This window comes from Haemaphysalis longicornis, unplaced genomic scaffold (assembly GCF_048455015.1).
Source record: "Haemaphysalis longicornis isolate Haplotype H1 unplaced genomic scaffold, Haemaphysalis longicornis Haplotype H1 scaffold_2, whole genome shotgun sequence".
In the NCBI taxonomy this organism is placed as follows: domain Eukaryota; kingdom Metazoa; phylum Arthropoda; class Arachnida; order Ixodida; family Ixodidae; genus Haemaphysalis; species Haemaphysalis longicornis.
In genome coordinates this window covers 46,470,582-46,542,670 of record NW_027526295.1, presented here as the reverse complement: position 1 = coordinate 46,542,670, position 72,089 = coordinate 46,470,582, and the positions used below count along the sequence as shown (strand labels likewise).

The following is a 72,089-nucleotide window of genomic DNA, read 5'->3' as shown; positions in this document are numbered from 1 at the left end:
TACTTAGCAAGTCAACGTCATCAGCAAATCTGAGGTTACTGAGGTATTCTCCATTAACCCTCACTCCCACCTCTTCCCAATCCCACGTTCTGAATACTTCTTTTAAGCATGCTGTGAATAACATTGGAGAGATTGTGTCTCCTTGTCTGACACCCTTCCTTATAGGTATTTTACTGCTCTCCCTATGGAGGATGGTGGTAGTTGTAGACCCATTGTAGATATCCTCTAGTATTCTTACATAATGCTCATCTACCCCCTGGTTCCGTAATGCCTGAATGAGTGCTAGGGTTTCGACCGAGTCAAATGCTTTCTCATAATCTATGAAGGCTATATATAGGGATTCAGTATACTCAGCGCACTTCTCTATCACCTGATTGATCGTGTGAATATGGTCCATTGTTGAATAACCTTTACGGAACCCTGCTTGTTCTTTAGGTTGACGGAAATCTAAGGTTGCAGAGATTCGGTTAGCGATTACCTTGGTAAATACCTTGTAGACGACTGACAGTAAGCTGATCGGCCTGTAATTTTTCAAGTCCTTCATGTCGCCTTTCTTATGGATTAGGATGATGTTCGCGTTCTTCCAGGATTCCGGTACCATTGCGGTCATTGGGCATTGCGCATACAGGTTTGCCAGTTTTTCAGCAGCATCACTCTTAGCCAAAAAGGTCTAAAGGGGCATCGGGGTTAGTCCTTTCGGGGACTAAATATGTTGCCACTAGCATTAGTGCTGTTTGGAACTAACGGCAAGGGTACCAACTGTTAGTCTCTCTACACTTAATCCCTTGACAGTTCAACTGTTGGTCCACCATAAAGACTAACTGTTGGTCCCTTGCAGTTCAACTATTAGTCTCCCCTGTTAGTCGACTCGAGACCATCCGTTCGTCCTCTGAGTATCATTCGTTAATCTTTCCCATTACTCCCCCTAGACCAATTGATGCTTTCAAGACGGAATGCTCATCCCCGCAAATGCTCTCCTCTGGATTAATCGTGCATACTATAAGACGATGTGTTGGCTCGTGCAAATACTCCACCTGGAGTGACTGTCGTTCCATTAGAGCGACAATACAGAAAGCAGGAGTAAACACAAGAGACCAGAAACAGTATTTCTTGCCCACCTAAAATATTCACGACAAAGGAAATGTCTCTTTTAAGCTTTTATTGCAATGCTGTGTAAGCAACCTACACAGCACAAGTAAACCGTACACCAATGTGAATGTCGGAGTCTCGATTTCGAAGGTCTGTTTGGCAGACCTTGTCAAAGCGATGCGCCCAGCATTGGGCTACTCCGGGTATACATGGCTGCTGTCCTTGGCGCAAGCGTGCTCCACTTGCAAGAGGTACTTGTCCGTTGAGAGGAGACAACTATCCTCCGTGCCGCTGTTTGCAAGGAGCGCATGTCGTCACGCTCCTACACGAAATAAATAGGTCAACAAAACGAGTTGTATTTAGGATATCTTTCGTTGTAGGGCGCAAAAATGACGAAAACGCAGTTTCTTGCAACCGTAAAAAGCATACGTAAATATACCTGAAAAGCAAAATGAACGCTTGATGTAGTCCAGCCAAACGTGGACTTTCAAGTGCACTGAGTACAAGGCTACGGATTTATTAAGACCCTGGTCATGGTCGTTAACATGCAAAACTCAGGCATTGTTGTTTTTCCTACTCCAGACGAAAAGACGCCACTCAAAACAAGAACAGAACCTGGGGACTCATGCTCCCAAACTGAACGCATTGAACCACTGTATCAGAGCAACAGAAAATATAAAGATTGCTCATTATTCGCATGCAGAATCGCTATCATGCTTAGAGGCTTACGTAGCGCGAAACAAGAGCCTCTTCCCTCCCATTCATGAGGCATGTAAGGAAAGAGACTCTTGCTGTCAGCACCAGCTCTCTAAATCAAAATAGTTGGACATTTAAAATAAAAAAAACAAGAAATATTTATTTATTGGAAAAACACCTCCTTTTCTGCGCTTATGGTGCGGGTTTGTAGAACAAGTTGATTATTTATTTCTCGCTGTGGTGTCGGTGTCGAAGAATGGGTTCTAAAATGTTATAAGAGCCAAATTTTCTCAATGTTTATCAAATTTACAATGTTTAACCAATAGCCTCGGGCGAAACAAACAAAAGGGCGTCCCCTCAGTTTGCTGCGTGGGGAGTGGCTATGGCTGCACGTTTTTATTTCCTCTTTGCGGACAGTTCACAGTAAGTTCGTACCACTGACGTACACGTTCGTACATGCACACAAAAATGCTTTCAAAGGAAAGGGGCAAAATTTTTGAAGCTGACCACGCTGCGAGCACTTGGCTACCACGAGGGAGAAGCAAAAATGAAAGAAAGTGAAGGAAGCTTTCGGCCACTGTAGATTAGTCACGCGAGCGTGCGCCTGCTGCTGTGAAATTTTTTGTGAAAGGCACGGGTGACGGGTGGTGCGGGAGGCAGGACGAGAATGTTTCGTGCACGAGTTTCCCCAAAAACCAAACAATTTGGGGGCGGGGGGGGGGGGCTGAGGGGGAGCGCCTTAATGCTAGTTTAGGTTCGCCGTGGTGGCCACTAGGAGGACCGGTACTGGAAAAGAGGCCATTAGATCACACTGTATTCTGGAAAAAAAAAAAACTCGCCGTGAGGTACAGAAAGGTACTACGGTTCTGTTACGGGCTTTTATTACGGCGATCAGACCGCGCCTTCCAGGAAAACTTCATTTTGCCGTTCTGCCGTGGTCCGGCAGATTATAAGTTTGGGTTCCGCAATATGTGGAGATAAATGCCCTATTCAGTCAATGTACCTCAGATTTTAACCGCTATTGTCTAGTTTTATTCTGACGTAGTGGCGGTTACTTGGGTGCAACTATTTTTGCCCTACTCAGCCTCATAGTGTACGCATCCCTTGCAGATCCGGTGTTTTGCCAGACATTTTCTCATTTTTCTGCTTAAAATATCACGTTTTCATTTAACCTTTAATATTTCTGCTCGCAATTCTCGTATCCTAACAGCACCATGTTGTATTTTAGTGTTCATATGTTTTCCTGAGAAGTTAGTGCCCTTCAAGAGTCTCTACCACGTGTTAACCACGCTTTACGACTTTCTGGCTATAAATTTATTTAAACTGCGATTGATTTGTTTATTTGTTTATTTATTTATTTATTTATTTATTTATTTATTTATTTATTTCAAATAAAGCGATTTCAAAACAAGCAAAAGTTAGCGGCTAGGTTCCTTTTTGTACGCTGCTCCTTCTGCAGCGGCGTTTTATGCGGTTAGGGCGCTCGTTTGAAGAAAATTGCGTTTTTACTGTTTTAGGGTTAAGTAAAAAGTTAGGTAAATATTGACCGAAACAAATAAAAATTAGGTCGCCGTCAGCAGTAGCGCACAGCGAATAGACTGGCGTTGGTTTTTTTTAAAAAACTGACACTCTGACGCTAAGGTAGAAGCTCACGAACTTCAAAAAAAGGGCGAACGGGGAAAAGCCGCCGCCGTCGCAGTTCACCTTTCACACTTCCGTCCCCGCTGGCCACCGAACAAGTAGAAACAAGTCGGAGGGACCCCACCAGGGGGAGCAACAGCAACGTTGCGGGAGCAAAGGGTGCTCCCGCACCCTTTGGCGCGTCTTTAGGGAAATAAATGTTCTTCGCGAGGCGTAAATGCTGCAGTTCGTCTTTTTTTCGCCTATTTTGGCAAAGAGTGATGGCAGGCGTAAATAACATCCTAAAAATGCCCAGAGTGGTTTGAGGGGGTGTTAGTGGTTAGTCGCCGGTGTCGCCACAATACCAGCGCACGGAGCCTATAAAGTGCGCAAAGCGCAAATATGTCGTCGAGCCACTGATACACGCTGCCACTGACAAATTCTTGCTTAAAGCCTGTGGAAACGAAAGGTTTCCAGGCCTAACAGGAACACGTTCTCTGCGTCCGCTTTTTCTTGCTTCGTTTCTCCGTATTGTGGTGTCACCCGCTCTCGCGCGACCGTATTCGGGGGACGGCGACATCCCCAAGCTCCTTCCAACTTCGTCCTTTTAAATGCGAATGCATTTCTTAGTCGAGCCATGTCAGGCGCCGTGCGGCGTCCATGCGCCCGCAGGTGTTATCTCTCCGCTCTCACCCCCTCTCCCATAGCAACAGCTGCTAGCGCGCACGCTCCTCCTCTCCCCTAGCAACCGGAGCAGGTGGTGCGGGCGGATCAGCGGCGAGTGAGTGGAGAGGAGGAGCGCGCTCGGGCGTGTGAGGGCGCTCGCATCGCGGTAGCTCGCCGGAGCTCCCGCGTGTGTGGGAGAGTGTAGGCCAGGGTAGGCGCGGTTCTTCGGTGCTTCTCCTCTCGACGTTCGCCCCACTCTCCCGTTCGCTCGGTCGCAAGTACATATAAATGGAATGTCTGCCGGCAACGGTACCTCGAGCAAGAAGTATAATACAATCCAGTTAGAGCATTACACCTCTCGCTGAAGGTGACGTCACTGTAGTGGCTTCAACGTCATCTTCAACCGGAGGAGAAGAAGAAGCGGGGAAGACAAGGCTGCGAAGCGAAGAGCGCGTGATGCCGAACGCAAGCGCTTGAAGCGAGGTGCCGACGCTGAACTCCGTGCTCGGAAAGCCGCTGCGAAACGCCAACGCCGAGCCGAAGACCCCGAAATACGTGTTCGACATGTGCATTCGCATTTCCTCACTATTCCCTTCGGGGAGGTGGGGTGAATTTTTTTGCATGTCTTGTTTCTACCGCGACTGACTCTTTTTTGGTGGTTTTATTCCCTCCTGCAGAAAGGATGCAACCGCCCTTACCCCATCCAGAGCGGTAAGCGTTCGCGAGCAGTTTTATTTTGCTTTCCTCCTGGAGTGAACAGGGCATCTGATACAGCTACGCTTGCGGGCGGAATCAAACAACGCTGGTAGGAGTAGAGAAGCATTTCAACTCTTGAATCATGCCATACATTTATTAGAGTGATCCTTTTAAAGGGCGTGACATACCCCTAGAGGCCAAAGGCGCCTTGTCCCATATCCATTCCGGCTTTGGAAGTAGTGTCAACTACGAAGCTCACAGACACTTTACACGACCTCGCTGTTTCTATCGATATCCGCACACAAACCGACCTAATATGCAACTGTTCAAATAGTTCGACTCCGTACGCCTATAGAAAACGAATCACAAAACTAGAAAGCACATTCGGAAACGGAAATTTAACTAGTTGGATTGAAGACTTCCTATATGACCATTCGCCATCTGTAATCTTTAAACACGTGCCATCAGAGAGCAAACGTGTCACGCCAGGGGTCCCCCAAGGCTCCGTTTTTTGTCCACTTCGTTTCCTTGTGTTTATTAATGACATCACGGCAAATTGTTTATGTACCATCAAATTTTTCGCTGCGGATTGTATTACCTACCAGGAAATAAACAGTCCTAGAGACCATCTCGTGCTTACTCATTCTTAAAATTAGCTTGCCATCTGGTGCGACAAATTTTAAATGACTATTATTATAAATGAACACAAATATGTGGTAATTCTAACACCTGATCTCGAATGAGACCCGCGTATCGGAAGCATTACATCTGCTGTCTTGAACAACTTGTTTTAGAATAGAAGATGTCTGCAGCTTGCGTTTAAATCAACTAAAGTCGTAGCTTAAACCACATACATGAGGCCAGTACTAGACTATGCCAACACCGTATGGTTCCTGTATACAATAGGTCGGCGTACTCACTAGTGAGTACACTCATTTGTACTCATTTGTACTCAAACTAACGAGTGATTATGATGATGAGTGAGTACACACCCAGATTGAAAGAGGGAGTATGATGACGAGTGAGTACTGTGGTAAGTTCACTACTCGTGAGTATAGTACTCATGTGACACTACTCATTATTATGAGTACTCACGGGTATGATTACTCATGAGTACCCAGTACTCACGAGTACTACTCGTGAGTATGCAGTACTCATGAGTGCAATACTCATGAATACTGTATTTTCGAGTGATTGCACTCGTGAGTACAGTACTGCAAACAAGTTCTATCACGCACTTGAGTCTGGACGCGGGTATTCGAGTCGCAAACAAATGGCGGTGCTGCTGTGCAGCATACCTCTCAATGATGGTAAAATGAGACAACGAAAACTGCGCCTCCCTCCTTTCCCTGCCCTATTTGGCGCTGTTAGTGTTTTTCGGCGGTCGCTTGTTCATGGGTCGTGGTGAAACGAGAAAAACGAGGGGGTAACGTCCCGGCAGGAAGTGCAGCGGCAGTGACTCTATTTCTGCGGCAGGTGTTGATTGGCGCAGTTATTATTGTTTACAAATACGCGGCCTGGGAACATGTAGCTGCTTCGTTCCGCTTGCTCCGTTCAAGTTGCTTGAGGGGAGGCGGTGGGGGCTGCTAAAAATGAAGGCACTACGCGCACCGAAGTCGCTCTTTTCCGGTCGTCAGCAGTTTTCGTGGAAGCATGTCGCTAAGTGTACTCGTTTTGTGAGCCGAACCGCTCAATTCAACAGTCACAGGCAATTTACGTGATTCGCGGCAAATCGACTGCATGGTTTGTGTAGCTGAAATGGTCCGCACCATAACGCTGTGCGCATTCAAGCGATCATTTGGCCGATGTACGTGCACCCGTATGGTTTTTTTAGGCTCCCGTTTTGAAACTTTTTGCTGAGATTCGGTAGGACTATGGTCTGATGCAGTGCCATTTACAAGTGAGCATATAGCCCCACCATGCAAGCGCGGCGGGGTAATTTGCCCCTGCATTGGAAATAAAATATCCTGGTACACCGAAGCACGTTTGTGGGTTGCTAATCGAACATCATATTGCCCAGTTGAACGCGTGCAACGCCTTCTTTCGCATTGCGTATTTTGTTGAAGAGCTCAGGCATCTTGCCGCTGGAAGAGCCTTTTGCTTTCGAATGGCTTTGCTTTCTAATGGCAACCCGATGCGGCGCTTCTCGTTTTTGCCACCGTATAATGAGGAAGCTGATGACGATGGTGAATTTCGGTGGTTGTTCTTCTCCTACCTTCATCTCTTCTTTACTGGCAGGGCGACCACCCCTAGCTAGGAACTACTGCCGAGTTTAAACTCGCACTGTGGAAGGCCTCGTGAAGACGCCGTTTTTATATGATGAAAGGCAACGCCAGACGTTGAGGTTTTAGATTAAGGTCGCGTGTTGGAACGTCTCGTAAAACATGTTGCTTGCCCATAACGATGCCACCGCACTTTTTGAACGATATCTGTCAGCTTCGTCAGCACTGCTCGAGACAAGAGCTGCAGATTTCCAGTGTGCAACCAACGCACCAACACGGCAATAAAGCGACGTCAGTGCAAGCAATCGCATCTCCAAAAAATGCGTCTGCAAACGTTGTGTTCGAGTTCACAAAACACGGGAGAGCAGTTGGACAGTGCTGTAACGGCTACAAAGCACAGCAGCAACTGAGTGCACTGCGACTTTGAGCGGTACCCGCCCCACGACCCCCCCCCCAACACACACATACACTGTTGGGACTGGGCCATACCAGCCCATTCACCACTGTTGCGACGTTGCCCTGCTCACTCGGCTATCGAAACGCGCAGAGTATAGCGAAGAAGTAGTCGATTCGACGGTGATTTGAAGCTGTATTTATATAATACATATACAAAGGTCGCGAGAGCATTACATGGCTCGGACAAAGGCGAAAACACTTCTCAACAGAGTGCATCTGATGAGATGCCGCTGCACCACCGCTACTTCTGGGCTGGTGTTATACCCCCGGGGTTCCGTTGCAGCAGCGTGAAGTTCGAATCCCTCCTATCGGGTCTATCACTGGCCGCAGTTTGAATCCGGCGAATGGAGGCGAAGCGGTTGCATCAGCCGAGCCGCCCCGACAGGGAAAGAGAAGGCGAACCAGCGGCGGTGTCTCTAGGCGCTAGTTGCTGCGTGTCTTCCGGGGGTCGTTTTTCCCAGGCATGATTTGGTCCAGCCGTCGTGATGGGAAAGTGAGAGCAGAGTCGGCAGCGCCTTTCCCGCCACTGGCGCTTTTACCTAGGCGCGAATGAACTCCGCTGTCGGCACGTCGCCAGGTGCAGCGAATTTGTGTCGGACGCGCTGGCACAACACACACACGCATACAAAAATGAGTGATAAAAGTAAGAGCCGTGTGGGTTCTGCCCGGGCTCTGAATGGCGGTGAGGGGTACGGTTGCGTCAGGGGTACGGCGGTGAGGGGTACGGCATCGGCGGTGAGGGGTACGGTTGCGCCATGTTCGCAGCATGCCGAACAGTTGCGGCAGCGTCTCTTTGCAGGTAATTATGAAGAAGATAGTCTTTATTTGGCTACTCGAGCGCCACAGTGTTCGCGTGTATGTATGTCCGTCTGTCTGTCTGTCTGTGTCTGTCATAATGTTAATTTATTATTGCAACGTATATCCCACCCTGCTGTATACATGGCAGCTTCCTGTATACAACATGCTGTATATATGGCAGGTCATGTTGCAAAAATCCTTGCTAGTGCCGATGTAATCATAGTGATCCTTCAAACTATCTGGAATACTAAAACCTGGCGCTATCACTAGTTCGTCCGCTGAGTGCGGGCTGCAGGCAGCCTTAGCAGGGCTTACAAACAATCATCAGAGCAACACTTTTTTACTGACCTCCACAGTCCGTATCCGCATACTGCGCATACCTCGAATTTTGGGCCTTTTATAGCGTGGTGAGGGCTCTTTGCTGGTTTTCGTTAAAACTCCTCCTCTGGAAATTTGTTCCGTCTCCTCCTCACGCACAAAACAACACCAAAGAGAACTCAAGACTGCGTTAATCGTACAATCATCACTCATCTTTTTTAGGCTTCAATGATGTCATTTAATGGCAGTGGTCATGTTCAACAAGGTTTCAGAGGAGTAATTTTGAAGTCGCAGAAAGAGTGCTCTCCAATGAGTCACTCGGAAGGAATACTTGCCTTGCAGCTGTTGCGAAGAGCTACCGAGGATGATGCAACATTGCCTGATGCAACATTGCGTTGGCTGTACCACTTCGCATGACGCAACATTGCGTTAATCGTAACTGGGGCTATTGGTTGGATGTAGCCAATATGGTCGACGGAACATTGTGTCCTACTATTATTTTTTCCCTACGGCATGCATCAGGCTAGGTTTGACCTCAAAAGACCGATGAAAACTTATTTTCACTAATAAAAAAATTCCCCCGCATTTCCCCGAAGGGGAGTATGAGGAAGTGCGAAGCACGGGGTGATGCTATGAGGGGGAGTTTGTTGAAGTTTGGTGGCATTTTGCCCGTTAGAGACATTAACACCCCCTCGTGATCACGTTCGGCTTAACACGCCTCGTTTGTCCCTCTGCGGAAATCTTGGTGAATTAACGTGTATGTTCGAGAGGAGGAGCGCACCGCACCGCAGCTGCGAAGCGCCGACCGGAGTGAAGGGAGAGGAGGCGCAGTCACGTGAGAGAATGCAGAACTAGCGGGTTTGTAGTATTACGTGTACACCACGCAGTTATCAAGCCGATATAACGCCGCTGAGTCGCCAACGCACGCCGCTGAGGACGTAGTTTGAATGCGTTAAAGATATAAGGCGCGTTACTAACACTGATATCAACGTCGCGTCCGTGGCTTAGTCGGTAGGGCGTCGCGCTGCGGCCGCAAAGTCCTCAGATCGAATCCTGGCGCCGGATGCTGTTTTTTTTTATATAGTGTAGTGGCCTGGCTGGCGCGCCGAGAGAGGGTGTTGCGAGCTGGAGAGTAGTAAAGGGGCTTTAGGAGAGTAGGCGACGGGGGAGAGGAGGCGCTATGCGAGCGCGACGATTCAGGCTCGCTTAAGAAGTGCATTCGCACTTATTCCTGGCCAATCTCCCACGTGGGTATGTGCCATGTCAGCGGCCAGGCAGCGCGCGCCCATCTGCCCCCGTTGCTAAGGAAGACGAAAAGCGCGCGCACCCGCAGCTGTTGCTATGCGGACGGCGGAAGGTTCGGGGTCGCTTATAAAGTGCATTCGCTCTTAAAAAATTTTCTACACGATATTGAAATCAAACGAAAACAATTACAATCGCAGACAGAAACTTAGCCAGACGAAAGTTGAGCGACACGATGTGCCTCAAAAGCGCTAAAAGTATTGGAAAATTTGGTCCCCTGTTCAAGGCTACCGTTGTTTTAATAAGCATTGGCGGAGTTTATTTGCACTGCACCAAACGGTAAGGTGATATTCGTAACAATGATATTTAAAAATGATAGCAATGATATCTGTGTAACGATGATATTTACCCCCTTGCACAATTGCCCAAATTAGTAGAACCATTGTTGAATACGATCAAATGATATTGCAGATTATGTACAAGGAAATACAGATGAATACGGACTGTGTAGAAGTGAATATACTGCGAGTAAGCTCCGAGAATTCGGAAAATTTCTGCACACCAAGAAACGATAAGCGACGAAAAAAGCTGCCGCCGAAAAATACCCAGGAAACCGCAGTTTACGGCCACGGCAGCGCCGAGAAGCCCCGATTCCCACAAGTGCACGACGTGCCTCAGACTCCTATGCTTCGTTCCTGAGAACAAGACGGGACGCCAGACGCAACGCGAGTGCTTACATTCCGTTCCGCTCTCTCCCGTGTACGCGCCTTCGCGTTGTGCGTCGCCTTACGACAGTGCACAGTGTAAGACGTTTTCTTCCCGTGCTCCATTGCCCTGATGCATATGTAACCTCACTATTTCTAATTAGTTACACATCTAAATTTTTTTTCTGTTTAACATTTCATTCAAGCCATGACCTATCTAACATGGCGCATCCGGATTTGAGTCCACGGGAGGACGAACGAACGAGCAGACGAACGACGCGGACGAACCGCACCACGACTACGACAGTGCGGCACGCAGACGTGGGCACCGACGGACCCCACGTGAACGGTGGTCGACCCACTGCTGACTTCAACGGAACGCTAGGTCCTATGTTCAGCGAGAAAACAGCAGTTCAGGACCGCACAACGATTACGAGGGCTGCACTGCTCTGGCCATAGGGACGACATCGTCTCGTGTCTTCTACTGGACAACGAGCAAGGTCGCTAGCTCTCCAAACAAACCAATGTGTCAAAGATAGTTTAGGCTTCTTACGATGGCAAGCGGCAGAGGAACTTGCAAGCGGCGCTGTTTGTGAGGAGGATGCTGCGTGAAGAACGAGAAAGTTTTTTGAGACAACCGGCCAGAGTTAGCCACACTTTTGCCACCCTGCCTGAACTGCGCGTGATCCGGACTCAGGCAGCATGCACGACGGCACGCACACGAACGAGACGACGTATGCAAAACTGTGATTGACTGCTCACCAGACCGCTCCCAGGTAATGGCGAGATCACGAACACACGCTGCTTTGATACCGGACCAATCGACGAGCTACATCGCCCGTGCGCAGGTCAGTCCAGCAACGAGCAACGAGGCGCGCAACGTACGCAGCTCGCACGAAGCAGAAAGCACCACGTGCCTGGCACCCGCTCTTCCGGCCCAGACGTACACGAAGGAAACGCTGAAAGCGCGGAACTCAACCCGGCCAGAACGTGCATTTCCCGCACGTCTTGTCCCGGCCCCGGTCCGCGCAACCAACGACATCGCTTTCGGATTGGTGGATACGCCACGATGAGCAAGACGCACGGCGTACGGAAGGCACCATACGTGTTGAATGACCCCACACCAATGTTAGTGGAGTTTCCCAGGAAAAACTAGACACACAGCGCACGAAACGCAACAGAGGTGACGAACAACATCCAACTTCTACCGGTGGAGCTGATCACGGCGAACGACATGCAAAGCGCACGGAACGCGACCAAGCCAGCACACACGCAGGAAACCACTATTTACGACATACTCGCTCCCGGGGCTGCTATCCGGAATTGGCCAGCGAATGTCACAAACGCCGAAAGCAGCCTTGCCACAAGCAACAAATACGCCAGCGCACGCGATTGAACCGTACCAGAACGTACGAGCTCTCTGGCACCCGCTGCTCCAACCCGAGTCTAGCGAACGAACGACATTACACTCGTGCAGGTAGGTCCGTCAACGCGCAACGACACGGCCAGCGCTTGCGGCATGTCCTAGCCGGAACGTGCAAGATCACCGGCACCCGCTGCTCCGATCGAGACTCACACGACAAACCCCATTTTGTACAAGAAGACGCAACCGCGAGCAAGCAGACTCGGGACGAACGTACCGCTTTCGAACCTGCTTGTACGGGAGGGATAGCGATTTTAGCATTCTCTGAACAACGGGCAAAAGAGGAGAGCTTGAACAACGACGTGGACACGGGAAGAACGCCAATGAATGAGCCCGATCCCGACGAAAGCACAGAACTCCCTAGCGATCAAGTGACGCTTACGACGCCAAGGAATGTGGGCCGAACGAACGAGACGAACTACGCCCGCTTCCCCATTACAATAGTTTCACTTTGGAAGCAACCACGGCGAAAGCGAGCACGGAACCACAACGATATTGACCGATCTGCCACGCAACCCTACGACAACACTACGCAACCGCACGGCAAACGAACAGACAACCGGCTCCCGAACCATACGCAACGCATTCCTCAATTGAAGCAACGTCCTCCACGCGCCGAAATATGCAATCCGTGCCCACCGCAGGCGCCAGCAGACAAAATGGCCGTCTACGCTCCCACATGCATCAAGCACGGAACGAGCTACAGGAACACGGTCGCCGACGGAAGCAACGCGATGACGCAATGACGTAAACTCTGTCAAGTTCAGGTCGGACGAGGTGAATACCACGGCACGCACAGTAAAAAGCAAGCCCATTTGATATTCACCGAAAACCATCGGGACAAACGCCATGTAACGAATTTTCTAATATCCGGAACCACAAAAAACCAGCGTCAGCATCAAGCAACTGCGAAAAAGCAGATAGTGACCAGTAAATGAACGGACGTCAATTTACGCGGACACTTAATTGTGCCTGGCGGTATTAAATATTGGGTTGATTATTCGTGAGTATAACAAATTGAGTACTCATGAATACAGATTGAGTACTCATGAGTACTCACGAGTACTCATGAGTACAGATTGAGTACCCATGAGTATAGATTGAGTACTCAAGAGTATAGAATATTGAGTACTCGTGAGTACAGATTGAGTACTCATGAGTACCGATTCAGTACGAATACTCGTGAGGACAAATGAGTTTGAGCACAAGTCATGAGTATAGAATATTGAGTACTCGTGAGTACAGATTGAGTACTCATGAGTACCGAATCAGTAAGAATACTTGTGAGGACAAATGAGTTTGAGCACAAGTGAGTACGTTTTCAAAGTAGTATGTGAGGAGTAAGTATGAGTGATTTTGAGAAGAGACGAACTTTTTGAGTGTGAGTTTGATTGAATACAAGTTCAATGAAAAAAAATGTTATTGGGTTTGAGTGAGTGTTTTCTGTTTTTGCCGACCTATGCTCTATACTGCCACTAATAATAAAAAAACTGGAAAGGGTGCCGACGCAAGCTGTCAGGGTCATCTCGAAGAAGTATGTGCGTACCGACTCACTAACTAATATGAGATGTGATTGTGGGCTTTCTACACTTGAATTAAGAACCAAACAAGTGGGATTAAAGTTCCTTCTCGAACTCTTGCTCAATCATTTTAAAATCGGCACATATCAGTACATCTGCCTTCGTGAAACCCCAGCAAACAAAACAAAAGCACCCGCACACTTTTTTCGGATATTCCTGTCATAAGAACGCCTTTTTGTGTTCATTTTCTTCAGCTTGCCATTCGGAAGTCGAACCGCTTTAAGCCCACCTATAATTAACACGGGTTCATTATCTTTTTTTTAAAGAATCCCTAATATTTTTCCCCAACAGGAAAACAACACAATGTTGGAATGCTTTTCAAACAGTCCGCAATGAAGTTACGCTGCAGTACGCTGCACAGGGTACAGCACCTTACGCCTTTGTATGCCTGCATTGCGTGTTGGAAAGTATGCTTTTTGCGGCGACTCTTGACTGTTAATTCCTGCTTTATGCCTGATTCCTATAAAATGTGTTTCTGTTGTATTTTTTGATTTTGCATACCGTGCACTACACGCGTGATTGATCTTTGCTACTTAGATGTAAACAAAACGCTACATTCACACAAGTACACTTCCCAGTTCTGTTCCGTCAAAATTTTGTTAAAATATCAGTCGAGAACTTTCCTTTTCTTGTCGACATTAAACACCTGGATGTGTCAACAAACAAGCACCTTTCCTTTTTATCAGCCTTATAATGTTTATTTACGACTATAATGTTATCTACCGAATCATTCTTACTGTTATCGTATATGTATACTCATATATGCCCATCTGCTCTGGTGTCAAAAGAGACTAGCAGTATTTGCCAAAAAATAAATAACGAAAAGTTCATACTACTACATTCATTGAACGTGGAGCTGCGGTTGCCGGTTGAAGATAGATAAAAGACAAATGTTAAACAAGAGCGGTGCACATTGAACAGTTGCTGCCGTTTTCCTATAAAATCGATACACAACCATATAGAGTAGACATATAACTAGTCACGAGTGGCCAACGTTTTATAAAAAAATGGGGCCCACACTCGGAATCCTTCATGCCTACTCTCACAACTGCCCGTGGATTGACAAAGCAAGTAGCTGGCCAAGAACCCACTGACGCCATTACACTACAGCGGCTCTTATATCACCACTAATAACAGCAGTAGCAGTCTGTTTCGCAACTAAACAGGGAGGCAGAAGAATGTTATCACCAATGTCCAAATAACCAAGGAATGTCTATATTTTAAACAGAAACGAATCAAAGTGGCTCGTAGTAAAAATGAAACTAAGTATAAGCGCCTAATTACACTAAGTTCTAATTTACTTCTCAGATTTTTCGCCGTTTAGTCACTACCGCATTGTGTGTGGAGCAAAGGAGTGATGGCAACATGCGGCCAAGATTAAAAAACACCCCAAAATATTACAGGACGTCATTATCGGGAACCCTCTTGCAAGACTCCTCGGCGTGATTCTACTGAGAGATGTTACAATCGTTCTCACAGACGCCAAAATACATATTTAAGGCATTGGGTCCCATTGTAAAACGCCTTACTAAAGGAACAGCACAAGTTCAAGATGATGGTTTAAGATTGATGCAGGTACTGGTTATGAGCCAGATATTGAAGAGCCCTCCGTAACAAAAACTTTCCCTTACCGAATAAAACCAAATAAACGCGTTCACGGGAACAGTTAGTGAGGCCACCCCCATACTACCTATTATTACGGTTGACGAAAGGGTCCTCAAATTTGGTCTGATAACACGTTTGAATACATCAGGAAAGCCACTATCCTAGCGCAAAGTAACAAAAATAGAGACAGGCAATCCTATCCAAGATAGGCAACACCCCACTATCGTTGAGAGATACTGGACTCCATAATAACATATAATGGATCGAGCCACTACTACGCGTACAAACCCTTCCGAACCAACATCATTGGATCCCAACCTACGAAGGACTATTGAGAAGCCCGGATCAAATTCCTTCGAATAAATTACCGAAACCATGCAAGCACAGTATACACCGGTGCCGTAATGTGCGAAAATTGATGCAACGATCGTCGCAACGTACTACCCTGGCAATCTTCGTGACTGATTGTTCCAGAAACTGTGCGATGTGATGGAATGGGCGCCTACTTGTATACGGCTGAAAGTTAATTACGAGGGCTAGTCGTAGCACAACTGTATAAGTATTGCGACAAAATTGCACCGTGGCGTCAGCATGTTATATGCAGCTAAATGGACTCGAGACGATAGGTGATCGCGCAATATGTTTAGTTGAATATTGTACATGGGAATCTCCGAGTGGGCAAATATTATGAAAAGAGTTTCTTTAGTCGCGTAATCAAAACTTGCTTACATGTTACAAAATGTATTACGCACGGGATAGAAAAAGCCTAATCGAGTACCGAAGCACCCAGTGAAATAAGAATTTTATATTATACCTATTTACGTATTTACCCATTTCTTTTAGTAACGCGTGTTCCCATTCGTTTTCTAGCGTGATTTTTCACAATTTGTAACAGGCTGCAACAAATTATACGCTGCAAATCACCGTACTAACCTATTACTGCATAGCATGAGGGGATCAGGAAACGGAGTAATAACTTTTTAATTGCTGAATAGTATTCATCAGCCTTTGAAGTGTATGCCCCTCTTTCTGTTGCGGTAATGATACATTTGACATTTTTCGCAAACTGTATTAAACCAACTTAGAAAGTTAGAGTGCGCAAGCAAAATCCCGGATTTCCAGAAACAAAACTGTTTGGTGCGCCCGTCTTTTTCGCCCAAATCCTTTGAGATAAACTTCAAGGCATAGCGAACAAAACATTTCCAGTGGTGGGCCCTTTTATGAAAGCCTTCTCAGCGTTACAAGATCTCAGAACACTGGCTGCGAAATGGGGGAATTTTTCCGGTAGCAATGGTGTGTTCGTCTCGACGATCTGAACCACTCCCGCAGATTACGGAGTCTAATCAAGAATATTACGCCAATTTTAGCATTGGGAAGGGGTGCAACGATTCGTTTAGGAACCATCCCCCTCATCCGATACAAACAATACAACAAAAATTAATTTTTAGCTGGTTGAATATGTCTTACAATGCTGCAATACTGCTGATGGACCTGTTAAGTTATGCAGATTGACTGACATCAAGCACATGTGAAAATTTAGTATGAAAACTTACGTTACTTAGTTTTGCCAAAGAGAGGCTTTTGTTAAATATTGAGCTTATGCATGGTCCTTGGAAACCTAAACAAAAAACTGCACATCACAAGCGAAACCGCAATGAATGTGCGAAACACAAATTATTCGTGCGGTTTTGTTATCATTTGCCACGAGCTACGTTATGCGAACCAATGAACGTTTCACATTGTGGAAATTGTATTGCTGGTCGTTAGCTCTATAACAATGATGATCGGTGAATTTATACTATCGGGCGTTAAGATAGTGATAGCCACATTCTATATTATATGTGTAGGACCTCTGCGTCCTACAGCTGTGGCGCGATGGTCAGAACGCGGAGCGACATGTCTTGACAGGTTGAGGCTTTATGGAAACGGGTATAAAAAGCGGGCGCGAGCCGGCTCAGCCACGAGAGCATGTGACAGCTCATGAGGAGCATAATGAAAATGCTGATGATCGACTTCGTCTGTTCCCGGTGAGGTAAAGGAAGCCCCAACAATGGGCAAAGTCAAGTGAAAGGGCATTTGAAATTGTAAATCATGGACTATATATTTCGACCCTGTCTCTGCATTTGTGAACACGCAAAACACTGCTTCTGAGCAGATGATTCATTCTGGCGGTGTAAACAGCAGAAAACACGTGTAATTTTCATTCCCTGTTTGTAACTTGTAGGAGCCTACGCTGCTAATCTACGCTTAGAGAAGTGGGTGTCTTTACGTGCAAGTGTCGAAGCAGGCCAGCGGCGTATCTTGTGGATCGCGCACGCCAGGAAGGCCTCGCGCGATTATCCCTGCGCACAAATATGCGCGGTGGTATATAAAATTCTTTACAATAGGCGGGCATGCCTGCACGGCAGATTTTTTTATTATGCAGAGACCGCTGCTGACGACTGGCTGCACCGGATCCCACCCCCACGGAGCACGAGCCATGGACGAGAACCTCGCGCGCTCGGTCCTTATGCAAGAAACCCCGGGTCTTGGGAGTTCAATGCACCGGTCTGCCGCCGCACAGCCTCATCCTTGGGAGCTGAAGCGTTTACATCACAGTCTCGTCCGCTTTTATAAGTAGCGCCATCCTTTGAAGAGTGCCCCCGCCTAGTTCCGCTTGCGCGGGGTTCGAAAAACCTGTTCCCTAGCAATTTCCGTCGTTCAGCCTTGAGCGAAAACCAGAGACTGTCCTACACACAACATAGGGGGTGTGTAGACCCCCCTAGTTTTTCTTGACAACCCCCCCCCTTGAATCTACAAGTTTTGCTCATGTCAGTTCTTGTATTAAACGTCTGGACAGTTTGGTCAGGCCCCAATAAAGGGAGTGAAACACCACGTTACCATCCAAAGCGAGACAGAAAGAGAAAATACGTGCCTGTCTGCTTATTTTTAAGGGGCTTTACTTCCAAACAGGGACCAAATTTCTCTGAAGATATCATGCCTCATCTGAAGCTTTAGCTGTAGTTGACGTCAGGTGGAAAGAAAAAGGAAGGGATGTAGTTCTAGGCCCAAAACTATAAATGGAGAACGTTTTTAAATGCACACAACGCTTATCAATATTGGAAACAAGTGATACAACCTCAAGCATATTTTATAAAGAAATTAAATTTAAAAAAAAGCATACTTCACCGCGGTGAGCATGCGGAGCGACACGTCTTGATAGGATGAAGCTTTAATGGAAACGGCTATAAAAAGCGGGCGCAAGCCAGCTCAGCCACGAGAGCTTGCGACATCTCATGAGGAGCATAATGAAAATGATGATGATCGACGTCGGCTGCTGCCGGTGAGGAAAAGGAAGTCCCAACAATGGGCAAAGTGAAGTCAAATTGCATTTTAAAATTAATTTTGGTTGATTGATTATCTCTTAGAATGCTGAAATACTGGTGATGGACCTGTTAAGTTATGCAGATTGACTGGCATCAAGCACATGTGGAAATTTAGAATGAAAACTTACGTAACTTGTTTTGCCGAAGAGAGACGTCCAATATTTAACTAGCGGACACAAAAGAAGCATTTTAGGTAGTTTACCTACCCTCCCGCCTCTCCTGCCCACCCCCTCCCCCCAAAGCTTTTGAGACACCCCCGCCCTTGATTTCATTCCTTGAGAAACACCTGGCGATAACAGTCACGGGCGGCAAATACGTCCACGCTTATGCGCGCTGTCGAAACTCTATTTGGCTGTCGATGGCGAAAAAAAGGAATGACGCCCCGCCGACGACGTTCATTATGCGGCAGACGAAAGCACTATGGGACCGGGGCTTAGACATTGCCTGGGAAGCAAAGTAGCAACGCAGCTCCATTCAATGCATGTACCAACTGGCCACGATTGGGTGGTCACGGAGTCGGCGTGGAAACACTGGAAACAAAACATGGCGGCAGATTCACTACCATAGCTCGGAGAAAATGAAAGAGGGAGGGCTGCCTGGCGCTACTTAATATAGGCGGCGGGCGAGAGCAGTGTACCGATGGGTTTTAGTGGGAACCCCTGTGGAAGGCACCTGTTGTCACACGTGGTTCCTGACGAGAGCAGCATCGACCACCTCCGAGGGCAGCCAGCGCCGGTCGTAAGCGCGTGCCGCTAATACTCAGGAAGGACCACCCGGTCTTCTAATGCCGTCCCTGGCGCCGGTCTTCAACCATGAAGTATCAATTGTTGTGAGCGGCGAATAAACCGCGGCGTTTTTGAACAACTGCTTCAGCGTAAGCTCCTTACTGGTAGCAGCAAGCCGAACTGTGTCAAACTTTAATCAAACGGGCAGCACTCAATACTTAACGCAGAGTTCTGATTTACGGTGACTTCCGCAGTCGTAGCAGGTTTTAATAATGGATGCGTACAGAATTTCTGCCAGCCTCAAAAAATGTCAGTGTAATAAGGAACAATAATTTCACTAGGAAGCCAACAAAAACAACACTATTAATCTTTAGAGAACGTTTCCTGGCTTGGCACTGGTCTGTCTATCTGAAAACGTTCTTCATACGTATTAAAATGTCATGAGTTATCTCTCGGGGAAGCTGCTAATAAAGTATCACAAAACGATTTATCGTATAGGTACTAGAATGACATATTTTGTGACACTGAGATGCAATAAACCATCATTACCATTCTCCGTACCTGCCCTCTTATACGTACTTCAACTTTTTCTTGATTACTGCCACTGAGAGGCATTCTACAAAGTAAAATTTACGCCCGCAAAGTGAAGTATACATACAAAGTCGTATATATGATGGAGCCCTAACAAAGGAGCTCGAAAGATAGCAGCTGCATTGTTCTTTTTATAGCAGCAAGAAAGAAATATTGGATATATGTAAACTTGACAGTCTCAGGTATTAGTGAATCTACCTGTGCAATTATTTATTTTTCCAGCGCAAGTAACCATTGTTCGACATCCCAGTGACTGCTCATAGACAACGTAAACCTGAAACAGAAAAGGAGTCCCAAAATATCTCAGAATATGTATGGCCAGGTTCGCGTTTTCTGAAACGTGTGCCCGCATACCTAAAATATCGATTCCATAAAAATGTTTTTACATCCTCCCTTTATCAAGCTCACGTGTGCAGAGTAGCAAAACTGACATATCCGCGCTCTCAAAGAGAAAATTGGCGGTAATGTCTTCTTGCTCTATGCGAGGAAAAAGGCTGTTAAAATAAGTACGTGGGCAATTTATTTAAGTCATGGGTTGGGAAAAAGTGTAAAGTTTCGGTGAAAGTTGCAGGCTCTTTTTTTAGAATTGGCAACAAGGTGTTCACATCTGGAGTACGTAGCTTCCAGGATTTGAAGAGCCCCTTACACTTCACGTCGAAACAGCTAAGTGTGCACTGTGTTTAGGTTTTAAGCAGCAACCGAGGTATCTGCTGAAGCATGATATTCTTTGTTCACGCCATTTGCTATGTAATACCATGGCTCTCTTTCTGCGTGAAAACGCCTCGGGTTATTCCAGTTCCTGATTACTACCACGTACCTGTTGATGGATTCAAGGTAAGGCTAAGCGGGAATGCTTCACAAAATATGAAATGTCCATGCCCGTAAGAGTATGCGCTTGTTGTACACCTAGCCTCTGGTGGAATGGAGCGCGGATTCTCTAGAACACGATGCCATTGAAAGCATAAATCTCGCACCCCGGTGATACGCATTCTACGCTATTATTTCGTTTGTGCATTTCGACTTTAACGCAAGCATTACCGTGAAATGTAAACGTATAGCGGTGGGCCATGGGGCCGCTGCACGGAGGAAAGCTTTAACTACCGCAGGACTCTATTTCATCAAACCAAAACCTTAAATCCCGCATTGACGATTACAAACCTCATCCGAGAACCCTTCGTTTTCAGGAGCAAAAAACCGAGAAGGTAGCACACACGCGTGAGCTACAATAAATGGGGGAATTGCACAAAAAACAGTTCTACCACCATGCAATTTGTCTCCTAAATAAATGGCTACGTTACGAAACAGTGCTTATTGTTAGAAAACGCAAGGTTACTAAGCGTTGCTAGGTATTTCTTTTAATTAAAGTTGATGCAAGTGGTGTATGTAACCTGATATTTCGGCAAGAAAAGTTCACCAACACGAATCGGCCACACCCAACTTTGGCGTGGTCACGTAGCCACCGTGACGATCCCCATTTTCCACTTTAGAAATTAAAGCAATGTTTCCGAATGATCATGAATATTTACCCGCTCTTGCGGGTACATATACTTGCGGGTAAACTATCTTGCACTTGCGGGTAAACCATTAAGGCTGCAAACAAGCTGTACATTTGGCTGGTTACGCTTAGCGTGTGTGTACACAAGAGTAAAGACACTGGATCACCATGATATATGTGGCGCCCAACCTCAAATTACCCCCAGTAAGTCTTGTTCCAGTCCTGCCTAGCCGTATTCAACGATAAATGAGGCGGTATTTGTCCACTACAATTTACAGCAGAGCTGTGGTACTAGGAAAGTCACAATCCTAAAAAGCCCAAGGGCAACTTTGCGTTTCCTAATGGGGCTAACATTAAAGCAATAACTTCCAATCTAACTTGACGGATGCTTTGCTCCCGCGATATGCAAGGATGCTCCGCGTTTTACAGTGATTCTTCCTTTTTCTCCTTGAGACGATATTATACACGGTCTGATACAGACTTACGATTTCGATTGTCTTCGATTTGTTACCTACCTATTGCGCCACTGCGTGTGGCTGCAAACGTGTATTGCGAGTGTCGGGAGTGATGGTGAAAACATGACGTGACGTGATATGCGTTATGGTGCTACCTTCATATGTGGTGTAGTGGCATCGACGGCACATTTGAATTGGGCGATGTTGAGGAGCTTGCTCAGAAACGCCGCGTGTGCAGCGCTTTAAGTACAAGCATTCGAGAAACCTTTTTACTGCATCAAAAAACACTGTTGTACAGTTTGGTGCATAATTGTTATAAAATTACAGCGCGACTGAGACAACGACAAGAGGAAGAAGCATTGTTCCGGTCACAAGCGTGAAACCGCCAAAGTAATCTCGGAGAATGTTGGTCGGCACTACAAGGGTCTCGCGTTGACGCACGAGTTTCCTAGCCATGACACAATGCAGTTTTTAGACAATAATTGCGGGTTTTTATCTGAAGATAATATTTGATTTATTGCCCGAATGCCCCCAAACAGCTCCCGCAATATGCATCTGCACGCGAAAAAACGGTAGAAAGGGCGATGGCGTCTGTGGTTGGCGAATCCGCACTGAAGAAGTCGTGTGTACTTGCTGTTCCGGAGAGCTCTGACAGACAGCTTAATATACTTCTGTCTATTGGTTACCTGACCTCTGCCTTCGTGGGTGTTGATGACGCCCTGCTGCGAAAACGCGAATGCCAAGTTCATCAAAACCAGTTGGAACAGCTTAAGATGAAACCAGTTGTTTTGTCTTATTTTGTCAGTTGTTTCGTCCAGTTGTTTGCTGGCCACAATCCCAGCAAATTATAAGCAAATCTCTCTTCTGTCTTCATTTTCCAAAGTCTTCGAAATGGTCTTGCATCAATACCTTTTATCAGCTATGCATCCACTAATTCATTCCAACCAACACGGCTTCATGACCGGAAGGTCGGTAGATTCAAATCTTGCCTGTTTTCTAAACGACATCGGCCCTCCAGTACTATCTCGCCAACAGGTAGATACAGTATATTTTGACTGTAGGAAGGCCTTCGACATTGTTAATCACGATCTACTACTTCGCAAATTGTCCGCATTCGGTCTTTCCCTTGAGTTCTGCCAGTGGTTCGGCTGCTACCTAAAAGACAGGTCCAATTGTGTTAGTTACGAAGGCGCTACTTCTCGGCCCTTCCCGATGACCTCAGGGGTACCTCAAGGCTCGACACTGGGCCCTCTCCTTTTTAACATGTTTGTAATGACATACACCCCGCTATTAAGCACTGTTCGCTCTCACGGTATGCCGATGATATGAAGCTCTATCGCACTATTTATTCACCTTACGATCTTGTACTGCTGCAAAATGACATCAACTCAGTTTCTGCATGGTGTGACTGCAACTATTTAAAGCTTCACCTCTCGAAAACCATCGTAATATCATACACTCGCAAGCCTTCCCCGCTCACTTTTACGCACTTGCTGCTCGGTGAACCTGTAAAACGCGCTACCGTAGTGCGCGATTTGGGCGTAATGATAGATGCGAAACTGCTTTTTAACGCGCATGTGAACTATTTGACCAACCCCTGTCTCCGTACGCTTGGCGTAATTGCCCGCACGACCAGGGATTTCACCGACCGATCATGCTTTGTTTCACTGTATCGCGCTCTCATTTTGCCCAAGCTCGACTTTGCTAGTGCAATTTGGAATTGCTTAAGCCCTTCGTTCTCCCTTCGACTAGAAAGGATTCAGAAGCGCTTTACTAGAACCGTATTTTCTCGCCACTCACCTATGAGCCGATATGAGTACGGTGGGCTTCTGAAGATCTTGAATTTAGATGAGCTATCAGCGAGGCGCTTCCAGGCGCGACCTGGCTTTTCTGTTTAATTGTGTTCACTCGAAGTTCGACTGCCCTTGACTCGTAAGCTCTGTCCATCTGCGAGTGCCAAGCAGACCACTACGGCCGCATGGATGCTTTGATGTAGACAGTTTAATGAGTTTGGCACCAGCCAGCCGGTGCCAGCTCACCTATAACAGTGTGTTTCTATCTCCTATAGACGTTTTTTGCAGCGATTTGGTACTGTTTAAGCGCTCTCTGAAATGTATGATATTTTGAATACGCATGCTGTGGAGAGGTTGCTCCTGCACTCCTCTTCCTGCTGTCGTGTTTCCTCACATACAGCGCTACCTTGCCCATGTTCGTACGTTTTCTCCTGTGCCTACTCCAGACACGTCTTCCGAGCCTTTACCGTTCAAAAATGTTTGTGTCTCCTTCGATAACACTACACTTTTGTATATATCTATCTGCACTTCCACACTTACCAATTTTTGATTTATACGCTGCCTATATTTGTACTGTTTGTATTCCTTGTACCCATGCATCTATGTATGTTGCCTGTTCGTATTCTTTGTACCTATGTGTGCAGTGCATCACCCGAGAAGGCCCTGTGCTGTTGGTGAGCACTTCAAATAAATAAAGAATAATAAATTTGATTACCCAAAAGCTGAAACAGGGGAAGAAAGGTACCAAGTTCCAGTTCTGTTTCCCGCTCCACAATACCTTGGTCGCCTGTGCCGAAAAATTTCTGGAAAGCCAAAAAGGAACATGAGCGAAAAGAAGCACACCGAGCGTTTTGCGCCCTGTGACGTCGGAGTAGTAAATGAAATGGCCCTTTCAGACGGGGACGCCTATATAGGCCAGACGGGCAGATGCGTGAATGTCAGGGGACGCGAGCACCATTCGTCACTAAACGATATTACGCACGTGCAATTTGCCTTTGGGTTGTCAACAGTGCTGGCCTTTCGGATGTGTTCAGACCAAATGCAGGCCTTTTTTCAGCAGCTAGAAATTCTGGGCAGGAGCGAGAATACAGTGACCACGGAGCTCTTAGAAGCTTTTGATACTAAGAAAAAAGGTGACCAAAGCGTCAGCGACACGTCTGTGCTTCTGCGTGCTAGTGAATTAGTCAATTCAATTTTGGGAAGCGTCAAGCTGACTGTAGCTATGTTACCGTTTTAACAACGATGCTCTTTGACGTGGTGGATGGGCCGTTGATCGTGCTCAGCAAAACCTCGCCAAGCGATGGCATCATCGCGCACCCCGGCACCACTTCACCGTAGCTTTGCCTCACCAGTGCTTGGACGGCCCTCGCGTCGACTCTTCTTGGAGGTACAATACAAGTGGCACAAGAACGACTGTAGGAAAACTTCGCGGGGAGGCACGATACAACTGGTACAACACGGCGTTGGAAACGCGTTGCCGGATGGATTGTTGCGACAAGTGGTGCAGTTTTTAGGATGTAAATAGAAGAATTATTGCCAATATAAAAGAATCCAAAAGGTCGTGGACCGGCAACGGTAATCATCTTCCTAATTAGCGTCCCACACGCCCGTCCGTGCGCTTATCCGAGTCAATCTGCCCTGGTTTCTTTCTCCCAACACTGCGGGTTCTCCTATACTTCTCGAAATTCTCCGTGCAACCCCATTCTACAAGTGGCGGTGTCTTGTTACTGACAAATGGGCACCTCCTATGCGCTTTCCCTTGTTGCTTCCCGCAGTCCAGCAATTTCTCTTATCCAGTTTTCTCCATGGGAAAGAAGCGCTGCAACGAAGTTCAAACTCCATGTCCATGGTATCCGCGGAATTTCCTAACCCTGCTTTGAGTTCCCCATTAATGCGAGGTAAAAAATGTGCGGCTATACTAGATGTGTATTTTTGTCCTTAGTGGTACCGATTATACCCAAGGCGTACCGGCTGCCGCTTTTGATTATTTACGTATTGTGTTACGAGTGCACACCGAGCTTCTCAGATATTTGAACCGGGCTGAAAAATGCCTGTTGACCACCCTAAATAAATATACTTTTGGCGCATCAAAGCTTTTTTTTTGGAAGGGGTGGGGGAGGGTCGGCTGCCAAACTTTATTCATGCTCTTTTACCATGCGGCTTTTAAGGCCCAGCTTAATTTAGCTCTTGTTCCGGTTTATTTATTTATTTACTGATTTATTTATTTATTCATACTGTTAGCCCAGGGGCCGGTACAGGGTGGACGTACAACAGAGAACATGGAGGTAGTAACTGCCGCCTGAGACAGGAGTTGAACGCAGGATGTGTGCGATACAGTATGCGTTACAGTATGCAGCACAAGTATAGTTCTCAGCTACATTGTGCACAGGTTGAAAATGCAAAGGTGCAAAGTGCAAGGGTACAAAACAATAAGCAACTCTTGCACAAGCGCAATTCAGCCAAACTGGATACGACACATAGCTTTCGTATGGGCGCAGACCCCAGTATATGGCCAAATCATCAAGAAGAGACAGCCCTATCGGCTTCTATGTAGTGCAAAAAAGGATTTTTCAAACTGCGCTAAGGAGTCTGATTTAGTAATTTCGGGCGGCAAATTGTTCCAGTCTTCAATTGTATCGTGAAGGAAAGAGTGTAAATGTATTTAAACGAGTTATGATATACATTAATTGGTTAGAGTGACTACTTCTAAGTGTACGAGAATGTCGAGGTTTCCAATATTGCTCTGTGTTAAAGTTAAAGTAGTTACGGTGCATTAAGTAAAGAAACTTTATTCGCGCTACTCGGCGCCGTGTTGCGAGAGGTGGCAGGTTTATTTTATTTAACATGGCAGTAACCGAATTTGATGACCTGCAGTTGGATAGAATAAATCTTGTGGCCCTCCTTTGAATTTTTTCAATTTTTTCCCTTTTGGTATTTCTTCGAACGGTCCCACACAATGCAGGCGTATTCTAATAGTGGACGGACAGTGGTTGTGTAGGCAGTCAACTTGGGTGTCGTAGTCGCGAGTTTAGGTTCCTTTTCAAGGAACACAATTTCTGTTCACCTGCACAACATAATTTATTTATATGCGTTTTCCAATTTAAACCTTCGGGAATTGTGACCACCAGATACTTGAAGTGAGTGACACGTTTTAAATCCTTTCCTGCGAGCTCGTAATTAAAGGAGAGGACATTTTTGTTTGTTATTCTGGCGAATACTGTTTTGACATAATTAATTTTCATATCCCATTTTGTGCACCATGCATGGAGTGTTTGCAATTCTGAATTCAAAGTAACTTAATCACTGTGACTGGATATTTTAGAATAAATTAAGCAATCATCCGCAAATAGACGAACTGTGAGCTTTTTGTCAAATCTATATGCAAGAATATTGATATAGCACAAAAATAAAACAGCGCAAGGACACTCCCCTGTGGTACCCTGAACTTGACCTCTAAATGAGTTTATTTCACTCCCTTAATCTCGACATATTGCGATCTGTTCGGAAGATATGATTTAATCCAGTTAACAAGGTTCCTATTAACTCCAAAGGGAGTAAGTTATATTACAAGTTTAGCGTGCAGTAAGAGATCAAATGCCTTCGATAAATACAAAAAAAACTGCGTCTATTTGACCTGAATCGTTTAATGCGCTAGCGAAATCATGAATTGTCTGGAATAGCTGTGTTACTGTTGACAGTTTGCGTCTGAAGCCGTGCTGGTTCGGAAAAATTACCTTAGAACTTTCGAGGTAGGTAAAAAGACTTCTAGACAGTATATGTTCCAATATTTTACAACCGGTGCAGGTATTTGAAATAGGTCTCTAGTTTTCTACATAGGTCGGCGTACTCACTCGTGAGTACACTCATTTGTACTCATTTGTGCTCAAACTCACGAGTGAGTACGATGATGAGTGATCACACACCCAGAAAAAAACAGTGAGTACGATGACGAGTGAGTACAGGGGTAAGTCCACTACTCGTGAGTACAGTGCTCATGAGTACACAACTCATGAGTGTGAGTACTCATGAGTACAGTATTCATGAGTGTGAGTACTCATGAGTTTGAATACTAATGAGTGTGAGTACTCATGAGTACACGTACTCATGAATACACAGTACTCATGAATACACAGTACTCATGAGTACACAGTACTCATGAGTATACAGTACTCATGAGTACACAGCACTCATGAGTACAATACTCATGAATACTGTGTACTCATGAGTACTGTGTATTCATGAGTATATGCACTCCTGGGTACAGTAGTGCAAACAAGTTTTATCACGAGCTGGAGTCTGGACGCGCGTGTACGAGTCGCAAACGTTTAGCGGTGCCGCTGTGCACCTTAACTGTCAAGCATGGTAAAATTACACAACGAAAACTGCACCTCCCTCCTTTCCCGGTCCCTGTTTCGCGCTGTAAGCGTTTTTCGGCGGTCGCTCGCAAAGGGGTCACGGTGAAGAGGGAAAAAGGAGGGGGTGAGGGCCCGGCGGGAAACGCGGCCGCAGTTGCTCTTCTCTGATGGGACTTGTTGACTGCCGCAGTTATTTTTGTTGACGCGGCCTCTGAACGCGTGGCGGCTTCATTGCGCTTGCTCCCTTCCAATTGTTTTAGGGGAGAGGCGGTGGAGGCTGCTAACAACGCACGAACTAGGCGTACTGAAGTCTCTCTTTTTCGGTTTTCAGAAGTTTCCGTAGACGCATGTCACACTGTGTAGTCGTTTCGTGAGCCGAACCGCTCATTTCAACAGTCGCAGTTAATTTACGTAACTCGCCTCAAACCGACTTCGTGGTTTATAACGTTAGCTGTGCGTATTCAAGCGACAGTTTGGCTGATGTACGTGCGCCCATATGGTTTTATTAGGTTGCCGTTTTGAAACATTTTGCTCAGGTTCACTAGTAATATGGTCTCGTGTAGTGCTATTTACAAGTGAGCATATAGCCCCACCGTGCACTACGGCGTGCAGGCGCGGCGGTGGAATTTGCCCCAGCAATGGAAATAAAATATCCGAGTACACCTAAGCACGTTTGCGAGTTGTGAATCGGACATCATAATATCCAGTTCAACGCGTGCAGCGCCTTGTTTAGCCTCGCATATTTTGTCGAAGAGCTCTGTCATCTTGCCGCTGGAGGAGCGTTTTGCTTTCAAATGGCTTTACTTTCGAGTGGAAACCCGATTCGCCGCTTCTCGTTTATGCCACCGTGTAATGAGGGCGCTGACGATGATGGTGAGTTTCGGTGGTTGTTATTCCCCTACCTTCACTACTGTTTACAGGTGGGGCGACCACCCCTCGCTAGCAACTATACCGCGGAGTTTAAGCTCGCACTGTGAGTGGCCTCGTGAAGGAATTGTTTTGAATTGATGAACGCCAACGCCAGACGCCGGGATTGTCGCTTAAGCTCTCATCTTGGAACGTCTCGTAAAACATGTGGATTGCACATAACGACGTCACCGCACTTTTTGATCGATCGCTGTCAGCTTCATCCGCGTTGCTCGAGATAAGAGCTGCAGATTTTCACTGTGCAACCAACCCACCAACACGGCAATACAGTGACGTCAGTGCAAGCTATCACGCCTCCGAAAAACGCGTCTACAAACTTTGTTCTCGAGTACACAAAGCACGGCAGAGCAGTTCTACGCTGCTGTAACGGCTGCCAAGTACCGGCAGCAACTGGGTGCACTGCGGCCCTCGACTGCGACCGTGCCCCCCCCCCCCCAAACACACACACACACTGTTGGGACTCGGCCATTCTAGCTCAGTCACCACTGTTCGATTCACTTCACTTTATTTCCTTTCACTTTATTTCCTTAACACCCCACAGGGGGTGTTACATAAGGGGCGCGTTGTACAACATAGATACAAAAGCCACAGGTTAACAATACACATGCATAGATGTTGCGACGTTGCCCTGCTCAGTCCGCCATCGACGCGGCGCAGAGGAGAGCGATGAAGTTGTCGAGCCGACGGTGATTTTAAGCTGCATTCATATACAATATATACAAAGGTAGCAAGAGCGCTACATGGCTCGCACAAAGGCACTTCTCAACTCAGTGCCTCCGATGAAATTCCGCCGCACAGCCGCTGCTTCAGGGGGGCTGGTTTTATACCCCCGGGGTTCCGCCGCAGCCGCCTGCAGTTCGAATCTTTCCAATCAGGACTATCACTGGCCGCAGTTTGAACCCGGCGAATGCAGGCGAAGTGATTGCGACAGCCGAGCCACGAATGGGAAAGGGGAGGCGACTCAGCGGCGCCGTCTCCAGAGTCTACTCGTCGCTGCGTGTCTTTTGCGGGCCGGTCGTCCCAAGCATGATTTGGTGCGGCCGTCTCGATGGGAAAATGAGAGTAGACTCGGCGGCGCCGTGTGCCGCCAGTTGCGGCACGTCTGCCGCGGGCTGGCTGACCCAGGCGCGAATCGGGCCCACCGTCGGCGCGTCGCCAGGTGCAGCAAATTTGTGTCGGGCGCTCTGGTTAACCGCACACACACGCATAGAAAAATTAGTAAGATCAGACCCATGTGGGTTTTGGCCTAGCTGTTAACGGAAATAGACACAACGACGCGTAGTGCCCGTTCTGTCTCTTTTTCGCGGCGGGACCTCCCTCTTTGGCTTTCCGCGCGCTAGCCGGTTTTCGTCTTTCTGTTTATCTCTTACTTTGCGGGCTGGCGGCGGTTGCGAGGGGTACGGTTACGCAATGTTCGCAGAATTCGGAACAGCGGCGGCAGCGTCTCTTTCCAGATGGTTTTAAAGACGATAGCCTTTCTTTGGCCACTTGAGCGCGACAATGTTGGCCTGTCAGTCTGTCTGTCTGTGTCCGTCATAAAGATAATTCATTATTGCAACTTAATATCACGCCCCGCTGTACACATGGGAGCTACTGGGGTCGCCGTTTAGTAGCTTCACGTACATAATGCGCCCTCTCTACAACTGGCCAACTGCCCCGCGATTCAGCCGCGATTCAGCCCGCGATTCAAAACGCGAGTGCGTAGGTCCCGTTTCGCTCTTTCCCGTGTACGTGCCTTCGCGCAGTGGGAAGCCCTACGACAATGCACCGTGTAAGACGTTTTCTTCTCGGACTCCTCTGTCCTGATGTATATGTAATCTCAGTATTTCTAATTAGTTAAACATTTTATTTTTTTCTGTTTAGCCTTTCATAGGAGCCACAACCTAGCTAAGTTGTTGCAGTCGACAGGATCATGATTTAAGGCCACGGGAGGACGAACGGACGAACAACCTGGACGGACCGCACCACGACTACGAGAGTGCAGCACGCAGACATAGGGCACCAATGCACTCCACGCCAGCGGTGGTCGACACAGTGCTGACTTCAACGGAACGCTACGTCCTACGCTCTACGAAGAAACAGCAGTTCGTGAGCGCACTACGATTACGAGGGCTACCCTGCTCTGGCCGTAAGGACGACATCATCTTGCGTCTTCTAGAGGACAACGAAGAACGTCGCCATCTCTCCAAACGAACGAATGTGCCAACGCTACTTCAGGCTGCCTCCGACAACAAACGGCAGATGACCCTGCAAGCGGCGCTGTTTGAGAGCAGAAGACTGCCTGATGAACGAGAAAGGTTTCTGAGACAACTGGCGAGAGTCGGCCGCACGTTTTCCCCGGTACCTGGACTGCACGAGATCCGAGCACAGGCAGAATGCACAAGGGCACGCACATGAAGGAGACGACGCATGCAAAATTGTGATTGCGTGCTCACCGGACCTTTCCCAGGTAATCACCACGATTACGGAGACGCATCGAAGATCACTGCATTTCTGGCGAGATCACGAACACACGTTGCTCTGCTACATCGCCCACGAGCTACATCGCCTACGCGCAGGTCATTCCAGCAACGAGCAACGAGACGCGCAACGTACGCAGCGCGCACGAGCCAGAAGGCACCACGTTCCTGGCACCCGCTCTTCCGCTACAGACTTACACGAACGGAACGCTGAGAGCACGGAACGCAACGGAGCCGGTACGTACATTTTCCGCATGTGCTGCCCCGGCGCGGGTCCACGCAACCAACGACATCGCATCCGGATTGGTGGATATGGCCACGACAAGCGAGCAAGACGCTCGGCGCCCGAAATGCACCATACGTGGCGAACGATCGTACCCCAATTATAGGGGAGTTTTATAGATAAAACGAGCCGCACAGCGCACGAAACGCATCAGAAGTGACGAACGACATCCAACTTGAACCAGTGGAGCTCACCACGGAGAACGAAATGCACAACGCACGGAACGCCACGAAGCCGCAGCACACACGGAGGAAACTGCTGTTCGCGACATCCTCCGCTCCCACTGCAGGTGCTATCCGGACTTGGCCAGCGAATGTTACAACCGCAGAAATCACCTGGCCACAAGCAACAAAAGACCCAGCGCACGCGGTTCAACCTTACCGGAAAGTACGAGCTCTCCGACACCCGCTGCTCCCGCCCGAGTCCAGCGGACGAACGACATGACACTCGTGCAAGTAGGTCCGTCAACGAGCAAAGACACGGCCAGCGCACGCGGCATGTCCGAGCCAGAATTAACAAGATCACCGGCACCCGCGCTCCGATCGAGACTCACACGACAAACACCATTTCGTACAAGAGGACGCAACCGCGAGCAAGCGGACTCGCGATAAACGGATTCTGCTTGTATGGGAGAGATAGCGATTATAGCATTCTCGAAATAATGGGCAAAAGACGAGGTCTTGAGCGACGACACGGACACGGCAATAACGGCAACAAATGAACCCGATCCAGACGAAGCATCGAATGCCCTGACGATGAAGTCACGCTTGCGACGCCGAGGAATGTGGGACCGAACGGACGTCACAAACTACGGCCGCTTCCCTACCACAACGGTTCCACTTCCGAAACAACCACGGCGACTGCGAGCACAGAGCCGCAACGAATTTGACCGATCAGCCATGCCACCCTACGAAAACGCCCCGCTACCGCACACTAAACAAAAAGTCAAACGGCTCCCGCACCATACGCGACGCACGCGTCAATTCAAGCAACGTCCTCAACGTGCCAAACTATGCCATCCCTACACAGCGCAGCTCGCCACCGGACAAACCAGACGACTACGTCCGCAAATGCATCAAGCACGCGACGAGTTACACGAACACAATCGCCGACGGAAGCGGCGCAGCCAACGCAACGCCGTAAACACTGTCAAGTTCAGGTCTGACGAAGTGAATCCCACGGCACACACACAATAAAATCAAGCAGATTTGAAATTCACCGAAACTCAACGAGACGAACACCCTCTTAACGAAGTTTCTAGTATCTGGAACAACAAAAACCAAACGCCAGCATCGAGCATCTGTGAACAAGCGGACAGTGATCTGGATACGAACGGACGTCAACCTACGCGAACGCTTCATTGTGGCAGGCGCATTTCGTATTCAGAGCACGATTAGGATACGTATCAGCGCGCCCGGAAACGAAAACGGACGACAAAAGCTTCCACCCGAAGACACGCAGAAAAACGCAGTTTACGGCCACGGCCGCACCGACAAGCCCCGAGCTCCCCTGAGCCCGACCCGGCCTGAGAACAAGGCGAGACGCCAGGCGCAACGCGAGTGCTTACGTTCCGTTTCGCTTTCTCACATGTACAGTGTACTTGCCTTCGGACAGTAAGTCGCCCAACGACAGTGCACCGTGTCAGACGTTTTCTTCCTTTGTCCTGATTTATATGTAACCTGTGTTTTTCTAATCAATTAAACAATTTATTTTTTCTACAGTCTTTCATTCGAGCTACGACCTAGCTAACAGTGCAGATAAGTTGATTATTCGTGAATAATACAAATTGAGTACTCATGAGTACTGACTGAGTACTCATGAGTGCAGATTGAGTAGTACTCGCGAGTGCAGAATTAGTAGTACTCATGAGTAGTACTCATGAGCAGTAGTACTCATTGAGTACTCATGAGTACAGAGTGAGTACTCATGAGTGCAGATTCAGTACTCATGAGTACAGATTGAGTACGAATACTCGTGAGGACAAATGAGTTTTAGTACAAGTGAGTATGATTACAAATGAGTATTTGATGAGTGAGTACGAGTGATTTTGTGAACAGACGAACTTTTTGAGTCTGAGTGTGATTGAGTACAGCGTAAATAAAAAAAATGTGATTGAGTTTGAGTGAGTTCTTTCTGTTTTGCCGACCTATGGTTTTCAATATCATATTTGTTCCCACTTTTGTATACAGGTGTAACTCTTGCAGTTAGCCAGTCATCAGGCGGTTGGCTCTGATTTAATGACGCGGTGAAAATCATTACTAAGTACTAAGCCACCCACTCTGCATACCGCGTGTACGGAGGATTTTTCGGAACGAGCAAACACAGAGTGAAAGAATTCGTTAAATCTTCAAGTTATTTCCGATTTGTCAGTTGCAATACGTCCATCGACTGAAATATATTGGACCTGTCCTTGCGACGGGGAAAGGTGACGCCGAAATTGCTGTGGGCTGTTATTCATAAACTGGTTCAGAGTTTCTGAGTAATATTTTTACTTAGCTGCTGACAATTTATGCTTGAGCGTACGTTAAAGATGCCTAAGATCAGAGCTATTGCTCGCCTTGTTTTTCCTCATGCGTTTTATTTTACGTTTTAAATGAATAATGTCTCTATTATTCCAGGGATTGTATTTCCTAATCGGTTTTACTCGTTCAGAAACAAAGTGATGCAAACAATGGTTTATAATATCTTTGAATTGGTTCCATAACACATTAACATAAGACGCCTCTAGGAAGGGGTACAGTGACAATTTTAAATAATTAAAAATTCTAACACCGTCAGCACTGGAAAAAGTTTCGCAAGGTAAAGTGGGTCTTTTACCATGTTTGGTTGACAACAATTTTTTTTTCTAGAAACCAAAACCAGCTTATGGTCGGAAATGCCTTCTTTACTTGAGACATCGTATTCGGACAGCCGGCTATTTAAAAATACAAGTTCAAGGGTGGACTCTGAAGCAGGCCCTACCCTAGTTAAACCTTCTACACAGTGCGTAGGGCCATAAATAAATTCTATGTCGAACAAAATTAAGCAGTGTTTGAAATGTGCCGAGTTTATTTCAAGTTTATCCCATTGTATCCCGGGAAGATTGAAATCACCTGCGATGATTAACCGAGGTTTATCAGAAGTATTTACGTACAAAAAACCTTGGATCGAATAAAAAAGGAAGGAGAAGCCTTCGGTGGGCGGTAGACTGCCCCGATATTACAAGACATGCCGCTCAGTTCTGTTTTACACTAGACACTTTCACAATCAGGACTAATAGGCATTGGTACAAGCCTTAGTTTTTCTTTAAAAATGATTGCGACGCCACCGCCCCGTGTACCGCGGTCTTTACGTATCATGTTATATGTGGGGGCAATGATTTTGCAGTCTTTAATTTCTGGTCGCAACCAGGTTTCCGTTATGATGACTATAACAGGGTTGTCTTGAAAAAGGAGACGCTCGAGATCCTCTGTTTTGTTTGCTAGGCCGCGCGCATTGACGTTGACTAATACCAAGTGCCCTGCTACGTTGTTACAACGTCAGTCTGAATCATCTTTTTACGAATTTTTCCTGTCTGACTTTACCCTACAATCCTTTGCGTCATCCCACAAGAATGGTTCTTTTTAAATCGTAATTTTGTCACGCACTAGCCTTACTTTTAGGCCCCTTGCCCTTTCCTCTTAGCACTGTCCCACAATTTGCGTTGTTTTTGCAGCCTTGTCTGTGACAGATCGTTTGCGATGGAAATATCGCTGCCCTTTAGTTTAGCACAGTTCTTAAAAACCTTTTTATTGTATTCAAGAAATCTCATAATTATTGGTCGCGTCTTACCATTATCTTTTTTTCTCAGTCTGTGTATTCTTTCAATTGTTGTAACTGAGACACCGAGGCACTTTTCGAATACACCGGTCAGGACTTTTTCTCTTAGCTCGCCATCAACTTATTCCGCGCTCTCCGGAATTCCAAAAACTGAAAGATTGTTTCGACCACTCCTGTCTTCAAAATCGACTAGCCTGTCCTGCGGACACTCGATAACAGTTCGCATGTTGTCTATGTCGTCTTTCAGCTGTGCAGTTTTCGCCTGATGTATCTCGACTCTTTTGAGTGCAATTTCCATTTCCGAAATTTTCCGGGTCATGGCGTCGAGTTGCGCTGAAAATGCCACTTGCGTTGTTTTAATTACTCGTATGTCTCCAGCTATGGTTTTGTGTCCTTTCAAGAGTTCATCAAGCATATCATGCATAGCATCAGGCCCAGGATTGCGCTCTACATCACTAGCTAATAGTAACATTGAACGACACTGCATAGCATTTGCGGCAGGCACTTTGGGGCACGGCACAACAATAATAAATCTGTTGTCTCTTCTGTAACATTTCACAAATTTACTGACCTGGAAGAACAGAATAACAGGTTCAGTTGTCTTTATCGGGAAAGCTTCGCCGTGCCCACAGGATGTTCTCGCCGATCACTGGTCTTATGTAGTCCGTGCAGCGTGTTGTCGATGCGGTCAACGTCCCATGCGCATGCGCCAGTCCTTCGTAGTAGGCGGTGTCCCTTGTAGATTCGATCGAAATGGCATCAGGGTAGCATCCGATAACAAGGCCCGTGCTTGAAGCTTGCACTGCCGTTGGAACAATGCACAGCAAAGCCTGGAATAACAGAATAACAGGTTCAGTTGTCCTCATCGAGAAAGTTTGGGCGTGCTGCTGCTGCTGGCATTTTTATTGTGTACGGCGAGGCGGACGGCCGGGGAAGCGACTATGCGGGGATGCGGCCGTGGGCGTCCAAGGAAGTCACATTTTGAGCGTGTGTCGCGTCCTGTGCATTTCAGAGGGTGGCGTCTTCTACAGGGAGAGCGAAAACGTTGTTCATTATCCATCAAATTGCTCCAAGGTTCACCGTTCAGAAAAATCACGAGCCACGCCAAGCACAATAACACTGAAAATGTCGCATGGCGGGACAGTTTCTGTGCGAAGATGCACAGCGACGTGTGTTACCGCTAGGTTGAAACCCTTTAGGTGTTTGCTTGATAGAGCTCTGAAGATCTTTTTGCCCAATCGAGGAGCTGCCGACTGCCCTCTCGATGAGCCCAGGTGCTTCAATCGTAGTAAACACATGTCGCAGGCTGTTGCACAGCTAACGACTAAACCAATATTCGGCGCGGAAGAAGGCATTTGCTTCTTGGAGCACAACCGTAGACTGGTGGTTTTTGTTGGTTTAATCCATTGAAGTCGTGCAGATGATGTACTTGTTGATCTCCTCTTTCTGTATAACGGAACCGTGTGGAATTCTGTGAAACATATTCAAAACTTATTCAAACGAATTAAGGCCGAATTGCTTTTTGTTACATTAACCACCCCTACACGGTTTCTTAGAGCCGGTATATTACACCTTAAATAAACAGCCGTTGTTGAAGAAAGTATTGACAGCACGGTCTAGGGGCAGTCTGAAAATGATTTCACCGCAAATGAAGCGTGTAAGAGGCCATGTTCTGAGTGCTGAAAACTGTCCATGCAAGTATTCAGACATTCTTCTAGCAGTATGTTGGAGCACTCTGAAGGGTACTTGCTATGTTTCTTATTGCCAGGAACTGTGATCTGGTTTGAAATTGGCGCCAGCGTGCGGGTCCCAGCACGTGGAAAAATAGCGGGATCTCGGCGTGATGTCACGTGGAGGAGACAGACAAAGACGAGAAAGAAGAAGGAAGATTCTTGGTCGCCATGTTAAAGCTTGTTTTGCCCTGTATTTACTGTAAATACAGTTTGGTTTTCTTGCTTTCCGTTCGCCTTTGAGATTGAACAACTGGTGCCGAAACCTGGGATTTGGCACCAGTTGTCGGAAGTCAGCGTTGCGCGTATATTCGTGCAATAGCAGACGGTGGAAGCCAGACAACGTTTATTCGGGAGGATATTTCCAAGACCCTATGCCTGAAAGAGCTTGGAAGTACGAGTCTCCAGTTGAATACGTTCGGACAGGCGGCTGCAACTTCACAGGGTCGGCGCCTCGTGGAAGTACGTCTTCGCAGTCAGTACGACGGTACGGAGCATCTTATACAAGCCATTGAAGTCCCACTCATTTGCCAAGATGTTGTCCAAGTGCCGGCTGAACATGACTTCGTGAAGACGCTGGAAGACAGTGGTCACAACATGGCCGACAAACTTTATATACCGGGCATGGCAGCCGTACCTGGTATTGGGCTGCTTGTGGGCTGTGATCACCTCTGGCAGCTGATGACTGGAGAAATAAAGCGCTACTCTGGTAACGCAGGCATGGTGGCTCTTGACTCCGTCTTCGGACGGATGTTTCAAGCACCTCTCTCATTGAGTACATTAGTTAACTTGACGATAAACACCTGCGTTCTACGAGTGAGTGCGTCAGCGGAACCGGCAGAGAGCATCATGCAGAAGTCCCGGGAGCTGTGGAACGCCCTACAGTGAAAGAGACAGCGGAAAATCTTCGGGTGTCCATCAGGAGTGGAGCGGTGCGACCGGTGTTCGGAAGCAAGGATGAACCGACTGAAGGAGAAGCGTACTGCTCGGCGGCAACAGAATACTCGCCTCATCAATGAAGCAAAAGCTGTCTTGGATACGGCGGACATCGGCGAGCTGGCGTCGTTGCGTGAAAGACTGTAGGCCAACAACGACGAACTGGAAAGGCTGAATGTTTTGTTCGAAGAGCATCAAGGACGAAGAGTTCGCAGCGCAAATGGAGGCTGTACTGAAGTACGAAGACGCCGCCAAAGGTCTGCTCGCTCAATTAAAGTCAAGAGAAGTAATGCTTAAATCAAGCCACGTGTCACCTATCCCAAGGAACCCGTCACATACGAGGGTGGATCAACGCGAGGAGCTAGCGCGAGGCAGTTCCGTCAAGCTTCTGACAGTCAAACTGCAGTCCTTCGACGGGGAGATGAGCCAGTGGGCTAGTTTCTGGGAGCATTACCAGGCGTCTGTTCATACCAACGACTGTCTAACTAAGGGAGAAAAGTTCCAGTACCTACGTACGCTTCTCAACGGCAAGGCAGCTGCGTCTATCGCGGGCCTTCAAGCAACGAGTGAATGCTACGATGATGCCGTCGACATTCTTAAAAGGCGCTTTGGTGACACTCGACGCATCGTTCAAGAGCACCTGGCTCGCTTGAGGTCTCTGCCTTCGGTGCACGCATCGGACGACGTGAAGGGTTTGCGGAAGCTTATGGACTGCGTGCACTGCCAAATGAGGGGACACAAAGCCCTGGATATCAGTTCGGCTACCTATGCGACCATGCTGACGGGCATCATACTGCAAGCTTTACCAAGCGACGTCGTCGTTGGCTATCATCGACTGGTGGCGACTTCTAAGACCTCATCCACGTCGCGCACCGAACAGCAAGACGAAGGCGGGCAGTCGCTATCACCGCAAACTTGCGAAACAGGCACGGCAGAGCGTCAGCTGCAAGATCTTCTTGAATATCTGCTGGTAGAAGTAGAGAGTCGAGAGCGAAGTGGGTTGGCTGATCGCCAAGAGAAAAGAAGTCCTCGGAGTGGATTTGACCGCAAACAATTGGCGCACCTACCCAATGCAGCCGTACTGCATACTGTCGCTCCAGAGGAAAACAAGACCTGCTTCTTTTGCTGCTCTCCGAAGCATTCTACCGAGAACGGTGATGTAACTATCACGAAAGAAGAAAAGTTGAAGACGCTCGCCAAAGACAACCGATGCTTTCGGTGCACTATGCGTGGGCATCGTTCAAAGGATTGTCGCCGGGAAGTAAAGTGCAGCAAGTGTCAAGGTAGGCATGTTTTATCTATGTGCGATCCAACGTGGCAACCCAAGAAAGCTGAAGTCACAAAGAGTGTGAACGCTAACAGCCTTCACACAAGCATGTGCGCATACTTGACTAACGAGGTACTTCTGCAGACGTTGCGGACTTGGGTTGTCGGAAGTCAGCGTTGCGCGTACATTCGTGCAATAGCAGATGGTGGAAGCCAGACAACGTTTATTCAGGAGGATATTTCCAAGACCCTAAGCCTGAAAGAGCTTGAAAGTACCAGTCTCTAGTTGAATACGTTCGGACAGGCGGCTGCAAATTCACAGCGTCGGCGCCTTGTGGAAGTACGTCTTCGCAGTCAGTACGACGGTACGGAGCATCTTATACAAGCTATTGAAGTCCCATTTATTTGCCAAGATGTTGTCCAAGTGCCGGATGAATATGACTTCGTGAAGACGCTGGAAGACAGTGGTCACAACATCGCCGACAAACTTTATATACCGGGCATGGCAGCCGTACATAGTATTGGGCTGCTTGTAGGCTGTGATCACCTCTGGCAGCTGATGACTGGTGAGTTAAAGCGCTACTCTGGTAACGCAGGCATGGTGGCTCTTGACTCCTTCTTCGGATGGATGTTTCAAGGACCTCTCTCATTGAGTACATCAGTTAACTTGACGATGAACACCTGCGTTCTACGAGTGCGTGCGTCAGCGGTACCAGCAGACAGCATCATGCAGAAGTTCTGGGAGCTTGAGAGCATAGGTATTGTGGACCAGGACAATACTATAAATGAGGCCTCGGGCGTTCTCTGTGAGTTCAAGCTTAACGTCAAGTTTAAGGAGGGCCGCTACGAGGTTGCACTCCCATGGAAAGATAATGGTGGCCGCTTGGACGACAATAAGACAACGTATGGGTACGAGGTAGTTGGTACTCCATCTAAACACCGTAGAGCGCAGCAGGCAAGACAAAGGACGAAGGGGACATGGACGAGCCCTTCGTCCTTTGTCTTGCCTACTGCGCTGTACGGTGTTTCGACAATAAAATTCAAGCTATGAAGAGACTTCTGGCTCTCGGGACGAAATTGCGGCGCCATCCCGAATTAGGGCAGCAATACGACTCCACCATTCGGTCCTACATGACCTTGGGACACGCAGAGCGGGTTAAGGAAATCGGACCGTCACCCTGTCCGGTGTACTACATGCCGCACCATGCAGTGATTCGCAGCGAGTCCACGACTACCAAGGTCCGAGTGGTTTTTGACACGTCGTCACATGGGCCGGAGTACACGTCCCTCAATGAACACCTGAAAAAAGGCCCAAGGCTTCTGGCAGACTTGACCACACTGCTGATAAAATTTCGGTTGCATCCCATCGCTGTGAGCGCAGATATTGAAAAGGCGTTCCTGCAAATCTGCATTCGAGAGCAAGACAGGGATGCACTGCGGTTGCTGTGGTTCAAGCAAGTTCCCTCGGACGAGAATCCTAAACCTGAAGTTGAAGAATGGAGGATGACCAGAGTACCGTTTGGTACCACAGCAAACCCATTTTTGCTGAATGCCACCTTACAACATCACCTGAGACTTCTCAGCAGTTCCTTTCGGGACACGGCCGCCCTACTCGCAAAGTCATTTTACGTGGACGACTTGCTCGTGGGAGCCGACACCGACCAAGAGGCGCAACGTGTTTTCACGGAAGCTAACACTATACTGGAGTCAGCAGGTATGCGTCTTAAGAAGTGGACCTCTAACTCGACACACCTACAGCAGCTGTTCGAGCAGGAAGAAGGCATCACTTCTACCGACGGAACACTCAAGATTCTTGGCATGGTATGGGAGCCCCGAAGAGATCTCATGACAATAGCTTCAAAGTCTGTACTTAGTTTTTTTGACAAAGATCGAAACTCCAAACGATTAGTGCTCCATACAGTGGCACAAATTTTTGATCCTCTCCGAATTATCGCACCATTCCCAGTTCAAGCCAAGATATTATTCCAAGAGATATGGAAACGGGATGTCTCTTCGGATGAGGATCTTCCACTTGACATCGGAGCGCAATGGCGACGTTGGCGATAGGACCTCCAGGAACTTGGCAGCGTCAAAATACCTCGCTGGGTACATTTATCCCCGGAGACTACGGCAGCTCAACTGCACAAATTTTATGACGCGATCCCAAAGGCATACGGAGCATGCACCTATTTAAGGCTTCAAGACAACAGCAATTGCGTGAAAACAGAACTGGTGATGGCCAAGTCAAGAGTCGCTCCTATGATGACGTTGACATTGCCGCGACTCGAGCTTCTCGGCGCCGTCCTCGGGGCCCGGATGTCAAATTTCTTGGAAGCATCTCTTGCCAAAGTACCGTGCAACGTCGAAGCTATATTTTGGACAGACTCCCGCATCACTCAGCATTGAATTACGGGTATTCCTTCACAATAGAAAGAATCAGTCAGAAATCGAGTAACCGAAATTCAAAGACTGACGGCTAGGACACAGTGGCGGCATTGTAACGGAGATTACAACCCTCAGTGCTGGGGCCGGGAGGATGTTTCTTATTGCCAGGAACTGTGATCTGGTTTGAAATTGGCGCCAGCATGCGGTGCCCAGCACCTGGAAAAATGGCGGGATCTCGGCGTGATGGCACGCGGAGGAGACAGACAAAGACGAAAAAGAGGAAGGAAGATTCTCGGTCGCCATGTTAAAGCTTGTTTTGCCCTGTATTTATTGTAAATACAGTTTGCTTTTCTTGCTCTCCGTTCGCCTTTGAGATTCTTCAACAGCTACTCGCAGAGGCAGCCGACGGTTGCATACACACAATCTGAAGTATAAGGAAACCCCTCACTGAGGGGATCAATTTGCCGGTAAAGCACCCGCTAAAGGAGCAACGCTTCACCGCTAACGTAGAAACTTTGCTCCTATTGTAGAACAAGATGAGGGGAATCGCAATTACGTTTATTAGAGTAAACCTACCTGAGTGTTTTTCCAATAGTAGGAATGCGACGCTGAAGTAACTATGTCCGGACTTTATTTATTGACTTCATTTTATTTTCACACTCCCCGGCGGCGTGAGCGCTGTTATTGCGTTTAGTTTCCTTGCTTCAACCCCTTGTTTGTTTTCTTGGTCTCAGGAAGCACATGAACAGCGGTGGATTTCCCATTCTTTTTCTTCCCACTCTTTTTGCTCTCATCCGTTTTCTTCGCACGGAGACCCGCAAAAAGCGTTTCTTGCTGCCGTTGTTATGCCTAATGGAGGACAGGCCTAACTTTAAAGTGGGCAATGTTCCAAGCAATATTTACGTTCTTACACCTTCCAGCGGAACGTTCCGCATAACGCTACCGGCGTTTCCCCTGTGGTCGGCATAAAAAACAAAAACGCCTTGCCTAAGCGTCGTCAAACACATCAGGGGATATGTGTTGCCCTGCGCCTCGGTAGTGACACTTTTAGCACTGCACAGATGAACCGAGAAATGGCGATCCGAGAGCTGCGGTAAAGTGATAATAGTCACGCAGGATGGGCAAATTTCACCGTTCATAAGACAATTTTGGTGACAACAACGACAACGATGAGAAGTAACAATGATATATTGTTCAAGGAATTAAACGGGCCCTGAAAGGCGTTGTCAGCACACTAAATAAACAAGCGCAATTGTGAGGCTCGTTGGTCAACGTCATCTGTGTCGAGTTTCACATTTTTATTTGCAGCGGAAAGCTCATTTTTTTCATTGCAAAGTTTGTTGCCGCGTCCCACTCTTCCCAGCGCGTGCTCCACCACCTTCCCCCATGTACGTCATCGATTCTCCCATGTGCATTACGAAGCAGAAATCCTGCTTTTTGACGGCTTTTTTTTCGCACTTCCGGTGAAGAGAGGCGTCGTCTGCTCATCTTCGACGGGTCGCAACGGCAACTTTGTTTAACTAGCCCTTCGCCGAGCACGTGTACTGCAATCGTGTTATTCCATATTTATCTTTTTTACTACAATGATTAACACGCTTCTCGTTAAGGTGCGTTGGCTAGGCCGACACAATAACAAGATGACGGTGACGCCGACTTCCGAGTTCACCGACGGCCATGTCACAGGACAGCAACACGAACACGTTGGCCGATCGAAAGTCCGAGTGGTGTGACTGGCTGGCTGAACGAAGACGCCGACAATGCTGATCGGCCGAACGTTTGTCGGAAAGCGAATGAGAAGCGAAAACTGCGCCTCGACAACATTCTCGCCGTCATGAATGCGGCTCTGTTCAGTTAGTTCCTAAGGTGTAATAAACACAGTGAAATCCATCATGGTAATGCAACTCAACACTAGCGTTCTTGCGATTCGTATTTCGACTTACGACGCTTCGTCGGTTCGCTTTGGCGACAATTCGTTTGCCCCAGTTGCAAACTCCATATTAGTATGAGACCTTCAAACGCTTGTAGAAATTGTAAGCTCAGTTAAGAGCAGAAGATGAGTTACGGGAGGTTTACTAGGTAATAAAGATTCACAAACGGCCACCGTTTTTAGCGTAATGCGTGAAACGAAAGTGCGGCAAGCACTATGCCTGCTGGGCAAAATCACAGCCGCAGCCGGGCACGCCTTCGCAATCGCTTTTCTTCCCCGAACAGTGCTGCTGCTGAAGATAAGTAGTGGTGGGGGCCTAATGGAAACTTACTGCGCAACGGTTACTCAAGAAATGTTCAGTTAAACTAGCAAGAGTTCTTGATACGACGTAGAAACATAGATGAGACACAAAGGGCGGGTGTAAATCCAGTATAGAGATCATTAAAAAAAACATTGCTTTTTCAGTTATATGTAATTGACATTGCAAACTTTGTAATTCATTCCCGGGTATTTCTGTGCGCGGATGACACTCAGCTTGTTTTTTGGCATAGTGCCTTCGATCTTGCCGCTGGGAATCTGCAACATGATTGTCAACAGATAATAAAATTGTTTTGCAGCAACTAAATTCTAATCAACACTAAAAAGACTCAATTTGTTTTTCTACGAAGGTTACATCAATTTTTTCGCATGTTCCTGATTGTTCGAACTGTAAATGTACACCTATTTTGCATGTGGACTCTGTTAAATCCTTGGGTTTATTTCAAGGATACTGTAATTTGGGTGAGTTGGTGAACGTTCATGATTGGAAATCAGCGCGGAAAAAAACACAGCACAAAAAAGGAAGGAGAACTAGACAGGACAGCGCTATATTTGGGTATATTTTTTTATTCTAACATGTCTTGAAACACGGATCTGGCCTTTATATTTTCTCAGCTGAGGAAAACTGCTTGTTTGATGTACGGGCTCAAATCACTTTGTACCTTAACAGTACTTAAGCAAATTGCTTTTGGCTTAGCCTATTCCACATTAAGGTACGAAATTTGTTGTTTTTACTGATGCTCTTATTTCTGGAAAAATAAGGTGGATGCTATTTTACGTTCGACACTCAAACACGTTTTGTATGGTACACCAGATCTTGATAATAATGATGTATTTCGTATTTTGCGTATGCCCGATTTTACCTTGCTGTTCAAACAAACGATTGTACTTGAGTATATTTGGCCTCTGCGATTTTGCCAGCCATGCAATCCTGTGCGGGATTTACGCCCTCGCGATCGTTTTCTTTACCACGAACTAAAACTTGATTTGATGAACGTGTTCGACAGTACTTTGTCCGATGGTCCTGAATTCTTGGCCAGACGTCTTCTTTTCGATGAATAGTCAAAGGAAAATGAAATACATTCCGCTAAAACTCCACTTACGCCTCTAACAGAGCTTTTTTTGTCTAAATTATTTTTTTATAACTTTTGTCTTTTTGTCGGATATCTGAATAGTTTTACCTCTTGAGAGTGAATATTATCTGTTGGTGTATGGTTTACGACGTGTTGCTCTCTGCCGGTAACAGCCCTTCAAGCCCTTGTGGCTTTGGCAGACCCGCATATGCATCCTGTTTTATGGAATCAATAAACTATATTATTATTAATATTATTAATATTTTCGTGGCATCTCCAGTTGTGTCGTTGCGCAGTGGCACTCGTCAAGTAAAGCCTGGCGTCTCGGATTTTCACAGTGCATAGCACGATTGTTCCTGTACCGAACACGTGCTCCACAATATCAGTGCGCATCAACCTCCTGAAGCTGACGTTTCGCGGTAGCAATTTCTTCTGCACACGTGCAGACATTTCGCTTTCAATTTTAGGGAGGTTATCCAGGCTTTTAAGCAATCACTTTTCGTGGTAGTGCTTGTAGAAAGTAATAATTGACCGACACTCCATCGCTATGCCCCGATCTCCTTGCTTGAACAGCTCCCATGCTGCAAGCAAAGGCAAGTGCATAGAAAGGCATGCCTGCAATGTTTCCCGCACATGGCCACAAAAGCCCTTATTCCGTAAAAGAGACGAATTAGGTTTCCATAGAGCCCATCGGGGTCTGAAAGTACTACGACCACCTCCGCCCAGCCTCACAACAACAAGACAGTGATCCCAGAAAGAAATGAGCTGGATGTCACGTGCAGAATTTTCCGAAAGGAGCTCATAAGAAATGTAGATCTTGTCATGCCGAGCATGGGAGAGCCATTGAAAATGTGTGTATGAACAAGCCGCTCTCACCGGTAACCCCTGGTCCACTAGTCAAAAAACCGTAATGACGGATGACAAAACCTCAGCCCTCCTATTTTTAGGTGCTAGAAGTTGGGAGCGCCACCACGCTGTCACTAAGTTCATTCCGGATATAAATTCAAATGGTGACCTTTTCACTAGCGCGAAAGTGATTACATCTGAATTTAAAAATTATTATAAGAAACTATTTAGTGGTGCCTCTGATCTCAATGATAGCGACCTTTTGGGACATTTATTCGCCCTAGTATACCAATTGACAGATGAATACAGTTCCATTAAAAGTGCCCCTACTACCTTAGAAGAGATAGAAGTCGCAGTAAGTCTGCTTGAGGTCTCCAAAACCCCTGGCCCCGATGGGCTGCCCGGAGAGTTTTGTAACGCTTTTAAGTATATTTTACGTCCAGTTCTTTTTGGTGTTTTGGAATGCTACCTGGACGCTAATTTTCTTCCGCCCTCACTCACGAAATGTCATACAGTATACTCATTCTCAAAAGTAAAGACCGTGAAAAATTGCAATCTAGAGATACCTACACACAAATCATTCTTACCAATGGTGACTACAAAATTTTTGCGGAGATATTATCTAGTCATCTGCAGTTTGCCACGTCCATACTTATTGGTCAACTACAACATGGACTGCGCGACCGATCAATACAGACCAATTTACACATTGCTCGAACAGCCCTTCCTTCCTTTAAAGATTCCTATTAGCAGTTCACATTCTAGCGGAGAGATATTTCAAAGGCGTTTCATCGTGCTTCCCACTAACTTCGGTTTTCTTTGTTAGAGCGGGCCAACGCTGGGTCGGTCGTTTTCAAAAGAGTACGTCTCTGTCATAGTAACTAATCTACCCACTTAATTGGTAATGGTTACCTTTCTAAGTCCGTGCCTGTATATTCATCAGTAAAGCAAGGTTGCCCGCTGTCGCCTTTACGTTTTTCACTCTACTTAGAGCCTTTATGTCACAGTATGCTCGAATACAGTAGCATTCGGGGTTCTCATATGCTCAGAACCGAACTCAAACTACTGGCGTATGCTGACGATTGGGCCTCTTTCTGTAGTGAGAGACCATGTATTGATAAAGTTATTTCCATGAAAAACGAATTCGGGTTAGTTTCTGGTGCTAAAGTCAACCTTTCCAAGAGATATAGACTTTGGTTCGGTTCATGGGCAACAACACCAACCGAGTATGCCAGCGTTCAATGGTCCTGTGTACCAACTAAATCCACCTAAATATCTCGGTGTTCCCCTGGACTTCTATTGACAAAACGCCCGCTTTTGGCGGGCGCGCACTGAGGCCCTTCGTAGTCATTCGCTGGCTTTTGTTGCGCATAAATTGTCAATTTTCGGAAGAGCCCAGGCACGTAACATGTTCGTGGCGTCAACCTTGGTCAATGCAATGTAATTTCTTCATTGTGCTCTGTGTCACATACAGCGGTTCCATCGGGTTTTCGCAACATTTGTGTGGTCGTTTACCATGAATCTACTGATGCGTGACAACCTTTTCAGATCAGTCTGTGGTGGAGGGCTGGGCTTAACCCTTCTCTTTGTACAGCAAATGATTGCACAGTTTTGTTTTCGTGAGTTCACCCACCCTGTTATTCACGCTTTTTTGCATGTTAATCTCCCAGAGGTTTTGCCTCAGCTTGTGTAATCATTATTCTCGACCAGACCTTTTTTGTGGTGTTTAATGTATGAAGTGTACACTTCAATGCTGTTTAGTTGGTTCGGTTTTCCCCTGATTATATGTTCACTGTGTCTCGTGTTAATCTCTACAGGGACCTAATTTCCATGCCTTTCTGAGCACGACGATATATAACTGTTTACACTAAGTTGTCTTGACAAGATGTGCTCTTACCTGTCCTCAAAATGCCACTTTCTTCCTCCACATACGTTCTTCTTCAAACTGCTCAGTGAAACTTTGCCTGTTGAGACGTGGCTGCACACCCTTAACATTTTTGTGTCTTCTGTAAACTGTCGCCTGTGCGATGTACTCGAAATTATTGAGCGTTGCTTCATAAATTGACAGGACGCAATACTATTTGGGGTGTCCTCCAAAGAACTCTTAAGAAAGACTTTGAATTGACTCCACATTCTATAGGGTATCTCGTATGAACCGCAGAGGGTAATGTTTCATATAATTGTTTTTTTTCTAATCGCTGTGCGTACTTTATGGAAAACGCGAATGCTGGATAGGCACGCTGAGCTTCCAGATCACACTTCTGCCAAATGATAATTCATCTTAAAGACGTCTATGACCGTGACTGTTATCTCCCCCTTATTAGTTGTTCAGTTTCCCCCGCTTTAAACCAAATGTAGATAATTCTTTATTGTGTTTACTTTTGCATTTCATCTTGTAATCAGCTCCTCTGTATGTGTACATAATTGTAAATATGTGGTGTAAATATCATTCCCTACATTGACATGTAGTGCAATAAATACTAAGTAAAAAAACCATCGTTGTTTCAAAATGCTACGATGATGATGATAAGCAAAGCTGCAGAAAGCGCCTCTATAAAAATCCTTGCTGTGGTCGCAATCGAACGTGGGTTCCTCGCATTATGAAGCCGACATCTATCCGATTGCGGCATGGGGACACGCTCGAAAGAGGTTACACTTTAGATTTTGACTTTGAATCATGTTTTAAGGGAGCAGGAGTAGGAGGGAAAGCATCGCGTTATGTTTTTAATTCGGATGCTCTGAATTTGCCATAATCATCATCCTTTTACCTTTTTGGGATGATCTCGTGTTCTATATGTGTTGGCGGAAAAAAGCCGGAGGCCTATTCGGCTGACGTGATAGGCAGGGCAGTGGACCATCACTTTCTGACTGTTTAGTCCTCATCTGAACTGCGCGGGCACTATAGATGTCAATTATGCAGCTAGAGGAATGTCAGTGTTTAGAGTATAAACCCTGTGGAACGTACAGTGAGTTGAAGTGTAATTACTTTTGTGTATGTGTGGTGGTGGTGCGTTGGCTAAAATGGAGGTTCGATAATGGGTGAATCTTGATAATTGTTTTCCGAAATGGTAGAGATTAGGTTTTGTGGAGCGTCTGTATAAGGTAAGGGTCGAAGCACTTTTTAAAAGACTCGGACGTGTAGGCTGCATTTGCAGCGTTCTTATTAACGGCGATGTCTCCAGAGTGCGCGAGAGAATTATTGCCTATAATACCAATGAAGCATAGACGTCTTGGTAGCGTTGGCTTTTGGCTTTTTGAAACGAATGAGTTCTTTGTACGGGGTACCTTGGGAGGAGTCGCTTTCTAGGGAACCAGTGCCGGGGCAGCCATACATATGCGATAATTGAGTACAAGTGCTTTACAACTCGGGATATACGGTATTAGCCTTTACCACGTGTCTCTAACAGACGTTATTACCTCAAACAATAAAACGCAATCTCTAATTGCATTTTTAATGAGCTACAGCTGAGAATCTGACATCGTGAGCTCCAGCGCATGATCTGAAGTACATGGTTCCTGCTCATGGTCATAAGAAGCCGCGAGATCCGTTTAGGCCTTGCATACTCAAAGCGCAGGTTAAAAGCCCCGATACCCGTCGCGGTATTAATTTTGTTTTGTATACTTTTATCTCTTAGTGCTGTCAGCCATTGTAGGACCTATCCCTTGCTCAACCAAACTTTGGATCTTCGCGTAATGCTGCATTTTTTTGTTTTCGCCGTAAAATCAAAGTTGCTACCGAAGGCTTCATATTTACATACAGGAAGTCCAATCTGCTTGTCTATGCTATTAGTTTGGCTGTCGGCAGCAGAAACAGTTTGTAGCGCTTTTCAATGAAGTAATGCCAAGAACACTAAACCAATGGCCTAAACATTGATGCGTATACACTATCGAAGCCTTACTTGAAGCCTGAAGAGATAGTAATTAGGTTGAGTTAAAAAGTAAAAAAAAAACATCGCCCTATACTTTTGTATTTCTGAAACCTATGAAAATTATGGCATTTTTCTTTTTATCAAACTCAAAAAAGACCGACTTTATATGATTTGTGAAGGTATTTATTTATGTGCGCACGCGGAAATTATCCCCTTCAAAAAATAAATTATTTTCCTCCAAATTACACACCAGCCATCCAATGAAATCATCTCTCTCGCATATTACCTTAAATGTTGGAGCGGAAAAATTGGCCTATATCAAAATATACGTACAAGTTTCATGCATTTTCGACGGCCAAGTGTCGGCATTTGGAGCTTCAACGCATGTTTAAAAATTGGCTACGAACAGTCAGCCACTTCACCGTTGAAGGTGTTTATGCTTTGTAAAAATGCTTGTCTAGTTTTGTGTTCCATTTTACATCGTGCACTTTAAGGTGTATACGACGAAAAGTATTGTAATAATTTTTGTTTAATATATATACTTTGAGGTGTGTATTACACGTACAATTTGCACCTTCAATGATTATATATGGCAATGCACTGGCACAAATCTTCACGCAGGCGATGGGCAGACTACCGGAGGTTGTAGCGGCCTACACGTCAAGCGACTGCCCCTCGTACTTGTGTCTCAGCTCATCGCGAACCCAGTATGATGTGAATACCAGACAGGTGTCATACATGTGGAAGTTTGCTGGCATAAATAACACAATGACGTGAGTAAATGAAAAATAGAGTAATTTCCACAGGTTTAGGGTCGATAGTCTTCCATAAACTTTTCTCTGTCTGTCTGTCTGTCTGTCTGTCTCTCAGTCTGTTAAACTAAAAAATTACCCTTGAAGTCACAAGTTAAAACAGTTTGTCAACAAAGTAAGAAAAACACCCAAACTGATGCGTTGGGTCGTACATGTCGCCAATATTTGACGCAGAGAGTAGCTTAGGTCAATTTGATCCAAAATTGAAGTACATAACACGGTGATTTTTGAGTTAGTAATACATGTTAAGTTGATATTTACGATAGCAAGGGTATAGAGCGACGGGATGAAACTTGCAAAGAAAGACTCCAGCTCATGCGAGATAAAGGAAAGCACACAAAAACGAAGTTCTCCCTTGTGCTGTTCCAGGCAGAACAATAAAGAAAAAAAAGAAAAGGATTCTCACTGTCTCACCAGGGGGCGCAATCAGTGCAAAGGCCAGAAAATATAATTGGATTGGACAAACCTGCCTTGAATAAATCACAGGAGGAGCAAGAGGGGACCGGAAGAACGTGAGATGGGAAGCGAAGAGGGTGGAAGGAGTTACGTTCAAAGAGCGGCCGGCGAATATTTTTTAGACGACATTCGCAGGGAATCAAGGAGATAATTGGCCAGCTTTTTTACGATAACAGTGTTCCGCCTAAGAAGCCGCGATGACCGTAACATCTTGCCATGAATCCGCTAGAGTCTACGCGACCAAGTGCAAATCATAAGCTCGAGACCCGAGGAACGGGCTCGTGTTGTGGTACCGAACGTTTTTTGCTTGCTCAGCCATGCATGAGTCGTGTCGGCAAAATTTTGCTTTCCTCTGGCAACAGAGCGGGCGATACAAGATCAAAACATGACACAGTAGAGATTGCGTGGAGATGGTGGCTTTCAAGGCTGGAGAGTGCTGCCATCGCAATGTTTGGGACCTCTTCATGTAGGCGGAAATTCGAAGCTTGGCTCACAATATTCTTCGGCCTCAAGATATTCTAGAACAACTGAGTATTCTTTATTATGTAGTCAATGCGAAACCAATGTTGTAGAACGGTACAACTTATGTGCCGGTTTTCCGGCATGGCATGTTTTATGGGTGCTGTTCAAGTAGATGGCTCAGTGTCTATCCACTCATGAAGCGCACAGATCAAATTCATGGAACAAACGTCGTGTAGAAGTCCGCACGTTGATCCTATGCAGGGCTCCTATGGCGGTACATGTCCAGTGGTAGCCTGTGTCTGCTAAAACAATCGTCAACCCTTCCCTTTGCGACATTTGCTGTCACCTTCGGCTTCAGTGACTGAAAGGCTTGAAAAATTGCCTATGTAAGGCTTCATATACCCTGCTAGCAGGAACGAGCTTTGTAACTCTCGTATTTGGTACTTGTTCAATTCGAATGATCAGTTTTTTCGTGAAATTTTGGGCATGTCTCTGTAACACGTGTATCAACGTTGAATGCAACTACCAACTCACTGGGTTTTTCTATAGTCAGCTATGATCAAGCCGTAGTGGTTCAGTGGTTCAAGATTTGTTCCGCATTTGGGATTACGCCTAATAGAACCCAACCGGGTACAATATTTACCCTGCATATTCAACACAACCTTTACTTTGCTCACGTGAGCTCCTTTGAGCAACGGGAAGTCATTTCGAGCACTAATGTACAGGTTTCTTATCCTTTAAAGAGCAACTGCACCCAAGTTTCGAAATGTAAAAATTTTCATGTAATGGTAGAAATAAAAAGAGGGCTAACTGCAAAACACTGCGTCCCAAACAGGTACGTGGGCGACGTAAACAGCTCGTGAAGAGTGGATTTTTCGGTAACGAACTGGAAGAAAAGGTGGCCATTACCCGTTGCCGGACGTGACGTAGGTGAAGGAGCTGAAGCGGGCGTGCCCGCGCCGGCGGCCGCTCGCAGCAGCCTCAAAATTCTCGTGGTAGTATCCCGTTTCCCGCTGATATTTCCACAGAAGAACGTCGACTGACTTTTACCCGGGGATAATGAAGCTACGCGCAATTCGCTGTGCAATCACCCGAGATGAAATAGACTCTGTGCACTTATGTTTACCTTAGAATTCCTGCTCGAGTAGCAGTCCTTCCCGTTGCGAACAGAAAAGCAGGCCATTTGCTTGTATGATACCCAAAAGCATCTTTGATTAGCCTGTGCCTTAGAAACCGGTCTTTTTTTAGCGGGAACGAATGTAGGACGGGCGGCGACGAATGCCAAACCGTTTTTGCTGCGTTTTTACGTGCATACAGCTTTCTGAATATTTCAGAGACTTTCACCTAGTTCCACATCGAGCAGAGACTTGTAAGATCGGTTGGCAAGCCTACGGTAGCTTCCAAGCTAGACGAAACACCAAAACGCGCAAAAGTTACCTATGTACCGCCATTTCGTGCTTTCACCAGGGGCATGTGCAGTTGATAAGATGTTTACTTTAGGTAGACTAAATGTAACATTCTATAAAATTAAGTACGTTATTTCTCTAATAAAGAAAGTCTAATTTGTCATATAGCAGAGAAGCCCTTTTGTTAGCTTTCGCACTTCGCAAAAACGACGGGCTATCTTTTTGCAGATATATTTATTTACATGGGCAAGGCCGGTTTTAGTTCACTTAGCGAGGGAGGACAAGGTAGCACGTAAAACAACTTAAGTTCAGTCGTCACCCTTTTGGAGGTGTCTAAGGGTTGGAGGTGGAGTGTGGCCAGCCTAGATACAACAATATTGGTCTGTAGATGTGCGGGCGGTCAAGAATTTATAGAATATTTTTGTTCCAGATGCAGCAGGAATGGGTAAAAATATTATTGAGTATGAGTAAAAATATTATTTTTAAACCAGAAGCTTTTGATAACTCCGCAAACATTGCAAGCGCGGGAATAGTTTGTTAGCTTCTGAAAATTGCGGCTATTGTTACAAATGTGGTTTTTTCTAAAACATGTGGTGCTGATAACGATACAGCACGGCGGTGTAGCACAAAAATCCCAACCGAACCCAACTGTGCGCACTGCGGCACGCCGTGCCAGTCGCCGGACAAGCGGGAGCTTCACTGTACAGGTTCGCCTTCTCTTTCACAGGCCATTCGGAACTTGTTTCGGCAAATTTACGCCAGGTGCAAACGTCGTTTCGCGGAGCGTCTTTGAAAATTTGTAGTTATTGTTTTATGTGGGTATCTGGCTGAGAACTTTGTCATGATAACATTTACAGAATAAACAACTTATTCGGATCAAATTTGGGCAAAGAAATATAATAGTGCAACTGGTCTTTGAACTGTTGGTGATTCTCAGTGTCATTCGTAGTCGGTTTTGTGCGACTTGAATGTGGTTATAAATAAGCAGTCTACATATAACAATTCGAAAACATAGATTTCCGGGCAACACAGCACCTGACGTTGGCCACCAGCACTACCGTAATTAGCGACTCGGGATCCTTTTTTGCTGCCAACATGATTTCAAAATTTTTGCCTTTTCAACAAATGTCGCGTGAAGTGTATTCATAAAAAACACATTTTCCGGCATTCTTTCTCCCATGTTAGGCAATTCAGAATATTTTAGGTAAGCATACCAACAATCAACTAGTGTGCTTTTTCTGCTTGAATAAAGAGCGGGATTTGTTTTTAACCATTTTAGCTGCCTATTCACCAAGGTGATCGATGCCTACGAGGAATTACGAGTAGGAGTATATATTGCGTCCAGAGAAACGGTATGCTACCGTTGAAAGGGACCAGTTGCTCGCAACTTATCGAATTAGGCGTGTGGTTATTCAAACACATTCCCAAGTTTTAAGTGATAAATATTGTTGGCCTTTCTTTAATATCGATAATAATTAGATTTATTCGGCGGATGAATAATTGTGCCTATCAAGAAGACTTTATCAAGGTATAATGCGTCAATACCGAATGAATAAAATCAACAATAGTAGTTCAAAAAAGGTCCATTGTGTTAAAACTCGTAGTCTGTATCTCGTGTGTTCAATTGAAATTTCGGGGAAAATGTTATTTGAGCAGGAAGCTAATACATCTTTGTCTTTACATGATAAACGTGATCGGCCGCAGCAGAAACAAACTCTTCGCAGCAAAATAGAAATGACTTATAGAGATATTAGCTGCGTTTGGGGGAGTTAGAGTCATAATGTTTTGTTCGTAATGCATGGGGTCCTGTTATGATTGAAGAGAATTAAGAGGTGGATAACATGACGTTTTATATAATTTCATATAAAACAAGGTCGGCGTGGGGAACGTACCCATGCGCAGAAAAGTTCTAGGCATGCTTTTAGAGTGACACCAAAGGACAACGAGTAAGCAACAGCGACCAAATCGCTTCCTCCTGACATTCGGATGCTATCACCAGGCTAAAGATTATGATGTTTTACTGCGACAAGTACTTCGTTGTTAAGCATTAAGCCGATTTCAAAGTATAGGAGGAAGACTGCCATACCAGGATAGCAAGTTACTTTCCGTCATTATGGTTAAGCTCCTCTACGCTTTTGAATATGGCTGCTGATATTACTAAGAAGGAAGAAATATCAATTGCAGAATAAATGCATTGCCTTGAATACAGCAGTGCAGGAGGGACGTCTGTTGACCATGAACAATTTGGTTCACTAAGCTGTGCAAGGATGATGTTCTGATTTTCCATTAAAATTCATTCTCTCTCTCTCTCGGTATCAATGCCGCAGACGGAGCCAGCAGATGGAATTTTCACGTAACATGTGCAATTTTTAAGCATAGTGTCACCCTTAATTTGGCGTGGCGTGCCACTTCCAGTTCACAATTCGATTGGCTTTCTAAGTGTTTCAATTGTGGAAGCGTTAGCGTTAGCGGTGCAGGGTCATTGCTTTTGAAGCTAGAAACCTTTACTCTCACCGGCCGGCACTTTATTCGGGAATATTTACACAGTGCATATTCTCTTCAAGAAACGTCAATGAAAGGCCGCACCCTGCGTGTAAATAAAGCAGCTCACGTAGGTGTTTTTTTTTTTCAGTTTGTGCGCATGTTTCATTAAGGTGATCAGTTTGTCTATGAAATAAGAACTTGTTGCGCATGGATGTAACTAATAACATCCACAACAACGGATAGTGAAGCTGTCTCGCAGCGTGCAGCGCAGATACCTTTCGGGTTGTATCGTGGTTATTTTCGTATTCTGTGGCAGATACCTTTTCATGTACGGCTAACGGCCTAATATGGACGTCCACAATTTGTTTCTCAAAATTGAGATCGATGCACCGCTTTCACGATCGGCAAGTTCGATGTAGATCAACATATGTTTGTTTGTCTTAATGCTCAGCGTTTGCAGCAGAAAATACACCTCGGTAAAACTGAATTCTCTACGGCGTTGTAACTAGATCCCGCCTGTGGTCTAGTCAAAACGACCTCAGATTTAGCTGGACACATACCACTAGCAAATAAATTGTCACAACAAAAATTTAGTGACTACTACTAATAGCCGCTACATTTCGGCATTAAAATAGGACCAGTCAAATCATGTTTCACATTTTAGAGAGCAAACAAACGCCTCAGTTGACCTGCAAGGAAAAGCATAACATTTTTTTGCACATTTGGGTCGCTATTTTATAATTGCAGGGTAACCGCGTCCACACGTCTTGATTAAAAGTGGGCTGCAAACATCATGTCTGTGAAGACGGGTGCTCCGTACGGTCGAATCCACGTGGCCAAAGAAGTTGGGGCAACAAGCTGTCATGGCAAAATTTCATCCACAATCAGCTAAAAATGGGCCATGTTCTCATGATTATACGCAGTTCAATGAATCAGATGATTCAACGGCGACCGTCATTTCAAAATGACTCGCACATTGCGCGAGGTTTGGCGCTCTGTCTCCGTCCCCGAAATAACCAACGTGCTGTGAGATTTCTAAGGTGTCCCGGGGATGCACCAGAAACCAGAAATGCATGCATTTACGCCAATACGGGGTCTTTGATAACTTGCAGCCATCGTGTCAAAAATCCGGCTCCCGTGACTCGTTGTACAGCGTCGAAAGTGCACATACGTCGGTCGCTGAACGAATTTGTCAGGAAAAGCGTATCAGGGTTTGGTGAAACTTCATCAATGCTGTTTTTCATGCTAAGCAACAAGCCGCGACGACAGCTCTTGTTTAAATCGGTGCTTGCAGCACAATGTCTGTGATGATGGCTTGTCCGGAACGTCGACTCCCTGTAGTGAGAACAAGTCGAGAATTGAGCGGGAGTTGGTACAGCCTTGATGTGAAAGGGTGCCATAAGCAAGAGATTACAGGCAGAGTACGGCTCACGAACTAGCACCGATAGTGCACCTGCGTCGGTCGCTGATACAGTCTGAAGTGAGAAAAGTAACAAGATATGGTGAATCCGCTCACTGAGGCCTTTGCATACCACACTATGCTCCAAGTTTGATTACCAGACTCCTCTCACCAAATTTGCTTTCTTTGCCTTGATATTCATTACTCGGGCGAACATTCTCAACCATAGCTTGGTCACAGCGACAACCGACGCAAGAATTCCCCTTCAGCTTCATCGAAATAGTTCTGCAAAAAAAGAGAGCAGCAATAGATTAACTTTGCGAAAATTCGAGATGTCAAACTCTATCTGCCTAAAGCCTTGAACTCTGACTTAGCAGGAGCGCATAGCTACGCTTTAAACTCTCCCTCCTGTGTTCCCTCACGTGTGTATACGTTCTATCTGCCTAAATCCCTTGAACTCCGGCTTAGTAGGAGCACTAAGCCCTTTCTCAAACTCGCACTCCTGTGTTCACTGACGGGTGTATAAATTCTTCTGCCTAATGCCTTGAACTCTGGCTTAGCAGGAACATATAGCTCCTCCTTAAACTCGCACTCCTAAATTCCCTAAGTGTGTATATACTGCTTGAAAACATAGCTTAGTTTAATTTCTTCTACTCTATGTCATGTGATGAAGACTTTCTACTCGAAACAGCTCAGTTTATTTGTCCAGCTAGTGCAGCTTATTTGATATCGCTTCTCACAAATACCAGGAATCGGATGGGCATATATTAGAGCATGCATTCTAGAGACAGACGGCGTGGTGCAGCTGTGCAAAAGTTTGATCCTTATGTCTATGTTTAACGCAGAAGAAACTCGGAGATGGAAATACAGTTCGGTAGCAGTTTGGACGAAGCAGGGTTCTACATAGACGGTGGTAAGTAGCACTTTTTATGTGAGATATAAATTAAATGGAGGGTGAGTTTTCGCGAGATTTTGTGATTTCATGTATGCCAGTGTTATAGTTTTAGCATTTAGTTTATTTTCCGAAGGTGTTTTTAATTAAAACATTAACATTTCGTTAAGAGTCACTATTAATTTGCGCACAGTAAACCTGCAACTGGAATTGGAATAACTCGAACTGGAGTAACTGGATCTGAATAAACCTGCAACAGTTGTTGATGTTGTTACAAAACCTTTATTTAGAAAAAAAGGGAGACGAAAGACACAGAGAAAGAGTCAGAGGATGTTGCTGGCCATGCCAGCTCGGCAGAAGGGGGCCGTTGCCCCCGTTTTCACAAAGTAGAAAAGTCATTCCTGGTCTTAGAGATAGCAATTCACCACCAACTATAGGGGAAGAAGGTGGTCAGGCACAACGACGAGGAGATTATGGGGCGTTGAAATGCTAGGGAGATGTGGTGGTGCGCGACCTGCCTGTGGTAGGCGTGAGTTTGATGTCTTCAGTAGATGCGCGCACTGGAAGAGGAATGCGAAGAGTGGAGAGGACGGTAAGCGAGTGGGAGGCTTTCTGATGTTACACCGTGTATGTTTGGGGGAACGGGGAAGGAACAGGAGGATTGTGGTCCACGTTAGAGCTGCCCATTAGGTCTGTGAGCACCAGGTGTGAAAGCGCAGGCCGTGGCATTAGCCACGTCGTTCCCAGGTGAAAAGACGTGGGTGGGTGTCTACTCGTTGCCTGTAAGGGATAGTGTACAGTCGTGAACAACTGAAATTGAACCACCAATATATGAACCAGAAGACACAAATGGCGCGATTCCTTTCGATGTTCGGCACAGTGCCACGTGTCTTAATAACAGTAATGGAGGAGGGAAATGTGGCATTCGAAAGAGACCAATAGAGCGTCATTATTCGGCCTCCACGAATATTACGTTTCAATGTGACCTGTGCGTGTTCATAATTTCGTGTTCTCATTTCATTTGTTCTTGACGTTACAGCCTTTTGGCAGGACGTGAAGTGCCAGATTGGAAACTCTGACTTGGGCGTGGCGACGTCAGCCTGCTTGGTAGTCAGTCTCAGCGTAAACTGTGAGGGGCTATAGCGGCGTATTGTTCCGTGTTGGTTGATGATGCCAGTTGCCTTGAAGTCAGGAGGACAGTGGCCTTTATGCGCACTATGTCAGCTACGTATGGCCGTTGTCGGTCACAGCGAACGGCGTCGGTTCAGATGGTAGCTGAGTCGTTTGCGCATTTTTGAAGCAAGGGGAGCGTCCGATGCCCTCGGCATCCGATACTGTACGTGCGGTCTGTATGGATAGGAAGCAAATAGGCGCGGTTGTTGCGTGTAGAGCTGTGGATATTTCTTGGGGATATTGGGAGTCTGCGCGACGTGTCAGCCAAGCCTACGTAACAGGTGTTGGCGGGACTGCTATGGTGTAGTCGACGCAGCATGTTATTAATGCGGGCCTCCCTAGACTCGGTAAACGTGTTTGGAGGCCGAGTTGCAGTAGTCGCCCTTTCGAAGTTAGCGCCGAGAAGCCTAGCGCGGTCTTTTGTGACTTTCAAATTAGAGCGTCGATTTTGTGTGCTCTTTTGGTTTGTTGTGATAATTTTCCGTCACATTGTTTTTCAGATGAATGCCACAACTTCACTGGGTACGCTAGCTTCAGCGACTACCAAACGTGCTTGGTGACCGTTGCTCCCTACTATCAGGACAACAGTGAGCTAATTTTCCTCTACTTGCAGTTAATCATTCTCATTACCAACCCCTCATTGCCACCAGCCTAGACTAAAAAACATTATTTAATTTAGGTGGAAATGGGCCGTTTCACGGGGACGTTGAATTTTAATCGCTCTTGTAATGGGACACTCTGTCCTAACAGCAGACCGCGTGCAACCAGCGATTCTGATAACCAATAAATAGCAGTGTGAATGGAAAGGTTTATAAAGCAGTCTTACAACTGACAAGCCTCACTACAAATAGTTCCCCTGTGCATTAAAGAATCAGCGGCGGAATGTACCAGCGCATATGCCATTGCATACAACAAATTGAAAGCAGAAGAGTCCATCACACTGCATATACGTAAGATATAGGTCGAAATCACTCGTTTTAGGCGGAATATATGCACAGCAGAAAACTGAAAAATTCCCAAATGACACACAGCCATTTGTTCATATCTGGCTGCAAAAAAAGTTATGAACAGCGGACAGAACATTTCAGATTATTTTTTTAATGGCGCGCTTGGTCGAAAATTTTTGCGTCCCATTTAGCAAGCAATGTTCGCAACATTTGCGTCAATGGGGCTAGATGGATTGTCAGTATAATATTTTGGTTGCACTGACACTGGATATTTGCCTTCCCTATTCTGTTGTCACCCTGTGCTGTGTTCTCGTTGCCGCCTTTGTACTTCACGGCTAAAAGGCCTTCTGACATGACCCATTTATTGGTGCTGTTTTATTGTGCGCGGGAGGCATCACTTTTTACGGATGGTGCGCGGATCTTCTTTTGTGTTCCTGTCGCTTTTTTCACGGGATAGGCTGCATGGCCTGTCAAATAATATGGGCTGAATGAGATAGTGGTGAATTTATGCCATAGAAATTATTTTCCTGTTTTAAAAGCTTCCTACAGATGCAAATGTCGTGCACATTGGTCATTGTGCACAGGAACGTGCGCTCGCGTCGAATGACACAGGACGCAATACGAAGAATTCTTGCGAGCGAAATTAGGTCAGTATATCACTGGAAAGAGCGAACGGCAGAAGGAACATACAACCCGCTGCGAACACTGAAGGACAAATGAAAGGCAAGACACCATATAAACTAAGAAAAAAAGGCCGATTTACTTCTCCGAAAGTTGCGTCATCGTAATGGTAACTGATAGAAATAAAGGTCATCAGAGTTTGCTCAATGCACAATAGTCTCGTATCCACACACGATATTTGTCTACGTAAATAGTTGGGAATATTTTTCTTCGCTCACGTTATTAAGTCGTATAACATTGCCCTCTACGGACAAAGGCGGAATATTGATTATGACGTTTACCGCGCCGACTATACAGAGGCGAGGAGGCGCGCCGTAGTGGAGTGCTCCGGATTACGTTTGACCACCTGGAGATTTTTCACATGCGCCGAAGTCTTGAACACACAGGAGTTTTAGCTTGTCGCCTCCATAGGAAAAGGGCCCGCCGCGACCGATGATCGAACCCTTCGTCCTTGGGCTCAGCAGCACAACGCCATAGCCACTGAGCCACTGGGGCGGGTTAAAGGAGGAACCGGAGTGCGCAGTGTCCGAAATACTCTCGTACCTCCAAGGGACAGTTAAAAGCAACTTAACACTTGTGACTCCGGCTTGCCGTCTCTTGAAACTCAGATCTGCAGCTCCGGAGACAGTATTTAGTAAGAAAGCAGATGTGCACGAGGAGCTATGGAAGCTTTTAAAAAAAGTGTATTTTAAGTGCAGAGCACTTTAGGGTCTCACCTTCTCGTGGTTGCTCGCTCGCTGGACCCAAGTAGAGCCACACGGCGCTCCCCCGTAGCGACTGTGTGCGCGGCGTCCCATAGAGGCTTCGAAATCTCAGTCGTTTATATAGTCACAAGCGTTCAAAATTCGTTGGCCCTGGCGCTTGTTATACATCTCCCCGTTGTTTAGCGCAAAGAAAATTGCCGCTACATTTGAGGCAAACTATACCTAATTAACTCGCAGCGCCCGCGTTCATTTAGTTATGAAGGCTGTTTGGGTTGGTTTTTTACGATACGATAGTAAGCAAGACCAAGTGGGAGTGCAAAGCCGGCACGTGGCAGAGGAAAAGCAAGCACAAAAAGAACAGAACTACTTCTGGCGCAGCTGCAGCCAGAGGGTGCGCGACCACTGCGAAGGCGGGAAATTTGAAATGCCTTGGATAGAGATAGACAGAAAGAGAGAGCGAGAGAGAGAACCACTTTATTTTACAACTGGGATTTAGAAGGAAGGGATGGCCGAAGCCCATACGGCTTCGGCGACCGCAAAGGCCCGTGCGGTTAGAGTATCCTGAACCGCCAGGTCCGAGTTCCCCAAGGCCTGTTCCCAGTGGTGGGGCGTGGGGTAGGAGGGAAATGGGTCTTGTGAACACTCACAGGGCGAATGAAAGTGGGTATCACGTTGGTGGCATAGAGGACAGTGTAGTGTTGAAAATTTGTGTGGGTGCGTGTGTGTGAGCGTGGTTGTGTGGAGGACGCCGTGACTTTGTAGGATGCGCCACATAGTGGAGGCACCTTGACTTAGCAACGGGTGCGGTGGGGGATAGTGCCTGCGGAGGAGTCGGTAGTCCTGGACGACTTGTCGATATGTTGGAAGTGCATACCGAGAAGCCGTCGGGGCAAAGTCTTTTCACACACACCGTTGTTAGGCGGAAAAGAGGGTCTGCTCTGGTGGTCAGTGCTCGAGCTTGATGGTGGGCCGCCTCATTACCGCCTATGCCGGTGTGGGCCGGGGTCCACAGTAACAATACAGGTTGGGTGGGGGGCTTTTTCTGCAAGATTTGCAGTGCCACTTTAGAGATGGTGCCCTTGGCGAAGTTGCGAAGTGCTTGTTGGGAATCGGTGAGAATTTTCATGGGCGTGGGGGTTTGTGTGAGGGCGAGGTCCACTGCCGATTCCTCCGCTGTCACCGGGGATTTAGTGAGGATGGTTAAGCAATTGGTTGGTGCATCCGCGAGTGAGGTAAGCACTACTGCAACGAAGACTTCCTTGGGGTGGTACGGTGCTGCGTCCACGTACAGCGTGTGCTCCGAGGGTGGGTAGTTTGTGTTGTGGTGTTGTGCTCTAGACTGTCGCCTGGCCAAATGGAAGGTTTGGTGCACGTTTTTAGGAATTGGACTGATCGTGATAAGTTAACGTAGGTCGTTTGGTATGACCTGAGGAGGGTCGAGGGGCATTGGTGGGTTGAGGTTAATCCACTGGAGGATCCTTCGCCCAGGGATGGATTGAGACAATCTGTTCATCTGAGCTGTTCTGTGGGCCTCAACAAGTTCGTCAACGGTGTTATGGACACCCAGGGCGAGAAGTCTCGCAGTGCAGTCTGAGCGGGGGGGGGGGGGGCAGTATCAGCGCGGCTCTGTAGGTTTTGTGGAGTAGCGCGTCTAAGTAGTTTTTTTTTGGCTTGCGGTAGATTCCGTATGATAGATGGTAGCAGAAACGGCTTATTATGAAGCTTTGCACCAGTCGGAGGCGTTCCATTTCTGATATTCCATGGTGTCTGTTTGTTATTCGTTTTATGAGTCCGATGGTCTTTAGAGTGTGATTTCGAAGGAGAGCGTTGTGTGAGGATTCTGCTTCTATTTGCTTGAATCGTAAGGCCTAAGATGCGTAAGTTACATGTAAAATGGGGTGGTTAATAATTGCTATATGGATGGTGTGCTTGGCGGGGGATTTTGTTGGTGGAGGGCTTAGGATTAAGAGTTTCGATTTGTGCACAGGGCATGTGAGACCGGATTGTTGTGTTGTGTGTGCGACTGTCGTTGTTCCAAGTTGGAGGACTTGCTCGATATGTGCGTCGCACCGCGGGGCACCCACAGTGTAATGTCGTCTGCGTATATTGTGGATCTGAGTTCCGGTATGTTTTCCAGGCTGCGTGCAGTGGGCATCATTGCCAGATTGAAAAGCAGGGCTTAGAGGACAGCGCCTTGAGGAGTGCCTCTCGCTGGCTTTCGAAAGGTTACAAAAAAGAGTGGGCCTAATCTGAGCGTGCAGTTCTTTCAGTGAGAAAAGTCAGCACCTACATGTGTGTGCGTTGCCCTAGGTTGAGAGATGTGATCACTTGTAGTACTGCTGCATGGGAGATGTGATCAAAGGCCTTGTGTAGGTGTAAGGTGAGGATCTCGGCATTGTCTTTTTTGGAAGGAGCGTGGATTATGTGGTAAATTCGATTGTGCGCGTGTTGAGTTGATAGCCCTGCGCGAAACCCTATGAGGTTGGGTGAGAGAAGGTCTTGTTCAAGGTGTCTCGTTATTTTGGTATGCATTATGTGCTCGAGAAGTTTTCCTTAGCAGGACGTAAGGTAAATTTGACGGAGGTTTTTCTAATTTGATCGGTATTGAAGGTGTAGGGATTAGAGAGATGTTAGAGTCTTTCCATGTGTTTGCAAGGGTCCGTGCAGTCCAGTGGTGGTTGAAGAGTGTCGTGATAGCGTCGAGGGCTTGATCTTCAAGGCGTCTTAGTATCTTGTTGGTGATTTTGTCGGAGCCGGTAGCTGTTAAGCGTCAGAGCCTAAAAAGGGCACTGTGTACCTCTGCCTCGGTGATTTCTGTGTCTAGTGTGGGGTTTGGGTCGCCTAGATATATTGGGTCGGGTGGGGAGGTATCCGCTGCTGAGGGGATGTACATGCTGCGTAGGGGGGGCCTGCTTATGCAGTAGTTGGGTTATGCGCTGCGTAGTGCGTGATTTAGAAGGGGCGGGGTCCATGAGTTGCCGGAGGAGGGCCCAGGTGCGCACCATAGACAGTCCTCCCCTCATTTCGTCGCATACTTGGTGCCACTGTGCTCGGGTTAGTCGCGCGGCATGTTCTATGATCTCCCTATGTAATTGGGCAAGGCGTTTTTTGAAGACCTATCTGTGTTTGCGGGTTCTCCAACGGCGTTTTATGCTGCGGTACGCCTCCCACAAATGCTGTATGCGTAAATCGGCGTAGGAAACTGGTATTTCGGTATCAACAAGTTTTTCGTTATCTTCCTTTGCCTGCATTATTTGGTTGAGCCACAGTTCTAGCTCTTCGTCCGTTTGGTTGGATGGCGGTGAAACGTTTAGGGTTGAGGTGCGGAAACCGTCCCAATCACTGATGTGTTTTTGTTGCGGTTTTTTATTAGGACAGATTTGTATAAATCTGCCTGTACGAATACGAGATCAGGTGTTGTGTTCCTTTGTGCGCTATTGCCTATGCGCGTGGGTATGTACGTTTCGTTGTATGGAGTCAGCTGTAGTTTTTGTATTGTTTCAAAAAAGTCGGCCTTTTTTTGTTGTTCGCGTGTAGCCCCATGCCACGTGTGGGGCATTGAAATTCCCCATCACCAGGAGGGGTTGACTGCCTGCTTCTCGTAGTGCTTCCATGATGACGTGTTTGAAGTTGTGTTGGGTGTTTTTTTGGAGAGCTGTATAGATTGAGCAAGTGTAATTTGCTGCGGTCGGGTTGGAGAGGACATAGCGTGACGCAGTTATGTGGAATAATAATATTTTAAAACACCCCATGTTCGGCGCTTATGTTGCGTTGTACAAGTGTCAAGTGTTGCTATTTGGGCGTTTTGAAAGGTCTCGTATTGTTAGTTTCACTATAATAACTGTTTCTTGCAGTGCTATAACCCTGGGGGATTATGAATGATTGACAGGTGTGTTTGGAGGGCGGGGCGTTTGTCGCGATAGCCTCTACAATTCCATTTACAGGCAGCGTGTGTTTTAAAGGTCGGCATCTGCTTCCATTTCGATTGGTAGAGGGCTACTGGCAGATGGGTCGGGTGTTTGCATCGCTAGTCGTTGTGGCCGAAGTTCTTTCATGCATGTAAGTAGTTCATTGTGTAGAGCCGTTACAGATTCCTGCATGGTGGCTTGCGCCGCCTTGACTGATCCGTGAAGTTGTAACTATTCTTGTCGTTGTGTTCGTAGTTCTTCGGCGATATCGATTGACACTGCTGAATTTGCACTCTCTGTTGTTGCCCTTCGTTTGAGTGGTGGTGATTTTGTGTGGGAGGGTTGGTGAGATGATTGTTGGTTGCATGTCTCTTCTTCAGAAGATGAGTGTAGTTGATGTCTCAGTAAGAGATTCTGTTCTTTCAGCTGGGCGTTTTCGTGCCGCAGTTTGAGAATTTCAGCTCGTAGGGCCTATATTTCTTTGATAAGTGCCTGGTGTGCATTGGTTTGAGTTGTTTGGGGTTGTGTTTTCGGAGGCGTGTTGAGTACGGGTTTCGGAAGGCCTTGGTGCTCATCTGCATGTTACTGCCTTGAGATGATTGGCTGGGCGAATGTTGAAGGGCATCTCTGTACGTCAAATATTGATGGTTGGGGTCTTGCTTCTTTGTGGAGTTTTCTCTTGCTTGGGGTTGGTGCTCGGCCTGGAAGTCTAGGGCGACGATGGGTGGTTGGTGGGGACGTCGTGGTTAGAAGCGGCGGGGACAACACGATGCTCCGGTGAGGTGGGAGTCTGCGCAGTGTATGCAGTTAGGGTTGCACGGGTGGTTTTCTGTTGGTGGGGTGGAGCCGCACTTGGTGCATCAAGGTGTAGGGGGCGTGGGGGGGTAGACATCCTGTCTGTACCCGGGTCGCCAGCAGTTAGGGCAGGCTTCGGATTTCCTCTTGAAAGGGTAGCAGCGTACGATCGCTGCCCTGTAGCGTACCCAGAATGGTATTGTTGTTCCGTTGAAGAGTATTACACCAATGAGGAGTTTTGAAGTTTTTTGGCATACAGTATGTGAAGCGCTGGGTTGTAGTCAGTTAGACTTCTGAGTATGGTGCTTCCATCGTCCTCGGTTGGGGCATTGAATATGACGACAACACAAGTGTTGGACGGTGAGGGGATGTGGTTGGAGAGGAGGTAGGTTGCTACTTGTTATTTAAGGGTAGTTAGTTGGAGGTATAGCTTGGCTCGCACTTGTGATGGGGTGCTGATCACGACGAGGTTAGATTTCTGGTTGATTGAGAGTTGATCCTCATTGTTGAATGATGTTTGCTTCCCTTCGGACGAGGTCTGCAAGGGATGCTGCAGGAACGGTTTGGAGGTCCAGGCCACCTTGGGGTCGCAGCACGATTTTGATGTCGCCTTCTTCCAGAGGCTCTGCAGGCCGAGGTAGTTTCTTTTTAGGCTGTTGTCTGGTCTTGCGGACGTGCTCACCGGTCATGGTGCTGTTGCATGAGTTCTTGGTTGAGAATAGCTGACTGCGGGCGCTTTGTAGGTTCAGTGTTTTGGCTTGACGGCAGATGCGAACCCATCGAGGTTTATATAGGGTTGCTGGGTCTATTGGTTGTCCTTATACGTGTATTCCATTGCCTGGTGTGCATCACGGAGGGTACTGGGTGCAGGCGATGTGCGTCGGGCCGAGCGAGCACCCGCGTTGTTGGCAAAACCGGCAGGCGCCGCTGCCGAAGCGAGCGGCTGCGGCGAACACAGCTACCGCGTGGCGGCCGCGTCCTCAGGGGGGGAGGGGGGGCTCCAGAGGGGGGGCAAGGAACGTTAGGCTTACTTTGCAGCTCCGAGGTGGCAGAGTGAAAACCGCTTGTTGTGCAAGTTTCGATGATCTCAGCTGACCTTGGTTGGTATGCGGTCACAGCGGGCGTTTAGCTGGTCATGTTGTCGCGCGTTTTCGGGGGCTTAATCGATTCGTTGAGGTCATGGGCGGGCGATCTCGAAGCGAGAGCGATGTGAACAGACGTCCACTCGCTTTTGCCACCTGGCGGCCTACGAAATGCGTTGGACAAACCTCTGCTGAATTCACCAGGAGAAGAATGGGACAGGGCGGCGAAGAGCGTGATGGGTGGTAAGAATGAGCTGATAACGGCGTCACAGGCCATTATGGCAAATGACTGCGCTCTGTTTCCTACAGTTTTCACGTTGAGTGGAGCGGCTTTATTTTAAATAGGGAGCATTTCAGTAACTCACGATGTCACCCGGTTGACGTCCGTAGTCCGCACCGTCGTTGTCCATACTATATAAAAAAAATACTATCCGGCGCCCGGTTTCGATCCCTCGACCCTGCGGGCGGAACGCAATGTACATGGTGCTCTACCCACTGCGCCACAAAGCCGACACAGAATGGGACGCTACGAACGCGCCTTATATCGTTGACTCATACAAATTACTGCTGACGAGCGCTCTCTCGTCAGCAGTTGCCACAAGTGCAACAACATTAACCTAACGCAAACTACTTAACGTCGTGCGCCCCTGGAAATGCTCTGCATTTGATCGTGCCCCTCGCGAGGGGGATGTTTCACTGCGTCTTCTCTCGGTCGCGGGACCCGTGGCGCCATCTGGCGGAGGCGCGGCACAACTCGTAGCACTTTGAAAAGATGCGGCGCCAGCCCGATGTGTGTGTGCGTGCCGCACTTGTACAAATGGCGAGTACATTGGCTGCCCACAGAGCAAAGCATTCGTGCAAGTCAGCCGTTGCAGTCAGTCAGTCAGTCACTCAGTCAGTCAGTCAGTTAGTTAGTTTGTTAGTTAGTTAGTTAACAACGCCGCAAGCATTTGCGTTTCTTGCTTTTTTTCTGCCTTCGTTGCCCATCACAGTCCTTGTATTTCTTAATGAGCTTCACAACTTTGCAGAGGAAAAGGCAACGTAGCGTTTCTGTTTTGATGCTCCTGTGATGTTACCTGCAAGCAGCATTTGCATTGTGATTCTACAATTTCTATATGTTTTATTCTCGCTCACGAAGCGTGTTGCGAGGGAAAGAGTACCAGCTGCATTAACTTAAGCGTATCTTAAACCAATTCGTTTGTTCTAGCTGAATAAAAAACAAACGTATTTACAGCGACGTTATAGGCTGTCGACTCACATTCACAGAGAATCACGACATAATTTCTTAAATAAAGTCACTTAACCATTTTCCCGGGCCCGCCGAAATTGGCAGCAGGCTTCTGCCCGGTAGATCATATTTGATTTTGTCGCGAGCCGAACGAGATGGTAGGAGATTAAAATTGTGCTTCATTTATAACGTGCGTCGACAGTCTGCCCATGTGGCGGCTTCCCCATAATTTGGGATGAGATCAAGGACCTATTACCGCAATCATAACTAAGTTTAAATTGGACTAAACCTATACTTTACAGATAATTCGTAGTAAGCATGAGTCGGTAGCTGCGAAGCCTCTGCGGTGAGAAGCTCAACGGAGAAGCTACAATTCCTTATCCCCTCCAACTCCCCACATTTGACCCAAGAAAACAAATCTCGGTTAAAGAGTTCTTATTTCACGTGTATATTGTTTCGTCATAGGTGGCAACAAGAAATAGAAAGGGTTAGGGCCAAATAGGGTTCGCAGGAACAGTTTTTCCCCGGTACTTTAAGTTTATTTTTTGGTGGACGGTTATTGAGAAACACCATCGCATACACACTGCGAATATTGTGTCGTGTGCAGCCTAGAAGGAATAACACCGTCGCCGGTAAAGAAACTATTATAAAATGTGGGTTGTTGCTTCGATATTTTGGGGCCTTCGGAGGATTAATTTAGGTGGCTCCGATGAAGTCTCACTCAGCCTAGTCATCTAAGCGGCTGTCCGCCTGAAACAAATCCAAAAGTGGTTACCTTCATCGAGGTCGATGGGCTACCTTGATTTTCCAAACTTCTGCAGGAAAAAAAGAAATAGGTAAAGGTACGTTTTCTGTAGGTGTCGGGGTATCAGTTTTATGTCGATGGGCGTGCTATTACCCCGACTACCGCCTGTGTATCTGCTCCAGCGGCGGCTGAGTTCCTTCTGGGATCCCTAAAATAACCGTGTGTTCGATACGCAGTGTCGTAAACGTTCATTCATGACCAATAATAAGCAGAGGAAAGAATTCGTTTCTGCGTGGAAGGTTGAACTAGACTAAGTGTGGTAAAGGGGGCGAAGGGTGCACTGTGCGATCAGGCGGTTTTTACGTATTAATGTGTCGATGCGGGCTAGTTGGTACTTCATCATGGGAACAGGTTCAGCGCCAGGCACAACTGGAGGAAGTAAAACAGACAGGAAAGGGACCCTTTCCTGTCTGTTTTACTTCCTCCAGTTGTGCCTGGCGCTTAACTTGTTCCCATGACGGTTTTTACGCTAGGCGTAGTTCTTCGGCCAAATTCACTTTGCGTGGGCCAGGATTTAGGACGCACGTTGTGTGGCCACTACGCATGTGTAACTTCCGCGGTGGCTCCCATCAAAGGTACACGTTTTCTTCAGTGCGTTTCGCCTTTTACGATACAGTGTATTCGCTACGTATTTCGCTCTAAAACAAGCAAATATGACGGATATTCAAAGCAACAACTGTTCGGAGAAGTGTGTACAAAAAAGGCATAGTTCTCTTCTTTCAGTGTATGTGAATGCGTGTGCACTGCTGAATCCGCGTTAAGGTGCACGTGTTTTGGCGAGTACGTCGACTTCCTTTGTTACCAATGCGGGAATGGAATCGACATAATTCAGGCACACTTGCGTGCATGGCCGGTTGTCTATCTACTTTGACTTTTTTAGAGCAGCAGTGAGCGTTTAGAGATACGCGGAGATGAATAAAAACAAACTACCGTGTGTCCGCAGTTTTTTCATAGGTTCCAACTTTGGCTGGTTTCACTACTCGTCCTTCATCTGACGCAAGACAGCTGGCGAGTGTAACCGAGCTGCTCCTCCCATAAACGCCCCCCCCCCCCTCCCACCTGTGTCCGCTTTGCCTTGCCTGATATTTATGTGTGTAGTGCGACCACTAATTTATTTTTTTTTTTGCTTCACAGTCACCCTAAAGGCCACTCGTGAAGCGTATTACATAGGTTGAGCGTTAGATTGTGGAAACACAGAGCAGGGCGTAAATCTAAGTCCTACAGGTTCTTCAGTAATTCCATTTTCTGTGGAAGGGCCGGCTTTTGGTAAAACAGTATTTGCAGAAAGGCAGGGCATTGTTCCTTGTCGCGGTGCCCAATGGCTAATTTTCAACCACTCTGTGCAACCCTCCTAATGACTTTACTGGGCCCGTGGATGACGTTTCAACCAGCTCAGCAGTCTGCTTATTGAAAGGGGTCGCATTAGCGTGTAGTTTAGAGCAGGCAATGTTTCAAGCAATTTCAGAAACTTTGCTGTTGTGATTTAAATGCCCTTCTTCGTCATTTTAAATCATAAACATTAAAAATTGTGAAGGTATTACTACTGCGCATTCCTTTCCCCATGATCTAGAGAAAAATGTTGCCGAGATATTTGTTATACCTAATCTCCCATTCTGGCAGATCATCACATATTTGGTGTCCTTTGCAGTGTGTATACTGTGGGTCATCAAGCCGCTGGCGAACCAAATTCCTAAGCCCTGCATGGATGCATTTCGTGTTGCCTGCGGTGAAGGATACCGTGACTACAGCGACGAGATGTGCCAGACTGGCTAAAAAATGCACCTGGAGATGGCGAACAAAAGAGGACGCCTATGCACAAGATTGAATTTGATGCCCGATGGCAGCGGTTGTTTTTATGTTTATTTGGTTCGGGCCTTTAAAAGAAAATAAAAATACTTTGTTTAACTTCTTTATGAATTGACGAGTCGTTTTTTGCATTTATTTATTTATTTATTTATTTACTTATTTATTTATTTATTTATTTATTTATTTATATATGTATACTATACTATTTATACTATGTATACTAAGGTCTCTTCGGGGGGTAAAGAAGCTGGGATTCGTAATGAAACATTGTGTCAGCATACGCCAAAGAAAAACAATACGCACGCACAGAAAAAATTCAGAATACAATTTTTACAACAAAAGCAAAAGTGCGAACTCAATTTCACATAAAAAATCGTCGGCCCCTCAACTTTCTGAAGAACGAGCAGCGAAAGTTGGGTTTGTTTCACCTCAATAGACGCAACTATGCAAAACGCCTTTCTTAGTATCTACGGTGGAGCGTACTTCCAAGTTAATTACTTGAACAAAACGTGAAAGAATTAATAGTTTTTATAGACAATAGTCTTTCCAGGGTTACTCAACCGCCAACAAATTTCTGTCGGTGTGTCTGTGTGCCTGTCTGCCTATCTGTCAATCTGTCCGTCTGTCGGTCCGTCACGACAGCCACCCAGCCAAATGTTAAAATCAATAATTGAGTGTCACGTTTATTTAGGAAAACATCAGCAATCCCTGAAATCATTAAATATGCTCTATACGTGTCAAAAGTCTCCAGCAAAAAAGGTAAAGTTAGGGTTACTTGAGGAACAATGTGAATACATGACTCGCGTTTGCAGTGTTTATTTAATTAATAGCAGCTTGATGCTCGAGTTTTCCGGGAATAATAAAACGTGTTACTTGAAAGAAATATTTTAACGGCGAGATGCACACACGGCTGCCACCCAGACCTCCCGCTGGTGGCTCCACTGCTAAGTCTGAAGAGTCGCAACAGATGGCGTGCAGCAGGACGAACGCGGCTAAACTGAACACTGAAAACCTCTAATGGATGGAAACCATCGAGGTATACTAATGACTCTAGAGGAAAAGCTGCCAGGCCAGCCCGTATATTGAACCGTGCTAAACCCTTACAGTTAATACTACTGACTTGCAAAACCCGAGCGAAGCCATGATGCCACCCTTGATGCCTGGCCCACTGTATTTTTCCTTGCCAAAGTTGGTGGCAGTAATGAGTATTCACCTGACAACATACGCATTCCATCATGGCAGCCTCCGCTGCAGTAAACGCACATATGCGCAGAGAGGTGCTGGGATAACTTTCGTGTGTCAAAACGTTGCATGAAGTTGTTTGTATAGTAGGTAGCC

The 72,089-nt window shown here is 46.6% G+C and overlaps 1 protein-coding gene across 1 annotated transcript; it reads left to right on the top strand.

Annotated features, from left to right (window-relative positions):
• The first annotated feature begins 20,387 nt into the window (after nucleotides 1–20,387).
• LOC144167092 (uncharacterized) lies at nucleotides 20,388–70,815 on the top strand. Its single transcript, XM_077696479.1, has 5 exons — nucleotides 20,388–20,630; nucleotides 50,333–50,484; nucleotides 57,576–57,643; nucleotides 59,296–59,382; nucleotides 70,594–70,815. The coding sequence occupies exons 1-5, from the start codon at nucleotides 20,514–20,516 to the stop codon at nucleotides 70,716–70,718; spliced, it is 549 nt and encodes a 182-aa protein (XP_077552605.1). The 5' UTR covers nucleotides 20,388–20,513; the 3' UTR covers nucleotides 70,719–70,815.
• Nucleotides 70,816–72,089: the final 1,274 nt, after the last annotated feature.

Excerpts from the sequence above, each read along its gene's own strand:
- LOC144167092 (XM_077696479.1), top strand. The coding sequence starts at position 20,514 with ATGATATTCTTTGTTCACGCCATTTGCTATGTAATACCATGGCTCTCT. Across the intron at positions 57,644-59,295 it reads AGGGTTCTACATAGACGGTG|ATGAATGCCACAACTTCACT; the intron begins GTAAGTAGCACT and ends ATTGTTTTTCAG. Across the intron at positions 59,383-70,593 it reads TCCCTACTATCAGGACAACA|TGTGTATACTGTGGGTCATC; the intron begins GTGAGCTAATTT and ends TGTCCTTTGCAG.